The sequence below is a fragment of the Papaver somniferum genome, chromosome 8, assembly GCF_003573695.1.
Source record: "Papaver somniferum cultivar HN1 chromosome 8, ASM357369v1, whole genome shotgun sequence".
In the NCBI taxonomy this organism is placed as follows: domain Eukaryota; kingdom Viridiplantae; phylum Streptophyta; class Magnoliopsida; order Ranunculales; family Papaveraceae; genus Papaver; species Papaver somniferum.
This window is the reverse complement of record NC_039365.1, coordinates 86,038,934-86,111,022: the sequence shown is the minus strand read 5'-3', so window position 1 is coordinate 86,111,022 and position 72,089 is coordinate 86,038,934. Positions and strand designations below refer to the sequence as shown.

Here is a 72,089-nt window from a genome sequence, read left to right as displayed (position 1 = left end):
TTGAAGGAGATGTCGTTTTCGACTGTGGAATGAAAAACTTCATAACATTCTTGTATGGATGTCTAAAGAAGTAATCAAACTTGCTTCTTATTTTGCTGGAGTGAAAGGTATTGTCCGCAATCAAGAAAAGTGCTGTGATGAGCCAATTCTTGATTATAAATATGACACAAAACCTGTTTACAATTGTAAAGGGACGAATGTTATATGGACGACTGAATCTTTAAATTACTCTGTGAAGAGAAAAAGTCATTGAAGGAATAATAAAATTTCAAACTCCTTGTCTCTTGCTGAAGAAAGTCTTGAATCTAAAGTTTCTGTTCCCAAATACATTCACATCAACAATCGTGTCTCGGAGCTCAAGACCAGTATCAATAGACTCAAACACAGTATTAAGAAGGCGAGAAAAGATGCTGCATCAGGTAATACTTGTTCTCCTCTCGTTAATTCACTTGAAAAATCTTGTGATTTTTCTGATGTCAGTCAAGAAAGAAAAAGGGAAGATGTTAATATCCTCTTTGAGACCATGTGAGGATGCTCATAATTCTCGAGAAGTTCTTCTTCCTGTCAAAAAGGTCTCTGTTGTATCTGTTTCTCGTTTTTTTTTTTTAATATGTAATATTTTTGATCAATAACTCTTGAGAAAAATTCTCTTTGTTGCTCACCTTGAAAAACCATCGTGTTTCTTCCTAATGACAGTTAATTCGTTGTCTATCAACAATTATCTTATGTTCTTCTGAGCTAAGATTTTCTGTCAGTATGTTTAGAATTGGTCTTTGATGTTTTATCAAAACTACTTCTAAATTAGGCTCCATTGTTCTCTTGGTTTTAAACCTGGTTCATAACCATGAGCCTACGTGCACCTGGCCCATTACCGAACGTAAACGAGTAACTAGGGTTTCCCTATGTACGTCTCATATATATATCATGAACTCTTGCTCTGATATATACTCTTTTGGTAACATCAAAATTCTCCAGTGAGATTATGGTTTTCACAATGGATGGATGCAAAAAGAAAGACAATGTTAAAAGCAGCAAAGTTATTGACTTTCACGAAATCCCTCTCTCCATAACCTGCTTCCATGCAGTGGATCATGAGAAAAATCTGCCAGTCCAGATGTTGTCTCAATTGGTGGGAAAAATTCTTCGATATTTTGGGGTCGTTCGTGAAAAACTCGAAATTGCAACAAAGAATCCTGAACCGAAGAAAACCGAACTGAAGAAAGCAACTGATGAACTTGTTTGTGTTCGATTTCTGGTTGTTGATTATGTCTGAAGACCTTCAGTTTTGTTCTTCTTAGGAGTTATTTTATTTTATCTAGAAAACTTCTTATGAGAATTTATTCTTGTGTTTTTAAGAAGGATAACTAGGGTTTGGAATAACAATTATTGTGAGTACACATAGCTATTGCCAACGATTTTCATCTTGCAATGTTTTTAGATTTATTTATTTAAATTCTAAAGTTTATTTGGAAGATGATTTTGCAGTATTAATCTTTATGGTTTTATATACTGCAACTTGTTACGGGATATGTGTGTTTGCGTCCGTGAACTATGATTGTCCCATATGTCAAAAGTTAAGCCTATTATGTCATTATGCAAATATTGATAAATATAGGATGAATAAGTATATTATATGTCTTTATGCAAATATTGATGAAAAATAGAATGAATCTTTGAATATTCCGCTGTATTGATCTTTCCTAGATCCACTTATATGTGAAAGTACTGTGTGGCTCCGTAAGTTCTCTTATGTTGATTATTTCCAATTAAATTAATCATGGGTTCTCTTGTGGTTAATTTAATTGAGTATTTTGGATAAAATTTCATGTTTCATGTGATCTGTTAATGTCCAAAGAAATCCTTCTTTTCTTTTGAAAGTAAGGTTGTTCTTGTTGTTCTTTCGGGAATGACATTTTATGGGGGAGAGTTCTTAATTGAACTTGTGATTAATTGCCAAATCTTTGTGGGGAGTGCGGCTGTGGAATATTGTAGGATTTTTCTTGTATTTTTATAAACTCCTTTATGAGTACACTAAGTTTCAACTATGTGAAATCATTGAAAAAAAGTTGATATGTTCTCTTTTAGTCATGAAGTATCTCCATGAGAATTTAATTATGATCCCACTAGTTTTCGTACCATTGCCAATTTATATGGACAAAAAGAGGGAGAATTAATGTGTAGTTCACACTACAAATACATATGGTTTACGGATCATTATGTAAGGGGGAGTGGTTTTCATGTGAGATGAAGTATTGACTAAGGGGGAGTGATACATATCACCACAGTATTGTTGTCAAAGATATGATACAATTGGACTTTGATGATGTGTAATAATACTATGAAACTGTACAATAATGATTGAGAGCTATTGTTTTCTCATTGTTATATCTACGGATCTTCAACAACTATGATACTGATTTGAACACATGCAGAATCACTGGATTACTTGGAAGTGATGAAGATTTCGAATAATGTCCAAGAACCAAGGAGATCAAGCATTTGGATGAGAATCTACAAAGTTTATTTATTTTGTAATCCATATATATTGATAGTTTTGTCACTAAAATTGACAAAGGGGGAGATTGTTAGAGCACTGCTCGGTCGAACTCGCAAGCGTTGCTATATCATGCTTGTTGTCAAGTTTAGTTGCCAAAACTATAAGTCTCGATTTCTAGTCTACTTACATCTAAGTCTCGGATTAGGATAGAAAGTGTAGTTGAGCATTAGACTTCACGACATTCATCGATTAAATACGAATAATAACTAAGGTTAGCTTGTGGAACTTCATCAACAAAAGGTATGTGGAGACTTGAACTCATCTTGAAAATTGCTTCGTATTGATCATTTGATCACTTGAAAATTTCTTCGAAGCTAATAGTTTGTGTGAGACAAATATTGTCGTATTCTAAGAATGTTTCAATGATTGAAATGGGAGTTTAGAACACTTAATCATAATTGGATTATAAGCACAGTATGCGTACTTTCATATGTGTTGATCCAAGACCGGAATGTAGTATGCATACCCGTATGTGCACTGGCGAGGTTAGGTAAAGTCCGAGAGCTAGAGTATGCGAACCTGTACGCATACTGGAGAAGTCAGCTGAAGTCCGGGTACCATAGTATGCGTACCCGTACACGTACTGGATTCAACTGAAGCTTGGAAGTGTACGACAGTATGCGTACCCGTTTGCATACTAGCGAACACAGTCCAAGTCCGTCTACTTAGATATGCGTACCCGTTTGCATACTTGAGTTGGTTATGTTTCAAAATCGGTTTGTTCATGAACTAATACATTTATGTAATAAGGAATGCAATCTTTTGCAAACCGTGTCTATGATGTTCATGAATTGATTCGAGTAAATCAAAATCGATTTTGCTTCAATTGTGTCTTGTATACTTCTATGAGAATATAAAAAATTGAACAACTCTAGAACTAGTTTCATTTGAGTCATTTGAACTAATTATGGTTGAGATGAATAAGGTTGATATGAAAGTGTTCATATGGATAACTTCAGTTAACTGTTGTTGAGCCAACAAAGGTGTACACGTTTAGGTACGGTTACTCATATCTAATTAAGTCACTTTTCATTTGTGTGTAACAAGCTAAGTTCGATCTAACGGTTGAAAGATATTAGCTTGAGTCTAATCAAGTTTTCATATAACGGTGAATATTGAATACTTTGTTACCAAGGTAACATTGATTGCAAACCCTAATTTGAAAACTATATAAGGGAGAACTCTAGCAACTGGGAAACGTAATCCCCATACCTCATGTGTGATACTAGTTACGACTAGAGTAGATTCTCCTTTAACCTTAGGTTTTTCTAAAATCCAGCAGGTTAACGACTTGAAGACTTTATTGGGATTGTGAAGCCAAACCCAACTATTTTCTCTATAGTTGCATGTTCTGATCTTGTTGTTTTCTATCGTGATTGAGTACTATCTTCTCTAAGATTTGCTCGAGATTTAATCTCCGATATGCAAGATAAAAATTAGTCACAAACTTCTTCGTCTCATCGTTTGTGATTCCACAATATCTTGTTTCGCTACCATACGATAAAGATTATTGTGATGTGATTGATATTTCTAGGATGTTCTTCGGGAATATAAGTCTGGTATATCAATTGGTTCCTGTTCACCTTGATTTATCAAAATATGGAACAAAACTCATAGGTATATATTTGGGAGACAAATTTATCTATTGAAATCTTATTTCTTAATTGTTCAAAGATATTTCTTGACACTCAAGGTGAGATCCCAAACCGAAATAGTAGAGAATCTTTTTGAGATTTTCGAAATTAATATGTTTTATTTTACCAGCAATCAAAACATATATCTGAAAATATATATTAGTTAAGTGTTAGCTAATACTTAGTTGTCCATGAAGATTTCGGTTACACAGTTGGACATTGGTTGGAATTTATAAAACCGAATTTAGGTGCTTTATGGCATATCTTAAGAATATTTTCGGTTATGGAAATTCCTTGGTGTCCAAACTACCTTGGTCTATAGATAGTGAAGTTTTTTCTTCTTACAAACTTATCCTAATCCAGGAAAACTTAATCTTTTTTGTTTCTGGTGTAGCCGACTGATAGTATTCTCGTAGTACTACCTTGGAGAGGAAAGTACCCTAATTGGGCAAAATCTCTTACGTCCGCTAGTTTAAAGAATTCTTTGGGATCAAGAAGAGTCTACTAATACCATTGGTGGTTTAGTTTTCAATTATTGGTTTGATTGACTAACAGTTGTCAACTCTTGATTGCACCTAGTTTGATTATTCTTGAGAGACTTCTCTTCTAACATAAGGTCACTCAAACTATATCAAGGGATTAACGATGACTTAGATCCATTTTTAACAGACTCCATTATGTGCGTGATCGATCATAAGTCAGGAATCAAGTTTGTTATTGAGCATGTACACAATACTTTTGATATTTGAAGACAAGAAGATTTTTCTTATTGGTATCGTATGTTTGTGGATTGCTTCGTGCAGAAACTTGATTGGCTATGATCTGACTAGATCTAGTTTATCTTTTGATAGATTTGTTATTCCTAGTTTTAATTTAGATCGATAAGCTATCATTTTGGTGGTACTCTTCAATATCTGAATCTAGTGGTTCTATTTGACTCAATCTGGTTAACTTGTTTAATCCATATCTTGGAAGACCTAAACCCGACAAAGGAGATTAATTGATCTTATACAGAAAATCCTTTGTCACACTAAACATACATATCTCTGATTGATTTCCTGATATAGGAGAGTGGTTACCAAACATATTAGTCATTTACTGTTTGGAAGACGATCGAAAAGGTTGAGTGCTTAAAGTCTTCAGAGAGATTGAAGCAAGTTAAAATAGTGGACTCTATTTTAGAATTCACGTGTATCAGCCAAATTGGTTGTAGGCACAGAGATACTGAGGAAACTAGGTAACTAGGGGTAGTTTACTTGGTATCAACTGTACGAAGTTGGTAGTGTCTTTGTATAACAACTCAATTCTGAGAGTATTCAAAACTGGACTAGGTCCAGAGTATTTCTATATTTGCGGTTTCCTTGTTAACAAAATATTGTTGTGTGTTTTTACTTTACTTTCCACATTATAATTTGTTTAAGTTATAATTAAAATAATTGCACTTGTACGTAATCCCAAACACTTGGGTTGATCCCTATAGTTAAGGTTCGGTTTCGAACTAGTAACTATATACCAAGTGTATATTTTGTGGTTTATATCTTCTTGATATTCTCAAATCACGTAAGGTATAAGACTTACAGGTTAAACCACAAAATGGAACTTTTACATAGAAGAACCGCATTATAGGGTTTTCCACATCAACCGATTCTGTTTGCCTGTTAAAATTCTAGAAGTTTTGATTCATAATCGGTCTTCACAGATATATATATATATATATAAACTGATTATGAAAGCCTGGCATATATTTATTCAGGTGATGATTCAGAAATGATCTTTTTTAAGGTACATCTAGACCGATAAAAAAAAACTGCCAGAGTTCCTGCAATTTTCCCTCGAATCGTAGCTCTTTTGTCACTTCTTAAGTAAACACAACAGTTTTAAAACCAACAAACTTTCACTCATCCATAGACTAACAAACATAACATAACATAACATAACATAACATGTTTTAATTCGACCAACAAAAGTAATTTAAGGACATAAATATTGACATCCATAGTTAAAATCATAAGTTTGAAAAACAAGAATCCAATCATTCTTCATCTTGATCACTATCAAAATCCCTACCACGGCCATCACGACCACCGGAAAGATCACCTTGGCATCATTTTGAAGGTATTTGTTCGTTGGTACTTGATTCACCACGACCGTTCTTTATCCTTCTTTTTGGTCCTTCTCCTCCTTGTCCTCATATCCACCGCTTCCTCAAAATATGCACCAACATCTTCATCTTCCATATTGTTCAATTCTTCAATATTCATGTTATTCTCCTCAACTCTTTCACCTTTCGCTATACATGTTTTAGCTTGGGGATCTTAAACCCGATTCATCTCCTATGTTATCATTTCAAACAACATTCATTCAAAAATTCATGACAAAACCATTAACATAACCATAAGTGAGTAGCACTACGCACCAAAACCTCGAGATCTCTCTATGGTCCTCAATGAGGGGTCTCTCGTCTTTTCGTATCACACGAGTATGCAAAATATTAAGGTACCAAGACAGGTAATCCGGGGTTGCCTCATCATCTATATTCGGAGACGCATACATAACAATGATTTTGTACCGTTTATCCTCCCAATAAGCAGATGATGGTAAAGGTTTGTGAAAAACCTCAATATTGTTATCAAGAGACTTACATTTTCACTCATACAATTCAAATTTTAATTGGTTAGACCTTGGATACCTTGTACACCGTGACATTATCTCTCCACTCTCACCGAGGTGTACATTACATATCCTTTGGGATGAAAAAGAGGCCCAACATATTTTTGTTCCTCACACTCAACCATCCTTCTTCCAGCAAAAGCCAACTTGTAAGGATGAAATACAACATCTTTCGTTTTCAAGTTATCCAACTGGCGTGTCAACTCCAAATATTCCTTTTCTTGAGACTTCGACTTACCATTGAAGGAGTATCGGTCTCCATAACAATCACAGTCCCACTGCTTGTTCGAACATGCCCTTTTATCAGCAATCTGTTAAAGCGTAGCTCGGTTGAACCCACCAAGCGTTGGTATGTCAAGTTTGGTTGTCATATTTTAGTGAATCAAAACTCATGTTAAGAGTCGCTTGATTATGTACTAGAGTCAACTTCGTATAGGTTATCTTGAAACTATAAGGAAATGAGACATTACAAGTATTGCGAAGACTTGAAGATGTGAAGAAGCAAGGAGATACAATGACAATAATCATCCTTCCACTTGAGGTTAGTGATATTTGACTTGAACTGTTTCATTCCCTAATGTATCTTTCAAGTCGTGCATATTGAAAACAAAACTGCGAAGCATGTTTGAACTCTAGATAGACATAGTATTAAGGAATATAATACGAGATTTATTGCTTAACCATTAAACTTTGTAGATAAGACATCTCCATAATCATTTGAATGCTATTGTGATTATGTATGGGTATGAGGTGAGGATTTCATCCTAGGGAACAATGTTTTCATGTGTTCTAAGGAAGTAAATTCATGAACTTGGTTTGTGAATCGAAAAGGAAATCTCCAGGTGTTATTGGTTTTGTTATTCATTGCTTATCTTATGAACAACCATTATGTGTGATTAGTAGAACCGCTCATGACTTGTTTATGTTCTTGGTAAAACTATTCACAAAGGCCTGACTTATGTATTGGTATGACTTTTATTAGTGAAACCGATCTTAAGTAATCACCTGAGATGGTATGATCGGGTTTGTGATTTTATGTCTGACCAAAACTGGGAAAAGGGGAACCGATCCTAGTAAGAGGTGCAATACATCACAAAGGGGAACCGATCCTTGTATGAGGTGCAGCGGGTTTATAGCAGAAAGGGGAACCGATCCTATGGACATGTGCAACATATTCAAGTTAGATACCATATATATGTGGGGAACCGATCCTAGTACCTAGTCAACCGAATTTTGGAAAGCTAGTATGACTATGCACAGTACTCACATGGAGGTAGAACCGAAACTTGTTTTGGTAGAACCGTTAAACCCATGATTTGTGATTGAATGTTATTTGATCAATTACATAGTTCTTGAAAGTCAGATGAACCAATTCTAAACTTGTTTGGAAGTGTGGCAAATCAGTTTCAAGGTTGTAAGTATGAAAGAGAACTTACAAAGTTAGGATGTCGACATACTTTGAACACGTGCTGTGAATGTTTATTATTTAATTGTTCAAAGTTGTTGATGGTGGTTTTTAGCTTGTGGTTAAAATCGTAAAACCTTAGTCAAACAGTGACATCACACTTGAGTAATAATGTCGCCACTAGCACATTTATTGAACCATTCAACATGACTGCGTAAAATTACCGGGGTACTTTTTCTTTTTATCCATACGCTATGTTCCATGGCAGAACCCTCTAGTATCGACTGACATTGTCTCCGCACGTGTCAGCCGCGCGTGCTGGCCAACCATGCCAGCCGCACCACCGTGCCAATGGAATACCATGCCAGCCACATCTCCGTGCCAAAGGCATGCCAACCATGCCATATGCACCACCGTGCCAATGACATACCATGCCAGCCACGTCTCCGCGCAAAAGGCATACCAACCATGCCAGCCGCACCACCGTGCCAATGGCATACCATGCCAGCCACGTCTCCGCGCCAAAGGCATGCCAACCATGCCAGCCACACCACCATGCCATCCACGTCTCCGCGCCAAAGGCATGCCAACCATGCCAGCCGCACCACCGTGCCAATGGCATACCATGCCAGCCACGTCTCCGCGCCAAAGGCATGCCAACCATGCCACCTGCACCACCGTGCCAATGGCATACCATACCATCCATGCCTCCGCGCCAAAGGCATTCCAACCACGCCAGCCGCACCACCGTGCCAATGGCATACCATGTCAGCCACGCCTCCGCGCCAAAGGCATGCCAACCTTGCCAGCCGCACCACCGTGCCAATGGCATACCATGCCAGCCACGTCTCCGCTCCAAAGCCATGTCGGCCCTACCACATGTTGATGACTGCTAAACGGAGGGTTGCAACAATCAACAGCTACCCTTCCATCTGAGATGCAGATCTCAGCCGTCCAAGCTCACCACCTAACGCATGGCAACTTCTGGCCCATGGCCAAACATCACGGTTTTGCCAAAACCCTAATTTTGGCCACACCTAAAATATGCCAAAGCCATGCCGGCCCTACCACATGCCGCTGGCTGCCAAACGGAGGGTTGCAACAATTAACGACTACCCTTCCATCTGAGATGCAGATCTCAGCCGTCCAAGTTTGCCACCTAACGCATGGCAACTTCCGGCCCAAGGCCAAACATCACGGTTTTGCCAAAACCCTAATTTTGGTCGCGCCTAAAATATGCCAAAGCCATGCCGGCCCTACCACATGCCGCTGGCTGCCAAATTAAGGGTTGCAACAATCAACGACTACCCTTCCATCTGAGATGCAGATCTCAGCCGTCCAAGTTCGCCACCTAACGCATGGCAACTTTTGGCCCAATGCCAAGCCTTAATCTTGGCCGCGCCTAAACTATGCCAAAACCCTAGTTTTTGGCCGCGACTAAACTATGCCAAAGTCCTAGCTTGGTCGCGCCTAAACTATGATAAAGCCATGTCGACCATGCCGCTGGCTGCCAAAACAAGGGTTGCAATAATCAACGGCTGCCTTCCTCCTGAGATACGAATCTCAGCCATACAAACTTGCCACCAAACGATTTGTGGAAATCTCTTGGCCACGATGCCAGTTCTTGGCCACAACGCCAAAACCATAATTTGGCCGTGCCAAGAGCATGCAAGCGCTGCAACCATACCGCTGGTTGCCGAACGAAGGGTTGCAACAATCTACGTCTATCCTTCTTCCTGAGATGTAAATCTCATCCATACAAACCTGCCACCAAACGACTCGTGGATATATCTTGGCTGCGATGCTAACTCTTGGTCACGGCACCAACTTGGCTGCAATGGTAACTCTCTGGTCACGGCACTAACATGGCTATGATGCCTGTTCTTTGGTCACCACACCAACTTGGCTACAAACGCCAAATACTTTGGCCACGCCACACATAGCAACATGCTACACGTTTTCCACGAAAAACACTTGAGACATCAAAACATGTCACAAACTGGGGGATTCTCATCAGGGTATTGGTCTGGCGGTTTACAGCGTGCGGCGTACAATACGCCCGTTACAAGAAAATGTCATAAGAGTGAAGCGGCTAGTAAATACAAGGAGTAATGGTGAAATGTTTCCTTCATTATGGAAACATCAATTCCAGGCGTTACCCATTACCGCTTCCTTCCATTTTACTCAACTGTTTCCAATTCTTACGAGACTAGGGTACGTTTCGTTGCGACTTGTATAAATAGGTCTCACCTATTTCCACCAAAGGACAAGTTTTGGTCAGGAGAATACAACACTCAGAAATCACTTGTTAGCTTCCCAATATGCTAGCGTTTCACTTTCTGATACAAGTCGTCAAACAACTACTCTTCCAGAATCAAAAATTCTGGTCTCAACACTCTCTTCGCTTCCCTCCCTAAGACCAACCCTTCTCCTTCACTTTGTGACCGAAGCAAGTCTGGAACGACCATTTCTTGGTTTAGGCCGGATTTTTACAGATTGATCTCTCGAATCAAATTACTCCCTTGCAGTACATTGTTTAGGGTTTAAACTCGTTTCTCACCCACACACACGAAATTACTGAAATCAGCAGAAACCGTTTTCACCCTCAAACAAAAGTTATTCCTTAATAGCTAAGGGTAGAGAATCCCAGGATCGAAACATAAATAAGTTACGGATATTTTAATTAAGGTTATTAATTTCATTGTTAGGAAAATAAGAATTAGTAATGTGCATTTGCTATTTAAAGATTTTCTGAGAAATTTCGATCATTATTTTTGGACAGAGCATTTCCAGGAATTATGGAAACCGAATTTGTTCTTTGATGAATATCTTGAGAATATTTTCGGTTTTGGAAATTCGTTGGTGTCCAAACTTCCTAGTCTATAAATACTTGAAGTTTACATTTCTAGCAAACTAATCCTTCGTAACAACAAACTATCTCTTGTTGTGCTGCTACTGGTGAAGCCGCCTATTCGAAGAGGAGAGTAACCTAATTAGGCGAAATCTCTTACGGCCGCTCAGTTTAAAGTCTTCTTTGGGATTGAGAATCTCTATTAGTACCGTTGGCGGGAAACTAGATACTTGCGGTTTATCTTTTGTTTTCATTGATTTGATTGAATAACGGTGGTTGAACTTTGATTGCAACAAATTTGTTTATGCTTGAGGATCTTCTCTTCTGGTATAATATTCACTCAAACTAGTTCAGAGTTTCGACAGGGATCTTTAGACTGTTGTTAGTTCTAAATACAATCTTGTGATAATCCATTGTTAACAGACTCCGTTCTGTGCGTGATTAATCACAAGAGATTCAAGTGATTGTGTGCAGGTGTTTATTGAAGATCTAAGAAGATTTGAAGAAGATATTGAAGATTTCTGATTTGTGGGTTCATAATCTTTGGTGTGCACAATACTTGTTTCGGTAAAAAGAGGATCCAATTAATAATCGGTTTTATCCTTGTGATAGAATTGGATTGATTAATTGAGTATATTGGAATCAACACAATTCTTTGGATTAAGAGTGTTGATCGCAAAATCTTAACGATTATTGTGGTAATTGAACATAAGATAAATCTAAGGACCTGACGAAGGAGTTTATGTTAAGATAAACAGAAGAGCCTTTGTCCGACTCATATTACTTGGTTGAAGAGAGTTGATACCAAACAGATTTGTTGCTCCATTACTGTTTGGAATACGAACCAAATGAATTGTTCCAAGTACGTGACTTATTTATAAGTTGGAGGTGTGGGAATACAGACGGAACTAGGTGAACTATAGGTTTAGTTACTTGGTCTCAACTATACGAAGTTAGGTGTAATTTTGTGTAGCGGCTTAATTCTGAGAGTATTCAATTCTGGACAAGGTCCCGGGGTTTTTCTGCATTTGCAGTTTTCCTCATTAACAAAATCTTGTTGTGTCATTTACTTTTATTTTTCGCAATTATAATTGTCTTTATTATAATTTAAAGTAAATTACACAAACATTTATTCCTATTTAATTGATAAGTGAATACTATTGTGTTTGGTTAAGTCCGAACCTTTTTATCAAGTAAACATACTTCGTTGTTGTATTGTCTCGATCTCGTATTCATAGACGATCACACGATGTGTGAACCAATTAGTTGCATTGTCTCGACTCAGTCCATAGACAATCACTTTCGGAGAAAGGACTTATAGGTAGGAAAAGTTTTAGATTGAGGTATATTTGGATACCCTCGTTTTTTTTAATTGGTATCAGAGCAAGCAAACACGAAAAGATCTAACAATATGTGTTTGGTGCGTTCCAACCTATAAGAAATTGAATCTATGTCTGATTCAGTTAACGTTATGCAAGAGTGTGACTACTCAAAGGTTGAATATGTTACTACTTCATTGACTCATGATCCAGGAAGTACGAGAACATCTATGTCATCTCTGATGAAAGAGGAGATGTTGATAAAGAGTTGGTAAAAATCCTAAAGCATATAAAATCTTTGTCTTATAAAGTACTTATTTTAAAGACATGGTCAAATCTTCTTAAACAGGAGATCAGAGAAAAAGACATTCAACTAAATTGTCTAGACAAAGAGAAAATGAATCTCACTGTCAAACTAGAGGCTCTTGGTAAATATTTTACGGATAAAGAGACACGTCCTATGATTCTAACTAATGATGCTGTTGTGATTTCTTCTAATGAGGAAACTAAAAGTACTTGCTCGACTTCTACAGACTGTGATAAAACCGGTTTAATTACATCTGAAACAGATCAAGATGATGGTAGTTTACCTAACTACATCAACTTAGAAGAGGATGAGAAACCAACTTCTATATCTACTGATGATCAAACGAAATCTTATCCGAAGGAAACTTTTAACCGATTTCGTGATGGTGATCTTAAGGAATACAATTTTCAGTCACTTGACAGGAAACTTATACTTCTTCAACATACGGTGGTAAAAATTTTGAAGGAAGTTTCTTGTCTTAAAAAACTGAAAGACTATTCCACAGTAGTAAGACAGATTATACCACATCCTGATAAGATCAACTCAAAAGATCAGAAGAAAGAGTTGATAATCGCTTCTGGAAAAAGGTTCCTCCTCATCCATATCGAAACAATTCTAGTTTTGATGAAGAACGACTCCAGAAGGAAAGGAAAGAGAGAATCTCTACCAAAAGAAACAATCAGGAATTTCCGATAGTTGTTTCAGACAATCACACTAATGTGGAAAATAAGGAAGTCCTTAGAATGAGAAAATCTTATGAAAATCTCATTGAAATAATTAAGAGAGAATTATCTATCTCTGAAAATTCTCACATTAGTACAATTTCTCCACATGATCATATCTCTAGAATTAGAAAAGATCGTCGTCTTGGGAGAAATTATTTTGGGCAGAAATACCCGAAGAGAAACATGAACTATGTTTCTAATATTCACTGTAAGTTGGAAAAAGCTTACTCCGATGCAACTTAGTTGTATCAAAATTGTGCATTCTCATCCCTTTTCGTGCTCATAAACTTGGATGGGATAGGCACAATAAAACATGAGCACATTTGTTTTGTATAATTATTTATCAGAAAAATTCTGTGACACTTTATGGATAGCTGCGAATCCACGGATGTCAGAAAAATGTTCATGTTTAACATGATCTTCTAAAAAGAGGTTTTATTTAGAATTTTCGAATTTTAATAAACCTTCCACTTGAGAAGTTCGGACTTAGGAAACAATATATATTCTTTAATATTTCCGGATTCTCCTGGGGTTTTTGGTCTGAAAGTTGTCTCTTTTAAAAAGAGAAACTATCTTGTGTCGGTATTCTGAAACCCCGATCAATCCTTTTATATCTATTTAACTTAACCAAGAATGCCACTGATAACTCACAGTATCTCAAAGGCTAATAAGGAGGAAGCTCAAAAGATTAAGGATGGTCAAGGTATCAATACAGAAAGGAAGAAGAAAGGGATCATGTCTGATTATGATTCTGACAGTAAATCAAAACAAGAGAGAGATATTAACTCCTCGATATACTTTAATCTAGATTGAGTCTGATTGTTTAGTTGATTCTATTAAAGTATATTGGAGTTAGTCCATACAGATTTCTAAGCGGAATATTGGGTGGTGTTGTTAGACCCCCGTTTTTTTAATTGGTATCAGAGCAGGCAAACACGTTCAAGACCTTACAAGTCCGTGTTTGTAGAAATCTGAGTCTGAGGACAGAATCTCTTACAAATACCTAGATGCCTCCTAAAGCTTTCAATTATGTTAGCAGTCTCGGAAATACCTCAAAGGATTGCTCCTTAGTTGATTCTTCCGAATCCCGAGGTATGAAGATTGTCTCATCTTGTGTTGATCGCTCTTCCTCCAATGAGACATTGGACACAATGGGAAAATCTGAAATGGAGCTCACCAGAATCGCAAAAAATTCTACTGAGGTTGTTGATATTCAGAATCATGATCAACTCATCGATGAATTTGAAAAGTGTATTGATCGAGAAAGTGTACTCTATAACATTATTGAGTCATTCTCTAAGGATATTGAGAAACTTCTTCAAGAGAATAATCTACAACGTGAAAAGATTTTTGATCTTGAAAAGGTTGTCAAAGAAGACTCAATTAGAGAAAAACGTTTGATCAGGAGCATTCATTTGATCTTGACAGACTTCGTGTTGAAAAAGAGAAGTTAGAAGCATCACTTTCACTAGCTCATGAACAGTGTATAACCTTGGAAAAGGAAAACTCTGTCTTAAGGAAAAATTCTTATGTTCCAACTGTTCCTCTTGACATACAGTACATGAAGAAATATCCTTCAAAAGAAGATTGTGTCGAGAAAAGTTTTTATAACTTACAATCTTCTTACAGGACTGTAAAGTTAAAACATATGCCTTCTGTGGAAAAGTAAATCATTATGCTATCCGTTGTTTTGCCAGGAAAAAACAAATTTCTAAACTTCGTAATTTGCTATTTTCCACTGTCAATGGAGTTAATAGTCAGTCGACTACAGCAGTGAACCTTATGTCCACAGGAAACCAGAAAACTTATAAGAATGATCTCTTCCCTATAAATCATTACAGGACCTTTGGGCATTCAAGTAGTACAAATTCTTGTGCTGCTGATGAAAGCATGTCCCGTGCTTATAAGAACAACTCTGGTAAATCTAAGTCTAGAGTATGGAGACCCATTTCGAAAAATCTTCTAGAACCGATTTCTAGAGGTCCTAAACTCAGTAACCAGAAAGATTCCTCTCCTAAGCTTTTAGGAAGGGCTGTGAGAAATTTCTCTAAAGTTGAAAACAACCAAGGGAAGATAAGAAATACTGAGGTCAGTTATCATGCTGGAAATCACAACTACTTTCTCAAAACCTATGGTGAGACTATGTCTAGGTAGCAGAGGGAAAGTTCCGTTCTTGTATCTAACTTGAGAGATACAAGGATGATGTTTGAGGGATGCTCAAGTGATTAGTTGATTTTCATCAGTTTGTATGTTTATTATCTTATGATATGAGTTTTTAGTATTTATTTCTTTCATCACTGTGATCTTTCTGCTTAGGGATGAAGAAATTTTGAAAGGAACACAATATGCAGTTTTCCTGGTTGGGTCCAGTTTTTGGCATATGGCTTAGTCCACAAACGTCCATATCTCCTCAAGGAACTCTAGGGTTTCTATCTAGGGTTTACACTTGAACATATATATATATATATATATCTCATATATGCGTTCATTAATCTTCGGAAAGGAACTCGATGGAAACTATTCCCAAAGAAGAAATTAACCCTACTGTATAGGATGAGCTCAAAGCAAGTGATCCCGCTCAAGAGTTTATTCTGAAGAAGATGCTTGAAAGGAAAGAGTATAACTCTTGGATTGGAGAATCTGTCAAGGATTCAATTCTCGTTCAGAATGAAGTAAAGAACGAACTTGCTAATCTTCAACTGCAGATAAACCAACTTATTGATGGACAGGCAAAAATCCTTGGTACTCAGAACATCTTGATCAGGAATCAGAAGAAAGTTATTCTTGACTGCGCTAAGGCTCGACACTTTGTTCGTATTGTTGATCGAAAAACTAACGTTCTGACTCATGAACATAGTGTCTCTACAGTCAACAAAATCAAGGATATCAGTGACTCCTATTTCGATGGACCATTCTAGAGGTATGAAATCACCAAGGAAAACTGAGTTGTATTAGTTGCCTAGTATATCTTCTTTTTTTCTTAGTTGGAAGAATAACTAGTGCTTGAAGCAATGATTGTGAATATACATAGCTATTTTTTTCATCTTCTTGTTATTTTTTAGGTTTATTTGGTATAATATTCTAAAAATATTTGGAGGATGATGTTTTTTGCAGTATTAATCTTTATGATTTGATATATTGCAATTTGTTACGGGATATGTATGTTTGCATCCGTGAACTTGAAGGTCCCATATATTGTCAAAAGTAAAGTCGTTTATGATCGGTATTCACGTACTGGTAAAAGAATGAATATACTTTTGACAAATACAAAAGTTAAGCCTATATTGTCAAACATTTGATGGAAGATAGGTTAAAATCTTTTGTTTTCAAGGATTATGTCTATTAGTGTCGTTATGCAAATAGTGATTGAAGAAAGAATGAATCTTTGTGTATTCTGCAGTATTGATCATCCCTGATCCATATTTTTATGTATTACTGTGAGGCTCCGTAATGCATCTTATGTTGAGCACGAAACAATGAAGTTGATTATTTTATGATTAACCTTGTTGGTTGTTCTGTAAGGTACGTTATGATGAGCATATTGAACTAAATTAATCATCTTGTTTGGTTATTTAGTTATTGCTCCGTAAGACTTCTTATGTCGAGCAAAACAATTGACAATTAAATTGATTACTTTTGTGATTAGTTTGGTTGTGTATTCCAATTAGATTAATTATTGGTCCTCTTGTGATTAATCTAGTTGAGTATTTTTGTGACTCCATAAGTTCTCTTATGTTGAGCACAATCAATTGAATTGATCACCTCGTGTGTTTTAATTTGATTGCGTATTTCGATTAAATTAATCATGGGTTTACTTGTGATTAATTTGATTGAGTTTTTGGATATAGAAAATCATTCTCATGGTTTTTGGTGTCCCATAAAATCCTTCTTTTCTTTTAAAATTAAGGTCGCTCTTGTTGTTCTTTCGGGACTGACATCAAATGGGGGAGAGTTCTTTTGAACTTGTGCTTAATGGTAATATCTTGAGGGGAGTGTGGCTGTGGAATATTAGAGGGGTTAACTTGTATCTTTAAACTCCTTGATGAATGCATTTAGCTTCGGCTTTATGATTGCATCTAAATTAGTTGGTATGTATTCTTCTTTTAGTATATGAAACGTCTCTTTCGGAAATTTCATTATGATCCCGTTCTTGTACCTTTGCCAATTTTATTGACAAAAAGGGGGAGAATTAATGTGTAGTTCACACTACAAAAACATATGGTGTACGGATCATTATGTAAGGGGGAGTGGTTTTCATGTCGAGATGGAGTATCGACTAAGGGGGAGTGATACATATCACCATAATATTATTGTTAAAGTTATGATACAATTGAACTTTGACAGTGTGTAATAATACTATGACACTGTATAACAAGGATCGAGACTGATGCTTTCTCATTGTTATAGCTACGGATCTTAAACAACGGTGATACTAAACTTACAAACTTTGGGATCATTGGAGTACTTGGAAGTGACGAAGATTTCGAGGAATGTTAAAGATTAGACATGTAGAATAGGAGCTACTAAAGTTTCTTTATCTTTTTTTGTATTCCATATGTATTGATAGTTTTGTTACTAAAATTGACAAAGGGGGAGATCGTTAGAGCGTTTCTCAGTCAACCTCGCATGCGTTGCTATCTCAAGCATGTTTGTCAATGTTAGTGATAAAAACTATAAGTCTTGATTTATAGTCTATTATAGCTAAGTCTCGAACTAGGATAGAAAGTTTAGTTGAGCTCAAGGAATTCATGGAGATTCATCATACAAGAGAATAACTACTCAAGGAACCGGTGGAACTTCTCGACAAAAAGGTATGTGAAGACTTGAACTTATCTGCCACTCAAAAGTCTATCTACTCTATCTCCTACTCTTTGAGACAAGAAGTCGTATGCTATATATATAGACTTGGATTATACACATTTGGTATTTCGAGCCGAGTATACCTCGCCTATCTATATCTCGAAATATCTGTTGGTAAGCGTTTCGCTTCGATCAAGTTTATCTTTAGCTAGTGGCGAAAGTCATGATATGTTTCAATCACTTTGAAAATTGCTTTGACGAGAAATAGTGTAGCAACTATATAACGTCCTTTAAGAATGTTTCAATGATTGAAATGAGAGTTTAGATTAAATAACCAATGGTGGACATAAACATTGTTGTGGAAACACATTTATGTATAAGTCCTATTCCTTGAAACAAAGTTTGCGAACTTTGTTGATCAAGAGAAACCGGAAAATGGCGTGAGCCAAGTCCACGAACTGCCGAACTTCTCATCCCGAGATATTCTGCTGGAGTTGACAAACTAGACCAGTCCGCGAACCCACGGAAGGTCTTTGCCGAGATTTTCTGCTGGAGTTTGTGAACTCTGCCGGTTTCTTAAGTCCGCGAACCTAGTCTGCGGACTTGAGAAAGGTTATATATCTGAAGATGATTTCTGAACTTAACCTTATAAATACTAAGGAATGCAGTATGCAAACCGTGGCTATAAAGTTCATGAACTGATTCGAGTGAATCAAATCATCTTTGCTTCAATGTGTCTTGTGTAGTACATAAGATTTCCTTGCAATTGAACAACTCTCTAACTAGTTCATTTGAGTCATTTGAACTAGTTATGGTGAAGAAGAACATGGTTGATATGAGATGCTCATATGGCTAACCTTTTGGTTGACTATTATGGAACCAACAAGTGCATACGTTTGGGTAAGGTTAACAAACCTAGAAACGTGCATTGTCAAGTGTGTATAACAAGATAAGTTTTCGATCTAACGGTTGAGAAATATTAGCTTGAATCTAAATCAGGTTTTCATCTAACAGTGGATATTGTTTGCTTTGTGACCAAGGCAAAACTCTGATTTGAAAGACTATATAAGGGGACATCTAGCAACTCTGCAAAACTAATACCCACACCTTACGTGTGATACTAGTTTGCGTGCTAGAGTCGATTCTCCTTTAACCTCTGGTTTTCTTTTCTCAAACCGGGTTAAATGACTTAAAGACTTCATTAGGATTATGAAGACAGACCGATACTACTTTTATCGTAGTTGTGTGATCTGATCTTGCATCTTCTATCGTACGAGTACAATCAGATTGATTGGCTTGAAATTGATATCTCCGGTAGGCAAGATATAAAAAGTAATCACAAACACTTCGTCTCATCGTTTGTGATTCCACAACATCTTGTTTCGCTACCATACGATTAAGATTGTTGTGAGGTGATTGATTAATCTAGGTTGTTCTTCGGGAATATAAGACCGGATTATCAATTGGTTCCTGTTCACCTTGGTTATTATCAAAAGACGGAACAAAACCTTTAGGATTTATCTGTGGGAGACAAACTGATCCTTTGATAGACTTGTCTGTGTGAGACAGATTTGTTTATTGTCAAAGCCTGCGATTTTAGATCGTAACAACTCTTAGTTGTGGGTGAGATCAACTAAGGGAATCAAGTGCGCAGTATCCTGCTGGGATCAGAAGCATAGGAGAATAACTGTACCTTGGATCAGTGGAAGATTGATTGAGGTTCAACTACAGTCAATTCCGAAGTTAGCTTGGAGTAGGCTAGTGTTTATAGCGGCTTAATACAGTGTGTTTCAATATGGACTAGGTCCCGGGGTTTTTCTGCATTTGCGGTTTCCTCGTTAACAAATTTTTTGGTGTCTGTGTTATTTCAATTTCCGCATTATATTGTTTTATCTTTATAATTGAAATAATACAGGTTGTGTGTTAGATCATCATTTAGAGTAATCCAACCTTTGATTGTTGATTGTCATTGATTGATCCTTGGATATTGGTCTTTGGTACCATCCAAGTTATTCCTTGTGTTTGATTAAAGACCCGCCGATTTCTATTAGCTCGAGTAAATAAAAACAAGAGAGAGATATTAACTCCTTGATATACTTTAATCTGGATTGAGTCTGACTGTCTAGTTGATTCTCTATTAAAGTATATTGGAGTTAGTCCATACAGATTGCTAAGCGAAATATTGGGTGGTGTTGTTAGACCCCCGTTTTTTCACTTTAGTGATGTGAAATTGAAATAAATAAGTGGATCTGAAAAATAAAAGACGGCAAAAGCGCCATGTCAATAAACTGGAGACCAAAGACGTTGGTGGCAGGGAACCAGGAGACGGTGTCGATTCTCGACAACTATGAACTCTGAACTCATGCCAATTGAGTCAGGAACTAGGTGGACTTAGGGGTGTGCATATAACCCGGAACCGCGGATTTCATCCGTAACCGTCCGAAAAATTACGGGTGAAAACCAAACCGCAAAAGTCTATGGGCCGGTCACGGATGAATTCTCAAATCCGAAAGGTTTAGCGGTTTGGTTACGGTTGATTTTGTAAATCTGCGGATTTATCCGCACCGTAGGGTAGTGGAGGAATTTCATAAAACGAAAAAGTATCTAATATATAAATAATGAAAGCCTATATAACACAAAGATAAAAAGTAGTAGATAAAGGTAATTAATTAAGTGTTGTGCATTGTTTACGGAAAAGAAACTAGAGCAGATAGAATAACTAAAAATGTGCCAGATTCCAGGCTCTAGCTCCGGCAAAGCTTGATGCCACATGGTCCTTAAGCTTAGCTTGACATCAGGCTCATTATCGGATTAAGCTTAGCATTGAGGGCTTATTAACAGTCAAACTCTGAACCCCATAGATAATATTACAACGATAAACCTCATTTAAAACTCATATGGCGATAAACATGGTCAGCCTAAAAGCTCATATTAAAGCAACAACTTGTTGCCTTTACCTCATTTGCTCGGTCTCTAATTTTCTCTGTATAAACCTTTCTTTTTTATTGTCTAAATCCTCGGTTAATCCGCAACCGGTCCGTATAATCCGCTGATCCACAAAGGTCAAATCCGCGGATGATTGAGACGGTCACGGTTCAATTTTCCAAATCCGCAACTTTGACGGTTTGGTTGCGGGTGACCCCTAATCCACAACCGTCCGTCCGTTGCACACCCCTAGATGGACTACACATGCTTGTTTGAAGGCAGTCATGGGCTTAGCACTGGAGGGACTCACTTGTACCAGCTGAAGGAAGAAAGTGACTGGATTTCACCACCAAGGCACCACACATGTGCATTCAAGAAGGGAGTAAAATCAGGTTGTGAAGATATGAACTGGTGGGTTATTCTACAGGGATATGAACTGGATTTGTATGGATGGCAGCAGAGTGAAGATAACAATAGGATGCAGATATGATGGCAGTCTAAGGCGTGTACTGATAGGATGATTTGCGGTTGTGTTTGAGGACTCAGGACGTGCTTTATAAGCCTGAGATGAACAAGGATTTGGAGCTGGCGGTACAATTTTTATGGAGCTGTAGTTCAAACTTGTGGCAGTCGATGGAGTTTACTGAAACTCAGTTGAGAAGAGAACAAGATAGACAAGGATAAGGAGGTTTATGGCACATATATCATGGGTTTGTATATGGCAGCAAAGTGACTGGAATTCCGTGGAGTTAGGGTCGAGTATTGGGCTGTATTTCAGCCGGCAAAACAATGAGGAAACTGAACTGATGTTGCTAGTTAGCCATGGTTCATGGCATAGGTGGTTTAGCTTAACTTCGGTGGGGGTTCTAAGCTTACTTTGATGCCGGAGGTCAGTGAAAGAAGGTGACTCTCTGTAGCTGGTTGCCGCGAGCTTATGGGGCTGTGTGAAGGGTACTGGCACTGGATAGTGGGTGTTTCTGTCAACAATAGGAAAAGAAAATTTTGGGTATGGATCAGGAGAAGATTTGGATCTGTTAGGTTAGGACTCTGTAGGGAGAAGAGAGATATATAAGAGGGATATAACTACAGCACAAACCCTACCTTTACATCACCATTTTGGCGCCTGTATCTATTTGCAGAATTGCTGAGAAAGCTTGGAGATGACATAGAGCTGTTCTATACAGCAGCAACTCTGGTTTGCTGCTTGGGTTTAATCCGAACTTCTCCTTCTTTTGAACATCTTTTAAGCCTTGTATTATTTATGATGAATTCCAAAACTATGGGTAACTAAAACTATCTTTGATTTGGGGCGATTTCAAATCCCGGAGAATGAACTTATAGTCAATATGCAATAGCTTCTTCTTTTGCTATTATTTTCGTTATTGTTTGATTTCTACTATGCCAATAATGTTTATGGTTCGTTTGTCAATTGTTTAAGTTCGAAATTAAATAGTTGATTCATAGTCCTATTGCTAGTTTTGATTCTTCGACCAGTAATTGTCTAGGAAAAATACACACAAGTAGCAACATATGGGTATTGATGATGGGACTTTGTTAAGTACCCGTATGTAGAAGTCGACACTAGTAGGTAATTCAAGCCTTTGATTTTATCACTAGGAACAATATTATCTCATAAAACTTAAAGCATTTGTTTAAGTCACACCTAGTAAGCGTACCTCTAGGTAACTTGACAAGTAGAAACCGGCAGTCAAGCGCTTCCGTGTCCGGTGAGCTTAGGAGATAATAACGGGATAGTTGAGCGTACTAATTATCCTAAGGTTGTTAGTAACGAGATAATGCGAAGAACGTGCTATATATCGACTTGGTTTATGTTTCGTGGTTGAGAATGATTCCTTAATCAATTTCATCTCATATTTGAATACAATTTACAATTTCCAGAATTTTTGAATCACAAAATCATCTTTGCTAAGAGTATTTCCGTAACAACTTTTTCCTAACACACCTCCCTTGGGACGAATCTGCTTTCATTATATTACTTGTTAGTGTAAAGAGAAGTAGAAAATATTATTTGCGAGTTGACACCTCGTCAAAATTGGCGCCGCTTCCGGGGAGGCAGTGGCAAGCTTAGTTGTTATTTTTATTCTTAGTTGTTAATTTTTCTTTTATTTTCAATTTCTGTTTACTTATTCACTCTCTTAGAATCTGATTTTCAGGTACTATTTCTTTGGTGAATGCTTGGAAAAGGAAAACCAAGTCCTATTGGTATACGTCTTCGTTCGGGCACTTTACTAAAAGACTTCATTCGAGCAGTCAATATTTCACTTCCTCCTAGTTCTTCACCAAGTGAGTTCTCGGACTCGGACAAAGAGGAAGACAACACAATGGGAGGTCGACCACCTTCTCCAAGAACACTCAAGGAGCTCACTTCTCCAAACCTTGACCAACAGCCTTTATGTATTCAGCTGAATGGAACCATTGAGTTGAAGCCGCAATTGATTCACTTGCTGCCAAAATTCAGAGGTTTAGCAGGAGAAGATCCTAATCGTCACTTGCAATAATTCCATCATGTTGTGACTAGTTTAAAGCAAGCAACCACAGATGCTGATATGGCTATGATGACATCGTTTCCTTTCTCCCTTATAGATGCTGCAGGAGAATGGTTCTTTTGCTTACCTCCCGGAGTATAACCACATGGAGTGGGATGAATAAGTTATTCCTTGAGAAGTATTTTCTGGCATCAAAAGAAGCTGTGATTCGCAAGGAGATTTGTGGTATTAGACAAGTATCGGGGGAGACTCTCTATGAGTGTTGGGAGCGCTACAAGAAGCTTCTAGATAGCTGTCCACACCATTAAATTAGCGATCAACTCATTATTCAATACTTCTATGAGGGGTTGCTTTCTAATGATAGAAATTTGATCGATGCCGCAAGTGGTGGTGCACTCACCAACAAGACCATTGCTAAAGATACAAGCTTGTTAGACGACATGGCTACAAACACTCAACAATTCTACACTCGAGATGAACCAATGACAAGGAAAGTGAATGAAGTTGATTCTTCACATTTGGAATATAGGATGGGTAACATTGAGAGGATGATGCAACAAATAGCAGCGGCTGTAATACCATCATACACCGAAGAAGTTGAGCAAGCTAGTGCAACGTGCCAAAATCAGCAACGGCCAAGATATGACCCTTACTCTAGCACATACAATCCGGTTTGGCGTGATCATCCTAATTTCAGCTACGCCAACAAGCAAGATGCAGTTTTCAATCCTACTTTCAATCAACAAGGAGCGTACCAATTCATGCAAAGACCACAACAAGAAACTCAAAGTACAAGTGTGGATGACAAGTTTACTTTCATGATGCAAAGTATGCAAGATATTTCAAAGACAATGTAAGGGTTCAACCAATTCCAGCAGAAATCCGAAATGGCTATGAGAGATGTGCAAAACCAAGTAAGTCAATTGGCTAATGTTATGAATCAACTCAAGGCACAAGCAGTTGGAAAACTTCCTTTGCAACCAATAAACCATAAAGAGAATGTGAATGCTATTGAGCTACGAAGTGGAAAGCAAATAGAGAAACCGGCAGCATCACCGGAGTCCCATGAACGTGATTTAGATAAAGAAGTGGACGAAGCAGTCCCTAAAAAGTATGATTCGGTTTAGGGGTGGGACTTGGGTTGGTTAGGCGGGTTAAAAGGCTTGGCCGAGGCAGACCCGAGCTAGGAATCTTTTGCCCACATTTCCCATCAAACCCGTGGAACCCATGGAGGTACTTCCCAAGCCATCCCAAGTTATGTTCCTCGGGTTGGCCCAAGCTTCGCTGGACATACGAGTTTTTTAATATAATAACAACAAATTTTAGTAACAATAAGATTTAATTGCTCAAGTTATCTCAAATTTCCAAACAACTGAAGATTATTTACAATAATATAAACTTTTATCATATTGAATGATTAATGAGATAAATATAATTTATATTTTCATTAATAAATTTGAAGATACTATCCAAAAATACTCTAAGTAGATAGTTATACCAATTATAAAAATAGTTTTATATAGGTATATCGTAGTTCTTCGGGTTGGGCGGGTTGCTTGGGTTAGAAATATTTGTGCCCATGCTTGCCCAAATTTAAATCGGGTTTATAAATTTTATGCTCAAGTTTGCCCAAAGTCTTGAAATATGTTGCCCATGTCCGCCCAATGTTCGGGTTGGGCATGGGTTGGCTGGGTTGACCCAACCCAAATCCCACCCCTAATTCGGTTACACATTCTAACTCTAAACCTCTTATTTCTACTTATGTTACTCCTCCACCTTTTCCTAACAGGTTTGCAAAATCAAAGAAGGAGACATTGGACAAAGAGATTTGGGAAATCTTCAAGAAGATCGAAGTGAACATTTCATTAATTGAGGTGATAAGGCAGGTTCCTCGCTATGCAAAGTTCTTGAGGGAATTGTGCACCAACAAGCACAAATTGACCGGGAATGAGGTAATGAGTGTGGGGGAGAGTGCTTCGGCATATCTTCAAAAGAAACTCCCACCTAAATTGAAAGACACCGACAATTTTACTATACCTTGCACAATTGGTAAAATAAGGTTTACAAAAGCTTTGCTAGATTTAGGAGCATCTATTAGTGTCATGCCTGCCTCAATTTATGAATCTTTAAATCTTGGTCCTCTCAAAAGTACCAGTATAGTTATTCAGCTTGCCGATAGATCTAATGTCTACCCGAAAGGGGTTATTGAAGATGTTTTGGTGCAGGTTAATGAGCTTATATTTCCTGTGGACTTCTATGTTCTTGATATGAGTGATGAAAACTCATCCTCGTCTACACCTTTGATGTTAGGTAGACCGTTTATGAGAACCGAAAAAACAAAGATAGAGTATTTGAAGGTACCTTGACAATGGAATTTGATGGAGAGATCGCTCACTTCAACATCTTTGAGGTGATGAGATACCCGAGTGATGTGCACTCATGTTTTGCTGTGGAGGAAACTGACGCTGGCTAAGAATGCAAGCGAGATGAAAGTCGGACTTACGACTTTAAACCAAGCTCTAAGTGGGAGGTCACCCACCGGTTTTGTATCTTTCTCTTTTTTTTTTTTAGTATTTTATCTTTGTTTTTGCATATCATTTGCGGAATTTCCCACCTTGAACTTTACTTTGAATGACTAAATTTTACATTGAGGACAATGTAAAGTTAAAGTGTGGGGGAGCATTTATATGTTTGTAGAGTTTGATGCCTTTAGTAAAAAAAATAAAAATAAAAATAGAAACAAGAAAGACAAAAATTGCTTTATAAACTCTGAAATCTAGAAACTTGTGCCTTTAGGATGACACTACCAATATAAGTGGACGGAACCATCTTGGTTACAGGAGTTGAGGAACCCATTAACTAAAAGGACGGATAGAGCTCATGAGTTAGAAATAATATGATAGTTGTTACCGTATCTCGGAATATCACCATATCACCTTCTGTTTTTATTTTTGCAATATTTTCTTGTTTCTCTAAGTGATTTGGTGGGTCACTAACATCGAATTGTTATTACCGCTAGGATGAAATAGAGTGATTGAGTTACTAAAAAAAAAAAAAGACCTGACCAATTAGACCAACCGGTGTATATATGAAGAAAAAAATGACACTTGGATATCAATATGTGTGTGTTCTCCCTGTCTCCGTCGCCTAAACAAGCGTGGAACGTAGGATCCATGGGAATTACCATGTAATCTGCTGACAAGAAGCGTGCGCTTGGATCCAAAAGATCTAATCATGTTGTCAAATAAAAAAAATAAAAAAAAAAGAGAAGAAAGAAAAAAAAAAGTGAAAAAGAAAAAAAGAAAAAATATTATTATTGTTCAATAAAGTCGATTACTGGTTCCCTTGTATATGCCAGCTGAGTTGATATTAGAATTCAAACTAGTATCTCAATCCATTAGGTCGTAGGTTCATCTTGGCGGTGACCTTCAGACAGATATGGGAATACCGTTCACTTTAGTCAACATTCGCAACCATCTATCTCTATATCCATCTTCTTAATCTATTCATGTGTGATTGTGGTTAGTTAAATTCCGAGTATTATGGTTTGTTCAACTTTCTAAGTAGAGCTTTATTTACTTATGTATGAATTGGATTTGAATCAAGGTATCTCCTCTTGTAATCATTTTGGATTCATTCATAGAATCTTCACAGGTAGTTGGAATTTGGAGTAAAAGATTTTGTAGGTACACCTCTTGTAAACCTTTATGAGACTAAAACTCGTCCACTAGGGACACCTAGGGGTTCAAAGGCTTGTTATATTTGCTAAAAGTAACTGTAGCCTCGACGAGACGGAGTTGTATGTATGTTTTAGAATTATTTTGTTTGATTTGCTCGAGGACTAGCAAAGTCTAAGCGTGGGGGAATTTGATAGGTGTCTAAAAGACCTTACTATTTATCTATTGTTTATGATTTCTTTGCTATGTTTTCTTGTAAATTATGTATCTTATATTTGCTTTTGAGTTTTAGGTACTTTTGAGTCATTTAGAACAAAAGAAGAAGAAACGTCGCTTAAAAGGAAAAAAGGTGCAAATGGCGCTTAAGGCGAAATTATTTCTCATTGTTTGCTCTTATTTCTTCATCACTGTCTGAAAAACATGTCAGTGTTAGTGATGCGAAATCATTTTCTGAAAAGCATGGTAGCTTTACTGATGTATAGAAATTGAAATAAATAAGTGGATCTGAGAAATAAAAAATGTCAAAGCACCATGCCAATAAACTGAAGACCAAAGACTATGACAGGGAACCAGGAGATGGTGCCGATTCTCGACAACTATGAACTCTGAACTCATGCCAATTGAGTCAGGAGCTAGGTGGACTACACATGCTAGTTTGAAGGCAGTCATGGGCTTAGCACTGGGGGGACTCACTTGTACCAGCTGAAGGAAGAAAGTGACTGGATTTCACCACCAAGGCACCACACATGTGCATTCAAGAAGGGAGTAAAATTAGGTCTCAAAAACCAAAGTCCAGCAGGTTAATTTCCATCGGTACACAAGCAGAGAAAGAGATGGGATTTTGTTGCCGTCAACTTAGCCATGGAACTGGCGGATTTCGTCATGGATCGAAATCCCTATCTGAAGCTGAGAAGAAGAAGGAAGAATGAAGTATATCTGCTGGTATTTTGGACCGGAAATAGGGAGGAAATTGAGCTGTTGAATCGATGGTTTCTGGCAGGGAAGATGGCTGGAGTTCATGGAACGTTTTATGGTGGTTTTCAACAGATTTGAGATGCAGAGAAATAGGAAGAGAACCAAGTGTTGCTGGCCTGATTTTGTGAAGGATTAAGTGGGTTTTGTAAGAAGACTTGGACAGCAAAAGAACAAGGATAAATGGCTGTACTTTAGTGGTTGTAGCTCAAGATTGCAGGCTGATTTGGGTTCAAAATAATGAACATCTAGTGGAGTTTCAAGACTAGTTTGAACCAGGGAAGAAGATAATGGTGTTGCTGGTTGATAATTGGGACCAAATGTGAAGATATATGGATTCTGTTGCTCTTCGAAATGACGGGTTGAATGGGTTTACTGTGAATTCAAATTACAGGGAGAATTGAAGAATGGAAGCGGCTAAGAACATCACAACATACGCATCTCCTACACCACCAGGATTCTGCACACAATATGTTTGATAAAAGGCCTCAGTGAACTTTTCTTCACTACTTCAAGTTCTTTGCAAGGTTTATTCTGCAATTGTTTGAATGGGTATTTTCAATGATGCTGGTGGGTTATTCTACAGGGATATGAACTGGATTTGTATGGATGGCAGCAGAGTGAAGATAACAATAGGAGGCAGATATGATGGCAGTCTAACGCGTGTACTGCTTGGATGATTTGCGGTTGTGTTTGAGGACTCAGGGCGTGCTTTATAAGCCTGAGATGAACAAGGATTTGGAGCTGGCGGTACAATTTTTATGGAGCTGTAGTTCAAACTTGTGGCAGTCGATGGAGTTTACTGAAACTCAGTTGAGAAGAGAACAAGATAGACAAGGATAAGGAGGTTTATGGCACAGATATCATGGGTTTGTATATGGCAGCAAAGTTACTGGAATTCCGTGGAGTTAGGGTGGAGTATTTGGGTTGTGTTTCAGCCGGCAAAACAATAAGGAAACTGAACTGATGTTGCTAGTTAGCCATGGTTCATGGCAGAGGTGGTTTAGCTTAACTTCGGTGGGGGTTCTGAGCTTACTTTGATGCCGGTAAGTCAGTGAAAGAAGGAGGCTCTCTTTAGATGGTTGCCGCGAGCTTATGGCCTGTGTGAAGGGTACTGGCGCTGGCTAGTGGGTGTTTCTGTCAACAACAGGAAAAGAAGATTTTGGGTATGGATCAGGAGAAGATTTGGGTCCGTTAGGTTAGGACTTTGCAGGGAGACGAGAGATATATAAGAGGGCTATAACTACAGCACAAACCCTACCTTTACATCACCATTTTGGCGCTTGTATCTGTTTGCAGAATTGCTGAGAAAGCTTGGAGCTGACATAGAGCTGTTCTATACAGCAGCAACTCTGGTTTGCTGCTTGGGTTTAATCTAAACTTCTCCTTCTTTTGAACATCTTTTAAGCCTTGTATTATTGATGATGAATTCCAACACTATGAGTAACTAAAACTATCTTTGATTAGGGGCGATTTCAAAGTCCGGAGTATGAAATTATAATCGATATGCAATAGCTTCTTCTTTTGCCATTATTTTCGTAGTTGTTTGATTTCTACTATGCCAATAATGTTTATGGATTGTTTGTCAATTATTTAAGTTCGAAATTAAATAGTTGATTCATAATCTTATTGCTAGTTCTAAATTCTTCGACCCGTAATTGTCTAGGAAAAATACACACAAGTAGCAATATATGGGAATTGATGATGGGACTTTGTTAAGTACCCGTATGTAGAAATCGACACTAATAAGTAATTCAAGCCTTTGATTTTATCACTAGGAACAATCTTATCTCATAAAACTTAAAGCATTTGTTTAAGTCACACCTAGTAAGCGTACCTCTAGGTAACTTGACAAGTAGAAATCGGTAGCCGAGCGCTTTCGTGTCCGGTGAGCTTAAGAGATAATAACGGGATAGTTGAGCGTACTAATTATCCTAGGGTTGTTAGTAACGAGATAATGCGAAGAACGTGCTATATATCGATTTGGTTTATGTTTCGTGGTCGAGAATGATTCCTTAATCAATTTCATCTCATATTTGAATACAATTTACAATTTTCAGAATTTTTGAATCACAAAATCATCTTTGCTAAGAGTATTTTCATAACAACTTTTGCGTAACACACCTCCCTTGGGACGAATCTGCTTTCATTATATTACTTGCTAGTGTAAAGAGAAGTAGAAAATATTATTTGCGAGTTGACACCTCGTCAGTTATTCTTTTGTTTTTGCATAAGGATGACAACATAATGATATTTCGATATCAATTCTCCCTGGACGAAGATGCAAACTTATTGGAGAAGTGGATGCGAAATTTGAGGTAACAATGTTGTTAGTTAATTGTTTTCCTGTCTAAGAAAAGCCTGAGTTTATTTCATATATATTTATTGCTTTCGCTTAACAAAATTTTGGTACAATTGATGTTTATTCCATTATGTGTGTATGGATGTATGTGTGATTCAATTGGTTCCGGTTAAGAAAAACTATCGTTATCTTGCTTTATTGTGTGGTATCAATTGTTTAGGCTTACAAAATTTCGGTGCAATTGCGGTGTTATAATGTCTATGTTGTTTCAATTGCTTCCGGTTGAGGTGAATAATTATGCAAGTTGATTTATTTGGTTTGTATGAATTATTTATGGCTTAACGAAATAAAAGGTTTACGGTATGAGTTGTTTAGTCCAATTCAATTCCGGATAAGAGAAACTAAGTTAATTCTGACCTTAGTTAGACTTATCGAAGTGAGGTTTCGGTTATTAAAGTATAATCGAATGCCTTAACAAGAAATGCTAGTTAACTAACCTAGTACTTGTCTTGTTTAAAATTGAAAAGTCTAAGTTTATGGATAATTAGAACCTGATGAAGAAAAATAGAGTTATCTTTATTTTGGTCTTATCGAATAAGCGATTGTTTTTGTACAATCAGTTTAGCAAAGGGACTAAGGTGCTTAGTTGATTTTTGGTTTGCTAAACTAAAATGGAAAAATTGTTTCGGACAATTGTTTCCTTGGTAACATATCAAAATAAAACTACTTGTAGTTTCGGTTTTGATACTGGTTATCAAAACATGGTGTGTGGAACCCTCGTGCCTAACTCTACAGGTTGCAAGTCTATTTTGAGATTTGTAAGATTCTTTTCGTGTTGTCCTTTATTTTTCGTTTCTTTGTCATTTTGTGACAAGACGGGAGAGAAATATATGGAGTAAACAAGTGATACTGGCATTGATTTTATATTGATTGGTATCGCTAAGGAAAAGAACATTGGTGCTTTAACGTTTAATCTAAACGAAAGAGTGAAAACACAGACTACGGGGGAGTAACATATCATATTAAGTGGTATAACAAAGACGTGCGGATTGAATATCTACCTATCTTCCTTAGGGGGAGTATTAGCTTTGTTATTATAATGTCAACAACGACATTTTTGAGGATTGAATGTATGCAGTTTACTGTGCTGTTGAATTCGGGAATCAAGTGTATGTGTAATAAATTCTTGAAATTTGTTTATCCAATATGATGTAAGAGTTTGTCACTAAAATTGACAAAGGGGGAGATTGCTAGAGCATAGCTCGGTTGAACCCACCAAGCATTGGTATGTCAAGTTTGATTGTCATATTTTAGTGAATCAAAACTCATGTTAAGATTCGCTTGATTATGTACTAGAGTCAACTTCGTATAGGTTAGTGATAGACGCATTTATGTGTCTAATTTGTCCCAATTGTTTATATTGTTAGTGCTCGATTTTGTACTTATTTGGTTATTTTATGTCTTTGTAGGTGTTTTTGGAGAAATAAGCTTTTGCGGCGAAATTGGCTCAAAATGTGGCATTTGAACCTCCGTAGATAACGTACCAGAAGCACCCCAGAAATACCCCGGAGGAACCCTGAAAAAGTGTTGAAAATATCCCAGAAAAATTACTATTTGCACCCAAGGGGAAAGTGTTATTCGGACTCTCACTATGGATAAGGGGTAACCCAATTCGGACATGTGCTAAAGGGACACCAGAACTGGATAAGGGGGAGGTCACCTTCACCGTTTGAAAACAAATTTTGGCGGGAAAATTTCCTTTCACCAGACAGATTTAGGGTTGGATTTTCGGACGAGTTTTAATGAGATTCAATCACTGATTCTCATGGGATGGACGTGATATGGATATACAATTCTAGTATGGATGATTTCATGGGCTTAATTGGGCTAGAATATCCGGGAGAAGCAATCAAAGTTAAAACAGAGAGACGTGTCCTGTTGTGCACTTTCAAAGATTTTGTGGAGATTTTGGGAGAGTTTTACGCTGGATAATCATGTATTTGGTCCTGTTCAAGTCATATGAAGAGTTTGGTGGCTATTTTATAGCTAACAGACGCGTACAAACACTGACAGAGGTGATTATTGTTTCAACGGCAGAGAAGAAAAAAAAGAGATTCTATCGGGATTTCTTTGAGCTGTGAAGTATATAAGAGGTGTAGAGAAGTTAGAAAAGGTTTTGTCGAGAGTTTGGGGAGGTTTGGAGGCGATCAGAGAGGCGCAGGAGGAGTTGCAGAGAAATTACCTGCTGCTGCTGCCATTAACACGCCTGAAGAACACGAAGAACGGACTCTCAGCAGCAGTCGTTTATCAACAGAAACATCGACTGTCCACTGTGGGTCGTAGTTCTTCAACGACAAAAGCAACTCAGCTCTGTCGTTGATTCTGGACGTCTTCTGTGGGTCGCATAGTTCTGTTTTACATCAATTTCTTGTATTTCTCTTCATTGTAAAACACTTTTGAGCATCAATGAATTATTTTGAGAGCATTTTTACTATGATGAGTTAAACCCCAACACTGGGGCGACGGAGGAAGCCGAGCTTCATAAATGGGTAATTTTATTAATTCTTTTTAAGACTTTTGCATTAAAAATTAATTGAAATATGATTTGATTAAATTGGGTGTTATTTGATTAGATGGGTCATGCTTAGCTTAGGTGATTTGATGTTCCATGCTTAACATTTACAACCAATGTTTTGAGAATCGACTTTGGCAAAATAAGAGTCCATATATGTTTTGAGCTATTATTGTTGAGAATAAATCATTAAGCCTTATGTTATGAAGATTGGCCGAATCATTAGTCCCAGTACCTCTCTACCAATTTGTCAATATTTGTATATATATTTTTAAATCTAAAAATCCATTACCTTCACAAGTTCGAGTTTGAACGATACCCCTTATCATCATTACTACAACCACCAAAAAAATCTTTTAACAGTTAGCCTGAAAGTATTAGGATATGAGACATTACAAGTATTGCGAAGACTTGAAGATGTGAAGAAGCAAGGAGCTACAACGACAACAATCATCCTTCCACTTGAGGTTAGTGATATTTGACTTGAACTGTTTCATTCCCTAACGTATCTTTCAAGTCGTGCATATTGAAAATAAAACTGCGAAGCATGTTTGAACTCTAGATAGACATAGTATTAAGGAATACAATACGAGGTTTATTGCTTAACCATTAAAATTTGTAGATAAGACATCGCCATAATCATTTGAATGCTATTGTTATTATGTATGGGTATGAGGTGAGGATTTCATCCTAGGGAACAATGTTTTCATGTGTTCTAAGGAAGTAAATTCATGAACTTGGTTTGTGAATCGAAAAGGAAATCGCCAGGTGTTATTGGTTTTTTTTATTCATTGCTTATCTTATGAACAACCAATATGTGTGATTAGTAGAACCGCTCATGACTTGTTTGTGTTCTTGGTAAAACTTTTCACAAAGACCTGACTTATGTATTGGTATGACTTTTATTAGTGAAACCGATCTTAAGTAATCACCTGAGATGGTATGATCGGGTTTGTGATTTTATGTCTGACCAAAACTGGGAAAAGAGGAACCGATCCTAGTAAGAGGTGCAGTACATCATAAAAGGGAACCGATCCTTGTATGAGGTGCATAAGGTTTATAGCAGAAAGTGGAACCGATCCTATGGACATGTATAACACGTTTTTAGGAAAAGGGGAACCAATCCTATGGACATGTGCAACACATTCAAGTTAGATACCATATATATGTGGGGAACCGATCATAGTACCTAGTCTACCAAATTTTGGAAAGCTAGTGTGACTATGCACAATACTCACATGGAGGTAGAACCGAAACTTTTTTTGGTAGAACCGTTAAACCCATGATTTGTGATTGAATGTTATTTTATCAATCGCATAGTTCTTGAAAGTCAGATGAATCAATTCTAAACTTGTTTGGAAGTGTCAAATCGGTTTCAAGGTTGTAAGTATGAAAGAGAACTTACAAAGTTAGGATGTCGACATACTTTGAACACGTGCTGTGAATGTTTATTATTTAATTGTTCAAAGTTATTCCTTAATAGCTAAGGGAAGAGAATCCCAGGATCGAAACATAAATAAGTTAAGAATCTTTTAGTTAAGGTTATTAATTTCATTTTTAGGAAAATACAAATTAGTAATGTGCATTTACTAATTAAAGATTTTCTGAGAGATTTCGATCATTATTTTTGGACAGAGCATTTCCAGGAATTATGGAAACCAAATTTGTGCTTTAATGAATATCTTGAGAATATTTTCAGTTTTGGAAATTCTTTGGTGTCCAAACTTCCTAGTATATAAATACTTGAAGTTTGCATTTCTAGCAAACTAATCCTTCGTAACAGCAAACTACCTCTTGTTGTGCTGCTACTGGTGAAGCCGCCTATTCGGAGAGGAGAGTAACCTAATTAGGCGAAATCTCTTACGACCGCTCAGTTTATAGTCTTCTTTGGGATTGAGAAGCTCTATTAGTACCGTTGGTGGGAAACTAGATAATTGCGGTTTATCTTTTGTTTTCATTGATTTGATTGACTAACGGTGGTTGAACTTTGATTGCACCTAGTTTGTTTATGCTTGAGGATCTTCTCTTCTGATATAAGATTCACTCAAAGTAGTTCAGAGTTTCGACAGGGATCTTTAGACTGTTGTTAGTTCTAAAGATGATCTTGTGATATCCATTGTTAACAGATTCCGTTATGTGCATCATTGATCACAAGAGATTCAAGTGATTGTGTGCAGGTGTTTATTGAAGATGTAAGAAGATTTGAAGACGAAGAAGATATTGAAGATTTCTGATTTGTGGGTTCATAATCTTTGATGTGCACAATAATTGTTTCGGTAAAAAGAGGATCCAATTAATAATCGGTTTTATCCTTGTGATAAAATTGGATTGATTAATTGAGTAGATCGGCATCAACACAATTCTTTGGATTAAGAGTGTTGATCGCAAAATCTTAACGATTACTTTGGTAATTGAACATAAGATAGATCTAAGGACCTGACGAAGGAGTTTATGTTAAGATAAACAGAAGAGCCTTTGTTCGACTCATATCACTTGGTTGAAGAGAGTTGATACCAAACAGATTTTTTTGTTCCTTTACTGTTTGAATACGAACCAAACGAATTGTTCCAAGTACGTGACTTATTTATAAGTTGGAGGCGTGGGAATACAGACGGAACTAGGTGAACTATAGGTTTAGTTACTTGGTCTCAACTATACGAAGTTAGGTGTAATTTTGTGTAATGGCTTAATTCTGAGAGTATTCAATTCTGGACAAGGTACCAGGGTTTTTCTACATTTGAAGTTTTCCTCGTTAACAAAACCTTGTTGTATCATTTACTTTTATTTTCCGCAATTATAATTGTCTTTATTATAATTTAAAGTAAACTACACAAACGTTAATTCTTATTTACTTGATAAGTGAATCCTATTGTGTTTGGTTGAGTCCGAACCTTTTTATCAATTAAACGTACTTCGTTGTTGTATTGTCTCGATCTCATATCCATAGACGATCACACGAAGTGTGAACCGATTAGTTGCATTGTGTCGACTCAGTCCATAGACAATCACTTTCGGAGAAAGGACTTATAGGTAGGAAAAGTTTTAGATTGAGGTATATTTGGGTACCCTCGTGTTTTCACAATCTTTGGTAAGTGCAATTATATGCACACCTGCATCAGCATAGGATTATAGGTGAGAAAAGAAAAGAGTAACATAAACACAATAACTTCACCACTTGGATTACCTTCAGAAGCACCATATCCCTTTCAATTTGGTTCATGTTAACCCTAGAACGCTTTCTCAACTCGTTCAACGAGTGTGCAAGGATGGCAAATCCTCAAGGGTAGTCGTGGACCTTGTAAAGTGGTTCCAATAGTTGTATATAACTGGCATTCACACGAGAATCGGAAATGCCGGGGAAGATAACAACTCCCAAGATGTAGAGGACATATGCATGGGTTGTAGCAATGATACGTTCTCCAGTCAACTTTCCTTTTTCAAGAAACACTTTTGTTCCCATGAATTTGTCCCTCAAGCTCACGGGATAGAATACTCTCTGCTTTACCGTACCCATTAGCATCTCCGACTTAGTCTTATTCTCATCCAAACCGGACACCTTCTTGGTGAACTCGTAAATCTTTTATTATTCAAGATCATTCACGTATTCGAGCCCCCTTAGGGGTTTACCTTCTATGCTTAGACTAGTAAGCAACTGTACATCATTTTAAGTTGTTATTTCGCCAACTGAAAGATGGAAAATATCCCTTTTCCCATAAAATCTCTCGGGCGAAGGAAGCAAGAGGTCGGTCATATCCAACTTTAGAATTATTGACTGTAACCAACAACCCCGTAGAATCTACTAGATCGAAGACTTTATTTTTTTTATTTTAATTGGTCATAAGTCCATTTTAGCATGTGGCGTTCCTTGGTTAAGGAGATGCACGACATTGGTGTCCTCCTAAAAAAATATAACGGCCGACAGACAATATTCAAAAGACTGGACGAATAATAGGTGATAGCTTAAATAAAAGTTGGAGACATAGAATAAAGTTAAGATACTTACTATGGTTGGGTAGACGACACCAACCTAACTATATTTTCCCCATAACTACTCTCTTTTGTCATCGAGTAACTCATAAACATGATAATCAGGGATGCGAGGTAACATCATCTCCGGCATGGGCATGTAATCCCTTCTTTTTTCGGCGGTAACTTTGGAACTTGTTGTTGTTGTACTTATTTTCCTACTCCTGCTTCCTTATCACCTTCTTCTTCATTATCTTCTTCGTCTTCACTTTCTTCTTTACCAAATTCTTCGTCACCACTTTGTTTTTCATTACTTTCTTATTCACTAGGTGTAGTAGAACCAAAGTTTTCTTGTGCTCACTACTCCACTTGAGGTGGTGGTTCATTGATTTATAGCGGTTTATTTTTACTCGCCGAGCACCTATGGTATTTAGCTTCCAACTTTTTACCATCCTTTCGACGAGGTTCCAAACTTTGAGGAGAAGCAAGATCGTTTTTCTGCTTCACTCTCTTTTCGTCTTGCTTTTTGCTTTCCCTTGTTGTCCCTAAAATGAATGGGGATACACGATAAACAATAATCAAATTTAAGGACGATACACACACAAAGACCGATACCAAACAATGCTTTAAAAGAATCCTTCTGTATAAGTGCTTATAAAAACCGATTTTAGGTTAAAAATTATACGGAAAAGTTGGCCATTTTTCCACTAAAAATTGGTTCATGTGGAAACTTACATAAACATATTTGTGGGCTTAGCAGTTAAGAAACCAAAGACTATATAATCGGTATATGTGAACATTCACATAATCATATCTAGCAAAAAAAACATACCGAAAAACGGTTATCTCTTATACGCGGGAAATAATCGATGTGGGCATGAACATCAACTGATTCTGGTTAAATGTTCTTCAACTAGAAAGCACATCCAGGACATTGATGGTTGTTAGTATGAACAAAGACCATTTCGTAATGCAATCGGTCTACAAGTACATTAACGTAGACCGATTCTGGTAAACCCCAAAGTTGATTTCAAAAAGTTCAATTTTTGAGTGAATGTGTGTTGTTAAAATCTAATTTAAAGTATTGGATTGATATAAAAGTACATGACTTGTGTCATTTCTGCTTGTATTGCGCTACCAGTTTGATCCTTCCGCAACTGTTTTCTTCTTCGATGGTTTATTTCAAATCGCTCGAATAATTGCTTGATTATTCTCATTAGGATAAGTAATTCCAGCAGGTTGCTTCGTTCGTGGATGATACATCATTACATTGAAGAAGAAAGAAACGATTAATCGTTTTTTGGATCGTCGATGATATTTTCATTTGAAAATGGAAAAAAAAAAGAGGGAAAAGAGAAGAAGAATCGATATTTATGGAGAAGAAAATGAAATAAAATAGAGAATTAGATTTTAGTATAAAGATTTGACAAGGATAAATTGGTAGTTTCATTGGATCAAGACACCCCTATCTTTCTTCTAGTTGGGAACAAATTTTAATAGGCCCCGGACAAAAGGCCTAGGCCCAAAATTAGCTAGGAAAGTAACATAGAGACGAGTGAACAATGTCGTACTGGACTTTTCTTTCTTTCTTTGCACATACAGAAGACTGACGTGGAAATCAAAGTTTACAACGGAAAACTACAGTTAATTACGAAACTACGATTATGCATACTTCTGATGAAGCTACCAACTAGATATGCAATAGATATTAGATTACTAAATAAAAGAACAAGATTCCGTCCAGAATTCATCGTCATTCTGATTTTATTATTGGTAGGTGATGACTTTCAGACTGACCTACTCTATCCAGTTTGGACGACTAGCTAGCTACTAATTTCGTCTCTCCGGAGTCCAGTGTGGGCACGCAGGGCTAAAATGTGTAGAGAGGAGTCTTGAGTCGAGCAATTCCATGATTGGTGTGAAGTTCACACACCTTGGCACCTTGTACTGATTGATAGACGCACCCCTTGATATTGCATAGTCCATGAGCTCTTCAAAAGTACCATTTTTTACTATCCTTATTTCCAACGGCCCTATGGAGTGATCAGCAACTCTACCTTGCCTGTAAACCGAGTTAAATGCCTCTTCCATAACAAGGCAACACTGGTTCAACACCTCGTCGCTCGGCAAGTTGTCTTGGTCTAACACTAGCAACTCCCAATAGATCACATAGTGCCCAGGTATCGTCTTGGTGTCTGCATAGCTTGTGTATTCAACGACGCTAGTATTGAAATCACGTAGGAGTTTCGAAGCATTTTCCACTGCTACCTGGAGCTCCGCTTCGTCGGTCTTGTCTGAGTCTATACTCAGCAACACATTCTTTCTTCTCACAAACTGGAATTGAGGGGCAGTGTTGTAGAAGCCAGTGACTCGGAGTATGTCCCCAACTTGATACCTGCAAAGCCCTGAATAGGTTGTGATAACCAGCTCATATTCTTTTCCCATCTCAAGGTCAGCCATGTCAATTAGCTTTGGAATAACATGTTTTGAGGACGAAGTGGATGGCTCGTGAGGAAGGAACTCGAAGTAACCCATGTTGGGCATGATAGTGTAAGTAACTTCGGAGGGCTTGCACAACGGCTTAAGATTAAGGCCAAAATAACATTCAGATGACGCATACATGGTGCAAGCTTTCGGTAGACCATTGCTATAGTAATCAAGGGTGGGAATGTACTGAGCCATGGCACCCGTAACTATCACCTCGAGGTACTTGGTATTAGGCCAAATCCTCGTAATGATTCCTTCCCAATTCTCATCACAACACTCGTTTGTGATAAATTCTGCTAGTTCAAGGTTTGGCTTCAGTATTTGCAGCTTATTATTATCTGAAGCAAGACATTGTCGAATAGATGGATCGGTGATCTTGGGGTTTAAGGTTCCAGTAGCAATGTCGTGGGCAAGTTGCCTCCAGTGCAATTGAAGAAACCGAATGGCACGAACTAGCCCAGAGGCGAAGACGGCACCAAGTCGAAGGACTTCTTCACGTTGGTAAAGACCACATAGCATTTGAGTGTACATGCTTTGAAATGAGTCCGAGCAAAGAATTGCCCCGTCCGGGCTAGTGTATACTGTGTAAGGATCGTGTGGCCTATTCTTGAAATGTTCGCTCTTGTAGTAGCTTGTTAGCACGGGTCGAGCAAGTAGGCCTCCTGGCGTCTTTGTTTCTGACTTGACAAATAAGAAGTAAAGGGCCTTTCCTTTATCTAACCCGGGAAGATAGCTGCACCGAATACATTTCATCAGCAATTTCCTAGGAAGTATTCATGGGTACGCGTGTGCGTCCCTTTTTGCAATCGCTAATAATTGAATTGACAGAAAGCAAAGAATGAGTTATGGACTACAATGTACTTACAGGTTCATGACTGGCATAAGAAGGCTGTAGAGTAAGGTGCGACGATCTAATTCTTCCTCAATCGTGGGCATCAACTTTCTCTCACCAGCTGAAGTTCCAGAACTGATCGGAAACAATATAAGTGAAGATAAATAATTGGAATTCCATTAGGATTGCTTTTAAAATAGACCAGAAGAATCTTATACAGAATGGCACATATATGATTAGTGTATATACCTGGTGAGAAACTCAGAGATGGGTTGAGAGCATAGAATAGCAGAGCGATCACCGTTAGCAATACGTAGGATTTCAGGTTCAAGATCCTCGTATTTGATAATGGGGACTTTCGACTTGAAAGTCTTACGATCAGTCGCTCCATTGAGTTGGAACCGCGAAAGATACTCAGTTTCACCATTTCTTCTCAAGATTTCAGTTATAACTTTGTCTTGAACAGAGTCGGTATTTTTAGTCATCTCCTCAATGAAATCAAGTGCCTTGGCATGCTTTTGATTACATGTTTTAGAATCAGCCATTTGCGTAGCTACTGAATGAATAATGATTGAGATCTAGAGAGAAATAGATGCAGAGCGAAAGAAGAAGTTTGTTATTGTGGTGAAGAAATATGAGTAAGCATGGTGTCATTTATAGGCAACTACTAATACTATTTATGTTGTTAGACTAGTAATGTAATTTGTAGGGACAAAGACTAACTCAGCTCTAGTCGTCTAAGCCTAGTAGGGAGAGATGAGATCGGATTGGATACTCATTTTCGTTTCATTTTCTTGTAACAAAAACAGAAGAAAAAACAAGAGTGATATAAAATGATAGACTGGTCGATGAAAAGGTCGACAATCATGGCCCATATGGTGTCACGGAATGGGTACTTCGACAGACAAGTAGGTCCTGGGTAAGCCAAGTCAGCGATTGTCGTGGTTGGCGGTATGTCAATTGCGAGACACGTGGAAGTAAAACGGTGAACATGTTGGTCCTAGAAAGTGATAGGGTGCCGGCCGCTTCATCCTTTTAGATGCTAATGACGTCCATAGTGTGGTCGTCCGTTTTGTTTTCTTTCATGTTTTAAATATTTAGTAATTTGACCCAACATGATATACATGAAGACATATACAGTAGGTGTTTGTTTCAACACTTTGAACGGGGAATTAACCAGCTGCTGAAATGTTGACGTACAGATTTCAACTTTTCCATACAGTCGTTGTCACAATAAATTGTCCAAACGTGCGCGTTTGATTGTATTTGGGTCTCTCTTTTCTCATACGTTCTCCCCGTCTGGTCGGAGACAAGCATCTTGGAAATTTCGTAAATACGGCTCAAACTAATCTAGTCGATCTGCAAATTCTATCTTCAACCTACGCACTCAAAGCCGCTGTTTTGCACGAGGAAATTTTCACAGATGCAATTCACGGGTTCCTCTAAAAGGACACTCTTTTCTTTTCTTTTTGATGGCCAACACTCCCTCATTTAGTATAGTTCATTCCTTCAAAAGGTTTGAAGCACTAGCCCCCATGGTCAAGATAAAAAAGCATTTACGTATAACATACTATCAGGACCAGGAACTAACTAGAATGATGGGTACATGCCCTTGTCATAAAAAAAAACCAAACATTTTAAAAGAGAACATAGAAAATTTAAGGAATTCGATTGTGCAACAAGGCGTTTTAAGCACACTAAATAGAGACCAGATTAACAGAAAGATCTCTGAACTCCCTTGCGCACCAATTTTCTTGTGTACTTCCAAGCTTCTAGTAACAATTGGCGAAAAAGCAGTAGACTGTTCACCTAGGTGTAGTGTTGCATGATTTCTGCTTTGCCTTCTCAATCAAGGGCTTCAACTGTTTTTTCTCAGCAAGAATCTTGAGGAAGTTAAACAAGAATGGGATATAATTGTGTTTCCTGCGTATGTTTTCAGTTTTCCATTTCTTAAATTTGTCCTCCTCCATCAATATCTTCTCAGTCGCGCTCTCAATCCCCATATTAATTTCTGAAAGCAACTTGTTCAGAGATTCGACACTGCCACCATTCACTTGCCTCTCAGCCTGTGCCGATGAAAGCTGCTGCAACACACGTTCTCTCCTCTTTTGAAGATCCTTGAGTTCAGCCGTATACATCTCCTTCCTGTTCTTTATAATTGCCATCAGATTAAATCTTATCTCGCTTCCAGAATACCTATCGATACGGTCTTGGATCACAGGTTGCACCATTTTTAACCAATCCAAATCACCTTGACCTCCAGGACATTGACCAAGACTAATTGGACCTTCCTTCAGTCCATCAAGCTCGTATAATACGCCGTCGACGGGTAGATAACTAATGAAATGGTACACGTCATCATCCTTTCCTGCAACCTTTTGCTCCTCAGGCACAAATGGTGTAGGCCTTGCAAAGCTATTGTGAGCCGTACGTATGGCTTCACTATTATTAATTGCCAGGCCTCGAAGTTCAGGAGGAAAATTCTTTGAGAATTCTTTTAATATCGACAATTCTGGGCCGATGTCAACATCAGGACAGTTCATAAGAATAGAAAGGATTGCTTGTGTTGCGCAAGCATTATTGATGACCTGTGAGGATTGAAAAGGTTGGTTAAACTGGCAGCCACTAAAGTTTGATGCTTCAAAAGTTAATGTAAATAAAACAAACTAAGATATTGGATGACACAGACCTGGCTTGCAAAAAATAAGTTGGGGTTTGGATCTTTAGTTACAACTCGATCATCTTTCTCCCCAGGTCGCCACTTGAAAAGGAATATCAAACCATACACAGGACTACAAGCATGAAGATATCAGTAAAACAGGACGCATGTATGAGAATGAGACAACATAACTAAAACAAGGATGAAATAGTTAGCTGACCGAAGATTGTTCAGAAAATCCATATCCAACGAATACAACTCCTCCACCTGTTACCACATAAACAGAGATTACTTGCATATGATACTCCACCAAACCCGTTCATAGATATGCATCGCTATTCATCAACTTAAAAATTTAGATCATGACGTACCAACTTTCTGATTTCCTACAGCAGTAACGAACTCCTAACTATTTCCTAATGTAACTCAAGTTATCATTTCACCTCCTTCTCTGACGGGGATGCCCTGGATATCTAATTATATACTACTAATATCTCAGTTCTTATCAGATCTATAATTACTTGCATCAGTTGGAAGAAGCTTGATATCAACGGATCCAAAGCGTTAGACGCAAAATGACAATAACATGTTGGGCAGGGGCATTTGAAAATTAGGTTTTCTATTTCCCATCAACAGGTATGTGGGGATGGCAGCATCCTGGTGATAAGTGGGTGGTGGACTAATTCATTTCCATGTTCCATTCTAACACCTGACCAAATTTACATCAAGCCGCAGCTGCTAGCGGCTACATAAAATAATTTAAAACAATCACACACAACATTACTCTTTTGAACTGTGAGAATTCAGGTAGCAGAAGTAACAAAGCTTAAAATACCATTGACTATCTGAACAGTGGAAGTAAAAAATCAAGATCACATTGTAATGCCTGGTCAATAATGATTAGTGACAAGCTAATAAAATCAAGCAAGCATACCCAACGTTCTTACACAAATCGATATTTACCAATATTCCCCGGTGCTCTATTTCTAAAGTTCTAATTTACATGCAACAAAACTGAAAGATAGTATAAGCAGTTAAGCACCAAATCACACTTCATGAACTAGCATCCCAGATATATATAATAATGAAAAATAATAAAAATGTCGCATTCTCAAGAATATGACAGCACAATAGTAAGAAAAGGAAATAACATTTAGAACAAACAAAATCACCTGCACGCCTTTCACTTGCATCTGCTGTATAAGTTCAGTAAATACACCTACAACACAAGGTGAGCAGCAGTCAAGCAAGGAAAATAAATATTTGAAGGTCATGCTTGGTATGCCTCGAAAACTGCTAACATTTACAGACAAAAGTCACTTTGTATGCACTTTTATGTGCTGGTTAGACACACAATGAGGCTAGATTGCAGTAGGTGAAGGTCCCATATGAATTAGGTAAAGCAGGCATACATTTGCCATTGATGATATCCACTATTCTAACAAAATCATGCGACAGATTTGTAAATTAAATTAGGATGCACTTCTACGGTTACGCATAAGAAATGCAAGTAAAAATAAGAAGCACATCAATCTGCTCCCAAGTTGTTATTCTAAGAGCAGCTAAGCATACATTTTTGTTGCTATTGTAACATGTCACTAAGTACCAGATTTAAAAAAAAATATTCTGGTACCGATAAAATCAAAAGTATCAAGTACTATTTGGTGTTCTAGGATATTATATTGCGCTGCAAACAACTCTATTACTACAACTCTTGTTTCAGCGTAAGATATGTACTGACTAATAACTCGCTTGACTTGCTCAAGATATTTTAAGAGAAATATAGCACATGAGAAGGAGCTGCCATAAATCTTACCAGGATCAGACTCAATAGTGCACCAAGACATGCTGGAAATATTTGAAAGCTGCAATAGACATAAGAAGATGGGTCTCAAAATTACAACTCCAGAAAGACAAGGAGAGAAGATACAAAAACTCTGGAACAAGTGATTTAGTGGTTCACACCAGATTCAGAGCTTAAAAAGAGGCTTTATACAGTAAAAGGATAAATTAGCAAAAGAACTGCTGCCATGTCCTCTTAAAATAAGTCGCAAGCAGTAGGTATCTGAAGGTTACACTTCTCAGGTATCCAAATGTCTAAATTCAACAATAACAAAACAACTACAAAGTTGTCTAAAAGGGGCAGTATATATGTCTCTTAAAAACATCTGCAAATGTATTCTGGATAACTATCACTTTTATGACAACTCAAGATCTTGGCAGAGAAGCGGTTAAATACGAAATCAACAGTGAGTCATAGCAAACCCATTATCATAATTTTTTCTGAGCCAACAAGACAAAGTCTAAAAAATAGTGAATAATCTCAAGTCAGCTGCATAATAAGTTATCGTGACAACATCATATTTAAAACATATAATCAAACACTAACTTGGAGGCAAATCCATTGTCAATGCTAGTCGATTTTGTTGAAGTTCTTACTAAGTAGACAATTACATTACCAAAACACACTAGGAACAAATATGAACAACCCTTGTGAATCTAGACTGGGCATGAATCAGATTCCACTCCCTTAGCACAAAGATATAACATACATGCTGGATAAGTTGACAACACACAAACACGGTAGAACAAACACTCAATTACATCTACTAGAAACATAGATTATTGCGGTATCCAAGCTTACAAATCTTAATTTACAAAACCCCAAATTGAAAATAAAACAATCCCAGCAATCCAGAGAACGAATATCAGTGTAAGCTATGGTTACAAAACCCTAATTAGTATCAGAAGCGGGTTTAGTGTGTACTTACAATGAGAGATAGAGATGTCAACAAGTAAAGTGGAAGAGTAAAACTGGATACCCGAAGGAAAGAGTGAGGGGGTGAACAATATATCCTCTGATTTTAGGGATTAGAGCGACAGAGAAGAAGAAAAGAGAAAGTGTTGGGATTTCGGAAAAATAAAGGTAATGGAGAGCAGACTAAACGCTGATATGAGGCTGAAAATTCACTTTTGCCCTTCACGACTACCAGGCGGCAGGCCACCACGTCTACGTTTGCTTGCACAAAGCACTAATACAGTGATACGTTTTCGCACGCCCTCGTGTCTCGTAATTTTACCTTGAGCTCCCCTTGCGAATACACCGACTGAATGAAAGAAAACAAATAATAGCGGAAGTACTGGCTGTCATCTCTATTTTTATTTTATTTTTATAGAAAAAGATTAGGCTTATAAGGCACTAAGACTCGAACAACATAGGGTTAGTGTTGACATTGGTAGTAGAAGCGCCACTTAACCTGCCAGCATTGTTTTTACAGAAAAGAACTAATTTGAAAGCATCCATATTTTGAGTTCTATGAATGATGCTAAGATTCAATAGAACAAAAGATATCGGGTGAATACCCATATTTCTACTACTGTCTTCTTCTTCATCTTGACAGTTTTTTCTTCCGTGATAGCTAATTCGAAATCTTCATGTAACCGCTTCATGATATAGTAACTTGAAACGAACTAGAACCTCCATTGCCTCGGAAGATATGGTAACGTTTGTGTGCTGCAATTCTTTGGCCCATTGGAAAGCTAGGTCCGCCCCTTCTGTTGCTCCCTCAGCTCCATAGTATCCTGGATGTCCTCTGGTTTCAGTGATGTTTCCTGCAAAATCTGTCATTATCAGAGCAGTGTAGTATAATAAGGTTTCAGGATCCTGTAAGGTGCATATGTTGATATTATTTCCTGTAGTAACCAGAGTGTAGGGAGTAATATGTTGTTGAGATGTTGTATCAGTTTCCTCAGGCAAGAGAGGAAGGTTGTTCATAATATTCCCTTGCATATGATGTATTATATTATGATTGCACAAGTGCTGCTTAATGCAGAGAGAAGTAACTCTCGCATTTGGCTGGATTTTTTGGAAAATGAGATCACATCTCGCTTTCCAGATATACCAACATGTAGTGGCATAGATGTTGCAGTTAGGACTATTGATTCCAGGTTGAAACCAGGAATTCAACCAGTCAATGAAAATGGTGTTGTTGTAAAAATGGGTATTAATGGAGCCCAAAACCTCCTGCCAAACCAGTATAGCAGCTGGGCAATTCAAGAACATGTGCGACATGGTTTCCGCTTCTCCACTATTGCAAACATTGCATGAAGGGTTGATGTAATGAAGAATGCTAGTTGTTTTGGAATTAGTGGGTAATATTCCATGAGCACATTTCCAGATAAAAATTCTGATAACTGGTGCCACTTCCATGTTCCAAATAGATGCCCAGTTCCCTGTAGTAGTGTCATTTCTGTAGAGGTTTTCAATTTTTGCCTTGTACAAATCCTTGAAAGAGAAGACCCCTTTATCATTGAGATCCCATATTATTCTATCTTCTTCGTTTGGGTGTGTCTGCAGGTTGATAATCACTGTAGCCTTGTCATTGCTAAAATAGGTAAGGTTTAGTGTTGCATCCCAATTTCCATCTGGAAGAAGTACATATTCTAACAGTTCAATATGTTGTGGGCAATTCTGTGGTTTTGGCTATTTCAGATGGGTGTTTGGAATCCAAATGTCTTCCTGTATCTTTATTTTTTTCCCATTGCCTATTCTCCAGGAGTAGTGATGTTGTATGTTGTTGATTCCTTCTAGATTCCTTTCCATACCCAAGAATCTCCATCCTTAGCTTTTGTATCCATATTTAGAACATTCCTGCCTAAGAGATATTTGGCATCCACGAGGCTATACCATAAGGAGTCTTGGTCCCGCTCAAGCCTCCAACCAATTTTTGTTATCATAAAACTATTGAAGAGTTTCATGTTCATGAATCCTAAACCCCCCAGATCTTTGGGTTTGCACGCTGCAGTCCAGGCTTTAGGGTAGTAGCCAGAAAGATTTTCTATATTTTTTCCACAAAAGAAATCTCTTTGCAGGTTGTTGATGTCTTTGTAGGTTTTCTTTGGCACCTTGAAGCAGTTCATCTGTTAAATGCATGCTGAGGATGTGACAGACTTAATGAGAACTTCTCTTCCAGCAGGGTTTAGAGGAGTATTTTTCCAGCTAGTAAGCCTCAACTTCAGTTTTTCCACTCCAGGCTTGAAGGAATTTATTTTTCTTCTATGAGTGAAGAGAAGAGAGCCTAGATATTTATCATCTAGTTGAAGAATTTGGACTCCCATGGAACTGTTGATTTGGGGGATGAGGTCTGGGTTGGTGTTTTTGCTGAAGAAAACTCCAGATTTGTTGAAATTGGTTAACTGCCCAGAGGTGTTACCAAAGATTTGGAGAATCTTCATTATGTTTTGAGCTTCAGTCAGATTGGCTTTGCAGAATATCATGCAGTCATCTGCAAAGATGAGGTGGCTGATAGATGGTGCAGCTTTGCATATCTTGATACCAGTGATGATGCCTAGCTCCTCAGCATAAAGAATATTTCTTGACAGAGCTTCCATGCAGAAAAGAAACAAATAAGGAGATAGAGGATCTCCTTGCCTTAGACCTCTGGAAGGTTTAAAGAATTTTTCAGGAGAGCCATTAATGAGAACAACCGAGGTGGAGGTTGAGATACACTGTAATATTTTGTTGCACCATTTGTCATCAAATCCAATTTTCTTCATAATGGTTATTAGAAATATCTAGTCCACTCTGTCAAAAGCTTTTGCCATATCAATTTTGATGCCCGTGGTACCGGTGTTCCCCTTTTTTCCTCTTTTTGATCTCATGGTGTGAATAATTTCATGAGCAATTGCTATGTTGTCAGAGATTTACCTTCCAGGTATAAAAGCAGACTGATAAGGAGATATGATTTTGTTCAGATAAGGTTTCATTCTTTGGGCTTGGAGTTTGGATATGATTTTATAAGTGGTATTGCATAGACTGATTGGTCTGAAATGGCTAGGAGAGGTTGGGGTGTCTATTTTGGGAATGAGGGCTATAAAAGTGGCATTCATCTCCTTAAGCAAGTAACTTGAAGAGGAAAAATGTTGAACCATTTTGACAATATCATTGCCAATGATATCCCAATTTATTTTGAAGAAGTTATGTGGTAAACCATCTGGTCCTGGAGCCTTGTCATTTTCCATACTGAATAATATAGCTTTAATTTCAGCAGACTCAGGTTTTCTTTTAGCATTAGGTTGTCCGCAGTGGATATGGATAGGGGAATGAGGTTGATGATTTCTGAAGAGGTGTTTATGGTTTCAGCAGTTGCCATTTGAGAAAAGTGGTTGGTAAAGCAGTTCTTGATATCTTGATAGTCAGTGATCCAATTTCCTTCCCCATCTTGAATAATATCAATTTTATTTCTTCTAGTTCTACTTTTAGTAGCTCTGTGAAAGTAACTTGTATTCTGATCTCCCAGTTTGATGAGTTGATCTCTGCTCTTGGTTTTCCAGAATTTCTCTTATATGCCTTGCCATTTTTTAAGTTGTTTTCTTGCATCATCTAAAGCTTGTCCTCTATCTTCCCTGAAGTGGTGAGTATGAAGCCAGGTTAAATGTTGCTTGCATTCATATATATTGGTTTTGATATTGCCATAGACCTCCTTGTTCCAGACTCTGATTTGTAGCTTTATTTCTTTAAGTTTTCTAGCTATAGAGAAAGCACTTGAGCCAGGGGTATACTTTTTCCAGCATTCAGCTATGATTTTCCTGCAATCTCCATGATCTAACCATGGACCAAAGAATTTGAAAGGGATCTTCCCTTTTTTCCAGTGAGGATTTGAGTTAAGAAAGATAGGATGATGGTCAGACCCTATAGCCAACAAATTAGTAATAGTGATGTTTGGATATATTGCAAGCCAATCATCATTTGCTAGACCTCTGTCCAATCTTTGTTCAGTAAGAGCATGGCCCTTTCTTTTGTTTGACCAAGTGAAAGGACAGCCAGTAAACCCAAGATCCATAAGATCTAGATTAAGAATTTTTTCAGTGAATATGGAGGCTTCATTAGCATCAATGGGATGTGTGCTAAATTTTTCAGTATCATGGAGAACCAAATTGAGGTCCCCTATTACCAGCCAAGGTAACTTATTGGCAGCAGCAGTAATTTCATGCTTTTGCCAAGAGTAGAGCTTGGAAGTGGTATTATAAGGGTTACCATAGTAACCTGTAAACAACCAAGGGGGGTTATTGGCAATTCTGATTGTAGCATTGATATGGTTAATTGAGCAGTCTAATATCTCTAAGGATACATTGCTTTTTCATATTAATGATAATCCACCAGCAGTGCCACTCGCCCCACCTGGGTTGACATACCAGAAATTGTTGATTCCTAAGTCCTGCATAGTTTTCTTGAGTTTGTCACTCTTTAGTCTAGTTTCAGATAGGAATATAACATCAGGATTTAACTTATTGAGCATATCATTTAGGTATCCTTTAGCATCTCTAGTGCCTAGACCTTGGAAATTCCATGCTAATGAAGTAAAGAATTGCCAGAAGTAGGACACTGCTGGATATTTTGAGGTAGGCCTTCTTGTGATATTATCATGATGCTTATAGGAAAAGGCAGTCACAATATAAGACACAATATGATTTTTGAAAAAGAAATAAGAGGAAGATTTGAGGGTATGTACCATTGAACCAGCTGAAGAGCCATCCAAAATGCCATTAGCCAAAGGAGTAGGAGGGTTGTCCATCTGCTCCTGAGTGGTATCATTCATGTCTTTGTGTATCTTGGTACTTTTCACTTCCATGTTGTTGAGGGTAGCATTTTCTTCATTGAGAATATGATTGTTTCTCTTGGTATCAGTATAATGGCTAGGGGGAGAGTTGAGAGAGATGTCATCAAGCTTCTCAAAGGTATGATCCTTTTTCTTTTCTTTCCAGGCAGCTTTGTTTTTTTGTTTTGCTTCAACTTCCATACTTGCTTTGATTTGAGACAAGGAAGGAAGTAAAATAAGAGGGAAGTGTTTTGGGGTGTTGGTGACTGGGAAAATTTGTTCAGCATCTGCAAGGTCAGCAGCAGCATCTTCCTCGTCATTCTTACTTGGGGTGGTGTTGTTGTTGGATGTTGTTCTTGCAGCAGATTTCCATTTTGGTTGTTTTTTCTTGTAAGATCCAACTATCTTTTTTGCTAATTCCAAGCTTTTGTTTCTGATTTGGCAAACTAAGACATCTGGATGAGGAGACGCATTAGCTTCAGCAGGAGTTGGCTGAGCTGCAAAGGTGATATGGTTATTTGAAGTAGAAGTTATATTTGCGATTGATTTTTCAAGTTCCAACCTTTTTACAATCTTCATTTTTACTTCAAATTCAGCAGCTGCATCTGCATCAGAGTAATGTTTGTGTATGATATCCTTTCCAGCTTGAACTGTTTTTTGTCTAGGGGTTATAGGTGGAGGGATGGTTGAGGAGTTGGAAGGTGGTGGTAGTCAGGGTTGTTTTGATTTGGAGGAACCGGACAGGGAGGACTTGGGTGATCAAGGATTCTACAAACTTTGCAAAATTTGATTCCATTGAGAGCATAAGCACACTCCAACCAGTGAGGCAAGGTAGGGGTTTCAAAAGCTTATATTCCAAAGTTGAGAATTTAGTTACATTGATTGTAACTTTTACCTCCAAGTTTTTTTCAAACCTATCTCTACCATAAGGTTTTTTTGATCCCTGGAAGACTCCAATTGGTCTTATGATGTTTGGTATATTTGGAATTATGTGAGTTGGTATTCTCTTCACTAGCAGCCATATCATGATTTTGGAGAACAATTCTTCATCAATGAGCTCGGGACCATTAACAGGAACTCCTACTAGCACTATCATCTTGTCAAACACCCCTCTAGTGCATCCATTTCTCAAAGTTGAGTAATCTTCTTCATGAGTAGTTCTGAGTATGTAAAATTTTCTTCTTCTGTTCCAAATTTCAACCTCAATTCTGCTGATCATTTCCCATTTTGCATTGATGAAGTTACTAACTTTGGATGTTTGGAAGCAAATGTTACTGCAAAGTTTGCCAATGAAACATCCTTTCCAGTCTTGGGCTTGCTTGGTTTTGATATTCTCTGAGTTGATGAAAAATTTTGGAAACAAATCCTCAGGCATGGTTAAGGCTGTATTCATTTTCTTTACTAGATTCTCTATGGATTGCGGGATAGAATTGGATGAGGAGGCCATTAATCTGAGTTTTTGATACCAGGGAAGTAAAAGGGAGTGAAGGTTATGTACACTTGGGGTAGTATAGGTAAGATATGAGACAGTAAGGGTGATGTTGATGTGACTAACTTTAATTTGAAATTGTTTCACGGGATGACATTGTGCCTTGTCGTAACTGAAGTGGATAACAATTGCAGTACATTTACTGCAGTAGTTGTACTTGTGGAGGGTGCGGTCAGCTAAGGACTTGTTGACTTGGTCGACAATGGCTAATGGAACTTTGGATCGTAACCTGTCATATATAACTCCACTGGGTACTAGAGCGTTAGAAAAATCTAAATTTGAGTGAGTTTGAAATGTTTTTACCCGTTTGTTATGGTTGATGACTACCACAATGAGAGTTGTATGCAAATTTACCTCGTTACTGGGTCCCCTTGCCGTGCCAATTCCCCATGTCATGACAAATCCCCTTTGTCGTGCCAAAGTCATGTATTCTAGCTTTGGTTCTCCTTTTGAAGTAGTGTAAGCCTGCAACTAGAAATTTATGGGTTCGATAGATGTGCAAGGGAATGCCGCCCAAACAGAATACAACTCAGCTTGCGTCTGAAAAGATGTGTGGAGAGTAATCTGCTGAAATGGATCTCCAAGTGGTTATCCCGGTGGGTCAATCCTCAAGGGAGTAATCCATTGAGATTTATCCAAGATACGACCCGAATTTATGGAAGTTTTGTAACTTCCAAGTGTTTGATGCCGCTTCGCATGAGCCAGTAGAATGTAGTTACTTTTGCTATTCCATTGTAAGTAGCCAGTAGGCTTGCCACTTTGAGAAATCAAGTAATACCAATCTCTAGGACAAAGGATCGTAGTGCCACAAGGGGTGATTAACGGTTGCGATGTGGAGACTGTTGCTCTTCCCTGCCAAGATATAAGCAGAAATAGAAGGAGATCTTTCATTTTCTCAGTCAGTTTTTCCCAATCAGAGACAAGCAAGAATATATTTTTTTGGTGTCGAGTGATTTTCAGAAGATGTATCAAGATTTGAATTCCAATAAGAAAAAGGACAAGCAGAGATCTCCTGATGGCACTCAAAATGAAAAAAAACCTAGGATGAATATGCCCAAACTTTAGGTAATGAAATATGATATTCGAGAGTAAGGTGCTAGGTATTGATGTTTTATAGAGTGAATTGTAAAGGTATGCTTTGTTTTCTTCTAATGTGAATCTGATGTTGGGTAAAAAAAAATTCCACCGATCTGTTAGGATGATGCTGTTTGTGAAATCAAATCTTCTCCAGCTAGTGGTGGGGGTAGTTATAAAATACAAAGAGGTAGTAGTATTGGTGTTGAATTTAAGGGAGATGGGCCTGGAGATGGTGGGAGAATGAATGCAGCAACTGGAGATGGAGGTCGGGGTCAGCAGAGAGGACCTTCTCATCCTGATGGAGATCGTATATGGGGAGTTAAGAATGGTTGGTTTTTGTATGCACTCCATCCCCGCCAAGGTCGATTCATTGTCAATGAAGGGGTGGTTTCGGTAGGAGATCAACGGATTGTTTGTGGCGGTGCACGACATGGGTTCTTTGCAACACCAGTTCCTAAGGATGTCAGATCCGGAATTCAATAGAATGATTACATCCCTCTCCCTATGGATGTAGTTATCTTCCCGAATTTGTTTATGCTGGCTCCTGAGATAAGGCAGATGGCTGAAGATATTGCTGGGATAGTTACTACAAGGCTGGGAGTGGTGACTCTACCTCAAGATGTACCATCAGATGATACTTTGCCTATGCCAGTTCCAAGATCCACTGCACCTGTACCAAAGACTACTGCACTTGTGTCTGCTAATAAAATTGCAAATGCATATGGAGATGCAGGTACTGAATAAACAGATAGTAATCAAATCATAGCTCCGAGGGATGTGAGGGATATGTTGAATGTAGATACTTAAAGTTTTATTTTGGGATACAATGATTATCAGGATAGTGTTTACTTTTTTGTTGTTAAAACTTGTTGTGGGATTGAAATTGAAATGTGCTTCCTTGGGTTTAATAATGAAATTTTTGAGAATATTTAGGGAAAAAATGATAGAGGAGGCAATGCATTGCTTAGAATAGGATTACAATTAATCTTGCAGGAAGACCTGTCAAAACTAATAAGTCTGAAAACAGTAGTGAGATTAGTAAGAATGCTTTTGGTATAGGGAATTCATAGGTAGTAGAGAGTTTTTATAAGAAAGCAATTTAGACTAAGCAGAAAAATATTGGGCCTTATAGAGAAGTTTGGGAATTGAAAGTCGCTTAGATTTATGAAGAGGCAATAGCAATTGAGATAAGGTAGAATTATAGAGAGAGACATACCAAGATTTTAAAGAGGGGTATCCAAGAATCTTACCCAATTAAGCTTGTAGCCTAACTTCTTCAGATCGAATTGAAGGACTTTTAGTATACTGCAACTGAAGCTAGTCTGATGCCAAGACATTAAGCAGGTGACTGATAGAATTTTGTAAATATTGCTGCTGCTGTTACTCGATTGCTTTTGAGACCCATAGCTTGTGAGATTACAAGCTTCAAGCTGGATTAGATCAGGCGGCTTCGTACTTGAGACATTGTAATTGTTGCAGATTTTAGGGGATTGGAGTTTGATTTGCAGAGGGGGTAATTTTTTAGGCTCCTTGTAATTGAAGAATTTTATGGAAGAGGGTTTTCCAGTTTCAAGATTAACGGTTTCTGTGGTTGGAACTATGATAAAGAAAGGGTGTTGCAGATTCATCATGGAAGGGGAAAATTCAGCTTCCATACTTGTTAAATTAGTGATTTGAATGTAATTTTTGTTATGCTTGATGTGTATGATGAGTGTGACGATCTTCATTTCTTCTTCTGTGATTGCGTTGTGAATGTGATTGATGTGGTTGATACAGTTGCAGTAACACGGATGTGTGTAATTTGATGTAGCCGTGCGATTTCAGAAGATGAATAAACTTAGCATTTGGTGAAGAAACCTAGCATTTGGTGAAATTCCGGCTAGAGCTCCGGAGGGAAAAAATTGTTGAAAGAGCCGTTGAGAGAAAATGACAGGGGGTAACGGCTAGAAATGGTCGACGACAGGGAGAAATCAGGGAAGGAGAGAGAGGATAGCTCATTTTAGAATCCAGGAAATCCCAAAACAAATCTGCTTTTAAAGTTGGAGATCATATTTCTCATCTTTGGATGATTTTTTCTCGTCAATAAGACGATTTCTTTTCTTCTAGCTAACGTGTTTTTGTTGTTTGATTTGTGATTTTTACAGGTTAACTTGAGTTTGTTATTGTTTTCTTGATCTCTTCTTTTTTTTCTTCAAGAACATCTAATAAGATTTGGTACTAGATTTCTTATCTTTCATTGCTAGTTGTGCCTAAACAGAAGGCATAGCTGAATCAACTTCTGGAGCCGATGAAGATATCACAACAAGAATGGCATCATTGTTAAAAGAAGATGATCTGAATTTTTGAGGTCCCTGAAGATGTGGCCGAGGCTTGTGATGATCACAAATATACCTTGATCATTACTACCATCACAAGGAGAGAGTATGTTCTCAACATCTTATACAACATGCTCCAAAGATCATGGAGACCATCAGGATGCATCGATATTTCCAGTTTTAGCCAAGCTATATACAAAGTCAAGTTTGGGATAGGGTGTGATTATAATAATGTCATTATGAGATCTCCATGGGGTTTGAATGAAGATCTACTTCTTCTATAAGTGTGTGATCCTAACAAACTCCCACATGAATGTGAGTTCCAGTATGCAGACTTCATAATACAAGTTCATGGCTTATCAATGAGCAATCATAAAATCAAAATGGTGGAATTTGTAGCCTCAAAGATAGGAACTCCATACCCAATATTAGCCCCAGAACAAGCAAAATGGGGGATTTTTGCGGGAATTAGAGTGAAAATAGATGTCACACAACCAATTAGACAAGAATTATCATTCTTATTACCGTCAAAGAAGAAATGTACAGTGAATTTAAGGTATGAACGTCTCCCTAAAGTGTGTTTCTTTTGTGGGAGATTTGGGCACATAATGAAGTTATGTCCAGAGCTGTCCAAGGAGTGTGAAAAAATGAGCTTCTTCTCTCCAACAACTTTCATGGAAAAGATGCAGAATACTAAGATTGCTCGCCTTACAGAGGAAATCAATGCAAACTTCAAACCCAAGCTTCATCATCAGCAGCAAAATCCTAAAAACAAACCACAAAGTTACATAGAAACAGAAAATCCAATCATTATCCCTTCACCAAATCTTTCGGCAAATTCTCAGTATATACCCAATGCAAGTCAAACATCAGTTACCAAAATTAACCACCTTCCCAAAATTCCTTTGACCCAACAACTAGAGAATATATACCAATTCAATGTGAAATCTGTTTCAATCACTGCAAATAAGGAAACCATTTGTACGCAGAATAATTCTTCTTTCAAAGAAAATATCCCGCCAATGCATGAAAATCTCCGAAATTCAACCATTGAGAGAACATGAGTTAATGAGGAAACTGAGTCAGCATCAATTCTTCACACCCAATCTATCCACCAGAAAAAATCTGATACTTCAACCCGGAAAAAAGATCTGAAACCACCCAAATCCATCACTATGGCTCCAGCCAACACATCAAAAACCCAAAAATATCCACCCATCATTTCTCCTGTGAAATGCATAAACATGAATTTAACACAATCCACCCAAAACCTCCACCAAAAATAAGCCATCCCAATAGCAAGAACCTTCCCGAAAATCCAAAACTCATTGTACCACATCAGAATACTACCTAAATCCATCCCAACACCACCACAACCTGTTCAGAACAATCCAATCACCACAATCCATACCAACTAAACTACTGAACAAGTCAGGATGATGAGACAATGAAAACATTTTGCTAGAGGAAAACAAGAATCTACAATCCAGAAGAGTGTAGATCATATTGGAATGGACTGTGATCCACCAATGAAGCAACATTGTGCGACCAACAAAGAGGCTATGGCGACTTGCCGTGAAAAGCCGTAGGAACGATGTTAATACAATCATGGAACTGTCGTGGATTAGGGAATGATATGACAGTTTCAACATTAAAATCATTCATGCGCATTTGCAATCCCTCAATATTGTTTCTCTCCGAAACAAGATTAAATGAGAACAACAACAGAAGGATTTGTGACTCTCTTGACTATATACACTACACCTTTATAGCAGATAATGGAAGGATTGGATGTCTTACATTTCTCTGGCAACAAAATGTGAATATGCAAATATATTCACTATCTTAAAATCTCATTCATTGTACTATTGAAGCTCATTTATGCACAGCAAGTTGGGACCTCCTGTGCATCTATGGTCCACCTGCACATCCACAAAGGAATGGATTATGAAGACAAATAAGATTTATCATTGCTTATATAAAAGATCCATGGTGCTTAATTGGAGATCTCAATGCTCTAATGCAGTCTTACGAAAAAAGTAGTGGCTCAGCAGATACTAATATCAGTTGTAGTGAATTCAGAAGCATGATTACAAAAAAGGAATATCCTAGATTTGGGTTTTGCTGGACCAACTTTTACTTGGTCAAATAATGCAGTTCAAACACCACCAATTTTTGAAAGATTGGACAAAGCTCTTTGTAATACTGGTTGGAGACTTGTTTTTCCTGATGCAGCTGTTCTTCATCTCCAAAGAATTGAGAGTGATCATGCCCCCGTCATTCTCAACACAATGAGGAAACCACATAAAAGACATCCCAACTATAAATTTTAATTTAATTGTACTGATCATCAAGAATTCAAATAAATACTGAAGACTAGTTGGGACAACACTGCAGGAGATACTACTACAAGATGTGGGTACTAGCTTACAGAAGTGGAGCAAAAGAACTTTTGGGGACACAAGGAGATAGAGAGAAAATGAGAAACAAAAATTTATTGACCTGCAGGCTACAACTCATCTGACAGACACAAGAAAAGAGGAGAAAGCAATCTGCAACAACATTGTTACTATGGAGAAAAGAGATAGGATGTTCATACAACAAAGGAACAAGTCTAAAGGGGTACCTTCCATAGACAAAAATACTCAGTTATTTCATGTTTTTGTTATTCATAGAAGAAGTAAAAACAAAACTTTTGCTCTAAAAAAATCAAAAAAGTGAATAGATATCAAATCATGAGCAAATTAAGGAAAATCTCATTTCTCATTTTTAATCCATGTTTACTAAAGATGTTAATGTGTGCACGGATTATTTTGTGCTGGACTCTGCTAATAAGATTTCGCAAGATGATTGCAGGAACCTAAGTTCAATGCCAAGTGCTGATGAAGTTTTTGATGTAATAACAAAAAATGGGCTCTTTAAAATCGCCAGGTCCAGATGGGTATCCGGCGCTCTTCTACAAAAAATTTTTGGGAGATTGTAGGGCCAGAAGTTGTGCAGATTATACAAGATTGCTTCAGATTTTTTTCACTTCCACCAGGTCTGAACCATACTTACTTAGCCCTAATACCCAAGAAAAAGAATGCTAGCTATGCAGTGGATTATAGGCCAATTTCCCTGTGCAATGTGCCATACAAAATTGGCACAAAGATCATAACCAATAGACTAAGTCCTTTCTTAGATAATATAATTGAGAAAAACCAATATGCATTTGTTCCTGACAGACAGATTCTTGACAATATAGTTGTTGCATACCTCAAATACTTCTCAAAGAGCTTTTGCTCTTAAACTAGACATGATCAAGGTGTATGTCAAAATATAATGGGATTTTCTTAGACAAGCTTTAATGAATTTCGGCATAACTGACAGAGCTCATGAGTTGATAATGAACTTTGTAAAAACTCCATCTTTTTCTATCCTGCTAAATGGTCAACCTTAAGTTATTTTTAGAAGTGAAAGAGAAATCTGACATGGATGCCCTCTATCACCTTATTTATTCATCATTTGTGCTCACAACGTAAGTGGAATCATAAATAGAATGTAAGTTGAATGCAGTTATAGTGGTTATAAAGTTAATAGATGAGCACCTAGTGTTTCTCACATTATGTTTGCAAATGATATCATACTTTTCGGCAACACAGATACCAGCACAATCAGCTCTATATACTATTCTTCAAGAGTATTACAAGATCTCAGGACAGTTGGTGAACTACTCAAAATATGCTATTTACTTCAGCAAGAATGTACCTGAATCCTATGAAGATGAGATCTTGGAAACATTAGGAGTTAACAGGATGGACAAATTTGAAGAAAAACTCACAGGATGGAAAAGAAATTCTCTATCTTATGCTGGAAGAACAATACTCATACAGTTTGTGTTAGCATTAATTCCAGTATACTACATGGCCACATCTCTTATACCAAAAACAGTTTTTCATGACTTACACAAATAATAAGTGATTTCTGGTGGGGTCACAGCAGAGACAAGAAGAAGATGCATTTTCTAAAGTGGGATGGTTTAACTTGCCAAAAAAAAGAAAGATAGGATTAGCGCTTCGATCTCTTTGTGCAATCAAGCACTGGTAGCGAAGTTAACATGAAGATTTTTTCAGGATCAAGATAGTTTATGGGCAAAGATTCTTCATGCAAAGTATATAAGTGATAAATCGTTTTGGGATGTTAAAAATATTACAAGTTGTTCTACTACTTGGGCTGCTATGATGGACAACAGGGAATATCTAAAGAAAGGTTGTATGTGGCTAGTTGGTAATGAAGAAAGTATTAATATTTTTTCAGATCCATGGATCAACAGAAGTCCAGTCTTAACTCCGACTAGAATCACAGAAGCTCACCCAGAAGTTACTAAAGTAAAACAACTCATTGACTCTGACACAAAAAGATGGAACATTCATTTGATTCAGCATATTGTGGATAATTTTACAGCTAGAAGGATTCTATCAACTCAGTTAAACTCCCTGTCTTCTGATAAGTTAATCTGGATCCTCACTCCTCATGGAAACTTTACGTCTCAATCTTTTCAAAAACTGCTTCAGGAGAATCAAGGTGAACTGTCAAGTTGTGGAGAATTAGACTTTTAGTGGAAGAAGTTTCGGAAGAATAACAAAGTGACACCAAAAATAAAGACTTTCATCTGGAGAGACCAGCACAGTGGCATTGTTGTGTCTCTAAATATTTGAAGGTTTATTGATGGAGTTTCGATGGAGTGTTGCATGTGTAATAATGCAGTTGAAACGATAGAGCATCTCTTTTTCCAATGTGAATTAGCTCAAGCAGTATGGTTCGCCTCTCTCTTTGGTTTAAGTCTGTAAGGTAACAATGAGATCACACTATCAGCTCTTGTTCAATCTTGGCTTCAAAAGAGTGATAATTTTTATTCTGTCTCTCTTGGAATGGCTATCTGTTGGGCCATCTGGAAAATGAAGAATGATAAAGTCTTTTAAAATAAGTAAAACACAATACATGGAGCGTTAAAAATTGTTTTATTCTGGTTCAACCTCTACTATAATCATCTTGTTGCGGATGAAACTGAAGTTGAAGATAACCTTATGCAAATTCTTCCTGAAGTGACTCAATGTTGAAAGACACCTGCTGCACCTTTCATTAAATTTAATGTTGATGCAACTTGGAAGAACGGTGCTTGTGCTTACGCAGCTGTTGCAAGGGATCATAATGGTGTTTGCTGGGGTGCAGGTACTAGAATTGGCAGGGCTGATACGTCTCTCTTTGCAGAAGCAGATGATTTCTACCTGGCAACTGAACTCGCAGTGTGGCTGAATCTCAAAGACATTATTATTGAAGGAGACTGTTGAAAAAGCGGGGGTACAACAACCACACCCAATATTTCGATTAGCAATCTGTATGGACTAACTCCAATATACTTTCAAGAGAATCAACTAGACTCAATCTTAATAAAGTATATCAAAGAGTTATATCTCTCTTTCTCGATTCAATTCTTACTCAAGCAAATAGAAATCTGCGAGTCTAATTGAATACAAGAGAAATCACTTGAACGGTACCAAATACCAATGTTCAAGTATCAATCAATTTCAATCAACAACCAAAGGTCGGATTTCCAATTGATTGATTCTAACGCATAACCTGTGATATTTCAATTATATAAAAAAATACAATGCAGAAAATAAATAACATAGACACCAGAATTTTTTTAACGAGGAAACCGCAAATGCAGAAAAACCTCGGGACCTAGTCCAGATTGAACATACTGTATTAAGCCGCTACAGACACTAGACTACTACAAACTAACTTCGGACTGGACTGCAGTTGAACCCCAATCAATCTCATACTGATCCAAGGTACAGTTGCGCTCCTTACGTCTCTGATCCTAGCATGATATTACGCACTTGATTCCCTTAGATGATCTCACCCACAACTAAGAGTTGCTACGACCCAAAGTCGAATGCTTTAATAAACAAATCTGTATCACATTGAAAAGTCTACGATAATAGATAAATCTGTCTCCCACAGAAATACCTACAAGTTTTGTTATGTCTTTTGATAAATCAAGGTGAAAAGGAACCAATTGATAACCCAGACTTATATTCCCGACGAACCTAGTATTATCAATCACCTCACAATAATCATAATCGACGGGGCAAAAGAAGATATTGTGGAATCACAAACGATGAGACGAAGATGTTTTTGACTACTTTTATATCTTGCCTATCGGAGATATTAATCTCAAGCCAATCGTTACGATTGTACTCAACACGATATAATATGCAGGATCAGATCACACAACAATGAGAAAGTAGTATCGGTCTGACTTCACCCAATGAAGTCTGTAAGTCGTTAATCTGGTTTACAAGAAGAAACCTAAGGTTAAAGGAGAATCGACTCTAGCTAATACAACTAGTATCACACAAAAGGTGTGGGGAGTAGGTTTCTCAGTTGCTAGAGTTCTCCCTTATATAGTCTTTCAAATCAGGGTTTGCAATCAATGTTAGCTTGGTAACAAAGCATTCATTATTCACCGTTATATGAAAACCTTATTAGATTCAAGCTAATATCTTTCATCCGTTAGATCGAAAACTTAGCTTGTTATACACAAATGAAATTCACGTTTTTAGGTTTGTGTAACCGTACCCAAACATGTACATTTCTTGGTTCAACAGTAGTTAACCAAATGGTTAGCCATATGAGCACTTTCATATCAACCATATTATTCTTCACCATAGCTAGTTCAAATGACTCAAATAAACTAGTTATAGAGTTGTTCAATTGTATAAATCTTATATAACTATAAAAGACACGATCGAATCAAAAACGATTTGATTCACTCAAATCGATTCATGAACTTTATAGCCACGGTTTGCAATTTGCATTCCTTAGTTTATATAAATATAAGTTCACAAATAATCGTCTTTAGATATAACCAACTCAAGTTCGCGGACTTGAGTTCCCGGAAGGAGTTCACAAACTCCAACAGATATTCTCGGGATTAGAACCTTCGCCAGTTCGCGGACTGGGTTCGCGGACTGAGCTCACATCTCTTGTTCTGGTTTTCCTGATCAACAAAGTACGCATACTTTGGTTCAAGGAATAAGGACTTATACATATATGTGTTACCATACAATGCTTATATAATCTAAACCCTCATTTCAATCATTAAAACATTCTTAGAGGAATTTCTATAGTTGTTATTCACAAACCATTTTTGCAGCCATTTTCAAAGTGATTGAAACATAACATGACTTTCGTCACTAGGTAAAGATGAACTTGGCCAAAGCAAAATAGATAGGCGAGTAAAGACGAAGAAGAAACCAAAAATGGTTTGTGAATAACAACTATATAACGTCCTCTAAGAATGTTTCAATGATTGAAATGAGAGTTTAGATTATATATCCAATGATGGATATAAGCATTGTTGTGGAAACACATATATGTATAAGTCGTTATTCCTTGAACCGAAGTTTGTGAACTTTGTTGATCACGAGAACCGGAACAAGAGTCGTGAACTAAGTCCGCGAACTCAGTCCGCGAACTGGACGAAGTTCTCGACCCGAGAAAATCTGCTGGAGTTTGAGAACTCCTTCCAGGAACTAAATCCGCGAACCCAGTCCGCGAACTTGAGTTAGGTTATATCTAAAGACGATTGCTTGTGAACTCATGTTTATATAAACTAAGGAATGCTAATTGCAAACCGTGGCTATAAAGTTCATAAACCAATTCGAGTGAATCAAATCTTTTTTGCTTCGATTGTGTCTTGTGTAGTTACATAGGATTTCCTTGCAATTGAACAACTCTCTAACTAGTTCATTTGAGTCACTTGAACTAGTTACGGTGAAGAAGAATATGGTTGATATAAAAGTGCTCATATGGCTAACCATTTGGTTAACTATTTTTGAAGCAACAAATGTACATGTTTGGGTACGGTTACACAAACCTAGAAACGTGCATTTCATTTGTGTGTAACAAGCTAGGTTTTCGATCTAACGGTTGAAACATATTAGCTTAAATCTAATCAGGTTTTCATCTAACAGTGAATATTGAATGTTTTGTTACCAAGCTAATATTGATTGCAAACCCTGATTTGGAAAACTAGATAAGGGAAAACTCTAGAAACTGGGAAACCTAATACTCACACCTTATGTGTGTTACTAGTTGTGTAAGCTAGATTAGATTCTCCTTTAACCTTTGGTTTCTTCTTCTAAACCAGTTTTAACGACTTAAAGACTTCATTGGGATTGTGAAGCCAGACCGATACTACTTTTTCGTAGTTGTGTGATCTGATCTTGCATATTCTATCGTACGAGTACAATCGCAAAGATTGGATTGAGATTGATATCTCCGATAGGCAAGATATAAAAATAGTCACAAACATCTTTGTCTCATCGTTTGTGATTCCACAATATCTTCTTTGCAGCATCGATTAAGATTATTGTGAGGTGATTGATAATACTAGGCTGTTCTTCGGGAATATAAGTCTGGGTTATCAATTAGTTCATGTTCACCTTGATTTATCAAAAGACGGAACAAAACTCGTAGGTATATCTGTGGGAGACGGATTTATCTATCATTGTATACTTTTCTGTGTGATACATATTAGTTTATTAAAGTCTTCGACTTTGGGTCGTAGCAACTCTTAGTTGTGAGTGAGATCATCTAAGGGAATTACGTATGTAGCATCCTGCTGGGATCAAAGACGTAAGGAGCATAATTGTACCTTGGATCAGTGTGAGATTGATTGGGGTTCAACTACAGTCCAAACCGAAGTTAGTTTGTAGTAGGCTAGTGTCTGTAGCGGCTTAATACAGTGTGTGTTCAATCTGGACTAGGTCCCGGGGTTTTTTTTGCATTTGCGGTTTCCTCGTTAACAAAATTCTTGTGTATGTGTTATTTTTTTTCCGCATTATATTTTGTTATTTAATTGAAATATCACAGGTTCTGCGTTTAAATCAATCAACTGGAAATCCGACCTTTGGTTGTTGATTGATATTTGAACATTGGTCTTTGGTACCGTTCAAGTGATTTCTCTTGTATTCAATTAGACTCACAGATTTCTATTTGTTTGAGTAAAGAATTGAATCGATAAAGAGAGATATAACTCTTTGATATACTTCATTAAGATTGAGTCTAGTTGATTCTCTTGAAAGTATATTAGAGTTAGTCCATACAGATTGCTAACCGAAATATTGGGTGTGGTTGTTGTACCTCCGCCTTTTCAATTGGTATCGGAGCAGGCAAACACGTTAAAGACCTTACAAGTCTGTATTTGTAGCGATATGACTTTATGGACAAAGGTGTTATCTCTATTAACGTATCACCAGTCTTCGATGGCTCTAATTACTTACGGTGGAAAATTTCTATGCGAGCTTTTCTTCAAGCACGTGATTTTCAATCATGGGTATATGCTATTAATGGCTATGATGCTCCCGCTATGGAAGTAGGAAATGTAAACGTTCCTAAGGACATTGGTGAATACAGTCCTGCCGAGATACTTGTTGCAAAGAAAAACTCCGACGGTTTGAATGTCATCATACATGTCATTACCCCGGATCTTCAGTACCATGTGACTACGTGCACTAGGTCTAAAGATGCTTGGTATATCTTAGAAACCGTATTGAAGATAATACCAGTGAAAGGAAGCCAGGCTTCAAAACCTTAATTCTGATTGGTAAAACCTTCGTATGGCAGATGAAAATTCATTTGATGAGTTCAATAACAAAGTGTCTGAAATTATTAATGCATCTTTTGCATTGGGTAAGACTATTCCTTAAAAGGACATTGTGATGAAAATTCTCAGATCGCTGCCATCTAGATACGATTCTAAGAAGCATGCCATCATTGAAGGAAATAACCTCGATGCTCTTTTCAGAAACATGTTGGTTGGAAAGCTAAATATCTTTGATCATGAGCATACATCCAAAATCAGAAAGGATGTTGCTTTCAAAGCACAAAAGAATGCGAAATTACTTGACAAAAGTAAAAGTGTTTATGTCTCTGAGGATGATCTTTCTGAGAATGATTCATCAGATGAAGATCTTGACAAATCAGTCTCCATGATCACAAGACAGTTTAGAGATCTTCTATTGAAGAGAAGTAAACGGTTTTCAAGAGACAAACATAAGTCATCAGTTAAACCTTATAATCGTATTCCTCCTAAAAATAAGGACACAGATGAAACTGATGACAAGGATATGCCTCAATGCTTTAAGTGTAAAGGTTTTGGTCATTTTGCAAATGAGTGTCCAAATTGGAAGAAATACACTAGGAACAAAGGTCTTGCTGCAACTCTTGATGAAATGTCTGACATCTATGATTCTAACGAAGACGAGAAATCAAGCGTCGCACTTCTTGGTGAAAATATTGATTTTGATAATTGTAGCAATACATACATCAATCTTGATATTCTTTCAGAAGAAAACTCAACCAATCTGGAAGAAAAAATTGACCTTGTCCTCGGAAACTCTGTATGTGATGTTTCAGGTACCACTATGTGTATAGGTGCTTGCACATATCAGATGCCTGATTTTTATCCAAGATTGACGTTCTTATATTGTTCTGCAAATGGTCACGAACTATCAAGGTGTTACAAGTATAAACACCAATTGAGGCATGTCAACAAACTTCAACGAAAAGCAAATCGATTAGCAAATAAGCTTAAACTTGCTCAGAAGACCGCTGAGGTATGTAAGATTTTATCTTCGTCTAAGAAGTTAGTTTCCACGGATAAAACAAGACCATTAGAGAAGAAAGTATGGTCAAATCGATTTGGTAGACAGAGGTCTGTGAATTCTTCTCAAGAGGAAAATGGTGGAAAAATTGTTGTCACCGCAACACAACTTGATTGTGTTGATTGGTAAATATTGTCTCTTGTGACCGATCAAAAGAGACAAGATTGTGTACCTCTCAGGATTTAAGAAAAGTTTGGTTTTCTTGTTTTCTTAGTTTCGTGTCTATCAATAAAGGCGGTTTATTCTCGACAATTCTACTCTCTCTAGAGTTCAGAGTTGTGCGTGCACGAACCTGTTAAAAGGTTGCGTAACCCTACATTCCTTTTTCCTTCCCTGGAACCTCTTTTTATATCAAGACTACTTGTTGAGTTTAAATTGTGATTTCCTCTCAAAAACCCATACGTTTATGGATATTCCAAGCATCATATCTTCTGATGGAAAAGGTGTTAATATGATTATCAAGCCATCAATCATGAAGGAAAAAGAGAAATCTCCGTTAACTCCGACATTGAAAAGAAAAAGAAGGAATGTGAGGAAGCCTAGAGCTTTTCCTTCAAATTATCAGAAGTTTTCTGATGTTCTTGAAGTGTTGAAGGAGATGCAAAAGGAGATTCAACAAATAAAAGCTTTTGTGTTTAAGACTCATGAGATTCAGAAGGCCCTGGTTCGATATCAGTCAAGAAGGTTTATTGATATTAACTCCTATCTTCATGAAACTTATGTCCCAATGGCTATTGATGACAAGGAGTTCGGGTACGATAAAGAATTCTTCAAAGGTCTTAATGCCTAGTAAATCTTCTATTTTCTTGTTTTGATTAGAAGAATAACTAGAGTTTGGAATAGCCATTATTGTGATTACACGTAATTATGTCCAACATTTTCATCTTCATGTTTTTAGGTTTATTTGTTTAAATTCTAAAAAAAAAAATGTTTGGAAGATGATTTTTGCAGTATTAATCTTTATGGTTTTATATATTGCAATTTTTTATGGGATATGTGTGTTTGCGTCCGTGAACTGTGATTGTCCCATACCTTGTCAAATGTTAAGTCTTTCGTAAGTCGATATACATGTATTGATAAAAGAATGAATGGAATTTTGATACCACAAAAGTTTGAAGCCTATTATGTCGTTATTGATGGAAGATAGGATGAACTTTTGTTGACAAGGATTATGTCTATTGTATGTTATTGTGCGAATAGTGATAGAAAATAAAATGAATCCTTGTATATTCTGCAGTATTGATCTTCCCTGATTTATAATTTTATGTATTACTGTGAGTCTCCGTAAGTTCTCTTATGTCGAGCATGATCAATTAAATTCATCACTTTTTGTGGTTAATTTGGTTGTATATTTCCGATTAGATTAATTATGGGCTCTCTTGTGATTAATCTAATTGAGTACTTTTGGATTCAAATTCATATTCGTATGTGATTTTTTATGTCCAAAGAAATCCTTCTTTTCTTTTGAAATTAAGGTCACTCTTGTTGTTCTTTCGGGAATGACATTTTATGGGGGGAGAGTTCTTAATTGAACTTGTGCTTAATTTCCAAATCTTTGTGGGGAGTGCGGCTGTGGAATATTATAGGGTTTATCTTGTATCTTTATAAACTCCTTGATGAAAGCATTTAGCTTCGGCTTTATGATTGCATCTAAACAAGTTGATATATGCCTTCTTTTGGTCATGAAATGTCTCTTTTGGAAATTTCATTAGGATCCCATTTTCGTACCTTTGCCAATTTTATTGACAAATAGGGGGAGAATTAATATGTAGTTCACACTACAAATACATATGGTTTTTGAATCATTATGTAAGGGGGAGGGGTTTCCATGTGAGATGGAGTATTTACTAAGAGGGGGTGATACATATCACCATAGTATTGTTGTCGAAGTTGTGATACAATTGAACTTTGATGTTGCGTAATAATACTATGACACTGTATAACAATGATTGAGAATACTTGTTTTCTCATTGTTATAGCTACGGATTTTCAACAACGATGATGCTGAACTTATAACCTTTGGGATCATTGGAGTACTTGGAAGAGACGAAGATTTCGAGTAATGTTGAAGATTAGGCATGTGGAATAGGATCTACAAAAGTTTATTTATTTATTTTTGTATTCCATATGTATTGATAGTGTTAGAGCATTGCTCGGTTGAACACACCAAGCGTTGGTATGCCAAGTTTGGTTGTCATAATTTAGTGAATCAAAACTCATGTTAAGAGTCGCTTGATTATGTACTAGAGTCAACTTATTATAGGTTAGCTTGAAAGTATTAGGATATGAGACATTACAAGTATTGCGAAGTATTGAAGATGTGAAGAAGCAAGGAGCTACAACGACAACAATCATCCTTCCACTTGAGGTTAGTGATATTTGACTTGAACTGTTTCATTCCCTAACGTATCTTTCAAGTCGTGCATATTGAAAACATAACTGCGAAGCATATTTGAACTTTAGATAGACATAGTATTAAGGAATACAATATGAGGTTTATTTCTTAACCACTAAACTTTGTAGATAAGACATCGCCATAATCATTTGAATGCTATTGTTATTATGTATGGGTATGAGGTGAGGATTTCATCCTAGGGAACAATGTTTACATGTGTTCTAAGGAAGTAAGTTCATAAACTTGTTTGTGGACCAAAAATGAAACTGCCAGGTGTTATTGGTTTTGTTATTCATTGCATATCTTATGAACAACCAATATGTGTGATAGAGTATAACCTCTCACAACTTGTTGTGTTCTTGTTAGAACTATTCACAAAGGCCTGACTTATGTATTGGTATAACTTTTGTTAGTAAAACCGATCTTAAGTAATCACCTGTGGTATGATCGGATTTTGTATGTCTGACCAATTAAAAGGAAAGGAGAACCGATCCTTGTAAGGGGTGCAGTACATCAAAGGGAACCGATCCTTGTATGGGGTGCAACAAGGTTTATAGCAGAAAGGGGAACCGATCCTATGGACATGTGCAACACATATAAGTTTAATACCATATATATGTGGGGAACCGATCCTAGTACCTAATCAACCGAATTTTTGGAAAGCTAGTGTAACTATGCACAATACTCACATGGAGGTAGAACCGAAACTTGTTTTGGTAGAACCGTAAACCCATGATTGTGATTGAATGATGGTTTGATCAATCACATAGTTCTTGAAAGTCAGATGAACCAATTCTAAAATTGTTTGGAAGTGTGGAAAATCGTTTTCAAGGTTGTAAGTGTGAAAGAGAACTTACAAAGTAAAGATGTCGACAAACTTTGAACACGTGTTGTGAATGTTTATTTCTTTAATTGTTCAAAGATATTCTTTAAAGGCTAAGGGAAGAGAATCCCAGGATCGAAACATAAGTAAGTTAAGAATCTTTTAATTAAGGTTATTAATTTCATTTTGTAGGGAAATTACAGAATTAGTAATGTGCATTTACTAATTATATTTTCTGAGAGATTTCGATTGTTATTTTTGGACAGAGCATTTCCAGGAATTATGAAAACCGAATCTGTGCTTTAATGAATATCTTGAGAATTTTTCGGTTTTGGAAATTCCTTGGTGTCCAAACTTCCTTGTCTATAAGTAATCGAAGTTTGCCTTTCTAGCAAACTAATCCTTCGTAACAACAGATTTACTCTTTTGTTGTTGTTACTGGTGTAGCCGCCTATTCGGAGAGGAGAATAACCTAATTACGCGAAATCTCTTACGGCCGCTCAGTTTAAAGTCTTCTTTGGGATTGAGAAGCTCTAGCGTGTACCGTTGGTGGGAAACTAGATAATTGCGTTTTATATTTTGTTTTCGATTGATCTGATTGACTAACAGTGGTTGAAATCTGATTGCACCTAGTTTGTTTATTCTTGAGAATCTTGTCTTATGATATAAGATTCACTCAAACTAGTTCAGAGTTTCGCCAGGGATATTTAGACTGTTGTTAGTTCTAAAGACGATCTTGTGATAATCCATTGTTAACAGACTCCGTTCTGTGCGTGATTGATCACAAGAGATTCAAGTGATGGTGTGCAGGTTTTTATTAAAGATTTAAGAAGATTTGAAGACAAAGAAGATATTGAAGATCTGACTTGGGTTTTATAATCTTTGGTTTGCACAATACTTGTTTTGGTAAAATAGGATCCAATTAATAATCAGTTTATCCTTGTGGTAGATTGGATTGATTAATTGAGTAGATCGGCATCAACAAGATTCTTCGGATTAAAGGTATTGTTGGCTTAATATTAAACGATTACCTTTGGGTGATTGAATATAAGATAGATCTAAGGACCTGACGAAGGAGTTTATGTTGAGATAAACGGAAGAGCCTTTGTCCGTCTCATATCACTTGGTTGGATAGAGTTGATACCAAACAGATTTGTTGTTCCTTTACTGTTTGGAATACGAGCCAAAGGAATTGTTCCAAGTATGGGACTTATTTATAAGTTGGAGGCGTTGGAATATAGAAGGAACTAGGTGAACTATAGGGTTAGTTACTTGGTCTCAACTATACGAAGTTAGTGTAATTTTGTGTAGCGGCTTAATCCTGAGAGTATTCAATTCTGGACTAGGTCCCGGGGTTTTTCTGCATTTACGGTTTCCTCGTTAACAAAATGTCTTGATGTGTCATTTAATTTTATATTCCGCATTATAATTATTTTATTATAATTAAAGTAAATTACACAAACATTAATTCCTATTTACTTGATAAGCAATCCTATTGTGTTTGGTTAAGTCCGAACCATTGTATCAAGTAAACATACTTCATTGTTGTATTTTCTCGATCTCGTATCCATAAACGATCACATGAAGTGTGAAGCTATTAGTTGTATTGTCTCGACTCAGTCCATAGACAACCACTTTCGTAGAAATGACTTATAGGTAGGAAAAGTTTTAGCTTGATGCATATTTGGGTACCCTCGCCTTTTCAGAAAGTTTTGTCACTAAAATTGACAAAGGGGGAGATTGTAAGAGCACTGCTCGGTCGAAATCGCATGCGTTGCTATCTCAAGCATGTTTGTCAATGTTAGTGATCAAAACTATAAGTCTTGATTTCTAGTCTACTATAGCTAAGTCTCGGACTAGGATAAAAAGTATAGTTGAGCTAAAAAACTCCATGGCGATCATCATACAAGACGAATAACTACTCAAGGAACTGGTGGAACTTCATCGACTAAAAGGGTATGTGGAGACTTGAACTTATCTATCACTCGAAAGTATATCTACTCTATCTCATATCTTGAGACAAAATTCGTTTTGCTATATAGACTTTGATTATACACATTTGCTATTTCGAGCCGAGTTTATCTCGCCTATATATTTCTCGAAATATGTGTTGGTAAGCTTTCGCTTTGGCCAAGTTCATATTTACCTAGTGATGAAAGTCATGTTATGTTTCAATCACTTTGAAAATGGCTTTGACGAAAAATGGTTTGTGAATAACAACTATATAACGTCCTCTAAGAATGTTTCAATGATTGAAATGAGAGTTTAGATTATATAACCATTGTTGGATATAATCATTGTGTGGCAACACAAATATGTATAAGTCCTTATTCCTTGAACCAAAGTATGCGTACTTTGTTGATCAGGAAAACCGGAACAAGAGTTGTGAGCTCAGTCCGCGAACCCAGTCTGCGAATTTGTGAACTCCTTTCGGGAACTTAAGTCCGCAAACTAAGTCTGCGAACTTGAGTTGGTTATATCTAAAGACGATTATTTGTGAACTTATATTT

The 72,089-nt window shown here is 37.3% G+C and overlaps 2 protein-coding genes across 2 annotated transcripts; both read right to left on the bottom strand.

Annotated features, from left to right (window-relative positions):
• Nucleotides 1-38,611: 38,611 nt before the first annotated feature.
• LOC113302345 (indole-3-acetic acid-amido synthetase GH3.3-like) lies at nt 38,612-41,156 on the bottom strand. The gene is made up of 3 exons (XM_026551256.1): nt 40,758-41,156; nt 40,542-40,643; nt 38,612-40,409 (listed from the first exon to the last, which is right to left on the bottom strand). Exons 1-3 carry the CDS (start codon nt 41,051-41,053, stop codon nt 39,020-39,022), a joined length of 1,788 nt encoding a protein of 595 aa, XP_026407041.1. The 5' UTR covers nt 41,054-41,156; the 3' UTR covers nt 38,612-39,019.
• An 892-nt stretch (nt 41,157-42,048) lies between these two features.
• LOC113301896 (ubiquitin carboxyl-terminal hydrolase 2-like) lies at nt 42,049-46,103 on the bottom strand. The gene is made up of 6 exons (XM_026550734.1): nt 45,939-46,103; nt 44,984-45,032; nt 44,340-44,386; nt 43,388-43,434; nt 43,198-43,300; nt 42,049-43,096 (listed from the first exon to the last, which is right to left on the bottom strand). The coding sequence occupies exons 2-6, from the start codon at nt 45,012-45,014 to the stop codon at nt 42,314-42,316; spliced, it is 1,011 nt and encodes a 336-aa protein (XP_026406519.1). The 5' UTR covers nt 45,015-45,032; nt 45,939-46,103; the 3' UTR covers nt 42,049-42,313.
• Nucleotides 46,104-72,089: the final 25,986 nt, after the last annotated feature.

What these genes read in the sequence shown, in the direction of transcription:
- LOC113302345 (XM_026551256.1), bottom strand. Translation starts at nt 41,053, where the DNA reads ATGGCTGATTCTAAAACATGTAATCAAAAGCATGCCAAGGCACTTGAT. An exon ending in ATCTCTGAGTTTCTCACCAG is followed by an intron (nt 40,644 to 40,757) that starts GTATATACACTA and finishes GTTTCCGATCAG; the next exon opens with TTCTGGAACTTCAGCTGGTG. An exon ending in CTTATGCCAGTCATGAACCT is followed by an intron (nt 40,410 to 40,541) that starts GTAAGTACATTG and finishes TATTCGGTGCAG; the next exon opens with CTATCTTCCCGGGTTAGATA.
- LOC113301896 (XM_026550734.1), bottom strand. Translation starts at nt 45,014, where the DNA reads ATGTCTTGGTGCACTATTGAGTCTGATCCTG. An exon ending in CACTATTGAGTCTGATCCTG is followed by an intron (nt 44,387 to 44,983) that starts GTAAGATTTATG and finishes CTTGTGTTGTAG; the next exon opens with GTGTATTTACTGAACTTATA. An exon ending in ACTTATTTTTTGCAAGCCAG is followed by an intron (nt 43,097 to 43,197) that starts GTCTGTGTCATC and finishes CAATCCTCACAG; the next exon opens with GTCATCAATAATGCTTGCGC.